The sequence below is a fragment of the Urtica dioica genome, chromosome 11, assembly GCF_054948205.1.
Source record: "Urtica dioica subsp. dioica isolate 48M chromosome 11, U.dioica_male_clone48M_v1_H2, whole genome shotgun sequence".
In the NCBI taxonomy this organism is placed as follows: domain Eukaryota; kingdom Viridiplantae; phylum Streptophyta; class Magnoliopsida; order Rosales; family Urticaceae; genus Urtica; species Urtica dioica.
The window spans coordinates 4,805,135-4,866,082 of record NC_142766.1 but is presented as its reverse complement, the minus strand read 5'-3'; the positions used below and the strand labels follow the sequence as shown (position 1 = coordinate 4,866,082).

General features: G+C 38.6%; 5 protein-coding genes across 7 annotated transcripts; 3 read left to right on the top strand and 2 right to left on the bottom strand.

Annotated features, from left to right (window-relative positions):
- Positions 1–1,022: 1,022 nt before the first annotated feature.
- On the bottom strand, positions 1,023–4,990 carry LOC149380800 (increased DNA methylation 2-like). Of its 3 annotated transcripts, XM_089602087.1 has the most exons (6): positions 4,796–4,990; positions 4,320–4,492; positions 3,819–3,906; positions 3,665–3,723; positions 2,266–3,138; positions 1,023–1,688 (listed from the first exon to the last, which is right to left on the bottom strand). In XM_089602087.1, the coding sequence occupies exons 4-6, from the start codon at positions 3,681–3,683 to the stop codon at positions 1,435–1,437; spliced, it is 1,146 nt and encodes a 381-aa protein (XP_089458213.1). In that variant the 5' UTR covers positions 3,684–3,723; positions 3,819–3,906; positions 4,320–4,492; positions 4,796–4,990; the 3' UTR covers positions 1,023–1,434. The 3 variants fall into 3 exon arrangements, with proteins under 3 accessions (XP_089458213.1, XP_089458214.1, XP_089458215.1); XM_089602088.1 differs by lacking the exon at positions 4,320–4,492; XM_089602089.1 differs by lacking the exon at positions 4,796–4,990 and having other exon boundaries at positions 3,819–3,899; positions 4,320–4,573.
- Positions 4,991–23,154: 18,164 nt separating this feature from the next.
- On the top strand, positions 23,155–24,096 carry LOC149380799 (uncharacterized). Its single transcript, XM_089601207.1, has one exon. The coding sequence runs from the start codon at positions 23,155–23,157 to the stop codon at positions 24,094–24,096; it is 942 nt and encodes a 313-aa protein (XP_089457333.1).
- A 451-nt stretch (positions 24,097–24,547) lies between these two features.
- Positions 24,548–25,021, top strand: LOC149380798 (uncharacterized). The gene is made up of 2 exons (XM_089601206.1): positions 24,548–24,807; positions 24,895–25,021. The coding sequence occupies exons 1-2, from the start codon at positions 24,548–24,550 to the stop codon at positions 25,019–25,021; spliced, it is 387 nt and encodes a 128-aa protein (XP_089457332.1).
- An 8,283-nt stretch (positions 25,022–33,304) lies between these two features.
- On the bottom strand, positions 33,305–34,258 carry LOC149380797 (uncharacterized). Its single transcript, XM_089600978.1, has one exon. The coding sequence runs from the start codon at positions 34,143–34,145 to the stop codon at positions 33,456–33,458; it is 690 nt and encodes a 229-aa protein (XP_089457104.1). The 5' UTR covers positions 34,146–34,258; the 3' UTR covers positions 33,305–33,455.
- A 7,765-nt stretch (positions 34,259–42,023) lies between these two features.
- LOC149380796 (BTB/POZ domain-containing protein DOT3-like) lies at positions 42,024–44,180 on the top strand. The gene is made up of 4 exons (XM_089601608.1): positions 42,024–42,243; positions 42,341–42,410; positions 42,492–43,580; positions 43,676–44,180. Exons 1-4 carry the CDS (start codon positions 42,038–42,040, stop codon positions 44,045–44,047), a joined length of 1,737 nt encoding a protein of 578 aa, XP_089457734.1. The 5' UTR covers positions 42,024–42,037; the 3' UTR covers positions 44,048–44,180.
- The last annotated feature ends 16,768 nt before the right edge of the window (positions 44,181–60,948 follow it).

The following is a 60,948-nucleotide window of genomic DNA, read 5'->3' as shown; positions in this document are numbered from 1 at the left end:
CACTATCCGAGCCACCAACTTGAATTTTCAAACTTTATTTATTTTTTTACCTAAAAAGAATAACCACCTCATTGCTTCTCATTTATTTTCTTTATAAGATAGCAACACAAAAATAAAAGTGCATCTTTTGCTATGCTATACTTAATCAAATAGAATATTCTTGAAATTTTGTTAAGTTGAATAGTTAAGATTTTATTCCAAAACACATTAAAAACACAAGAGGCATAATTTCATATCTACAAAACACATGGTGTAGATTAATGTTAAAAACTCAAACAATGCAAATTGGCAATACACAATGCGCACATAAACAAGTATAAAATACTTGGTTAATGATAAACTCGTAATTAGAAGAAATTTGGAGATGATAAAAATTAAAAGAGAAATTAAACAGTTGTTATTCAAAGGTTTTGAGTGGACAATGAAGGCAGTGAGCACAACCAAAAACTGAGACTTCTGAGAACTATTTTGGTGCAAAAATGATCTGTTTGGTACCACAAACTAATAAAGTATGTCGAAAGAAGAGAGGCCACTCGCTTGTAATTGTAAATTATACAGATATAATTTTTTTTTATTAAAGTTAAATTATATAGATATAAATTAAACGTACATAATGCTTACTTTTAGGAGTCGAAATTCACCATCTCAGCTATCTCATTAGTCTCTAAAGACAAAAAGACAAGCTTATGTATATATACATGTAATTTTTTTAATTATATAATATATATTTTAATAATGGGGCAGTGGAGACCTGTATCTCCGCCGTACAGGTTGTGTAACATGATTAATATTCTAGTCCTATACACGATTAACCAGTTTTGATTTAGGAATGAATGTCTTGAATTGACTAAATTAATAGCAAAACTCATCAGATAAATTATTCTAATAGTTTCAAGATGCAGTTTCGAGTTTTAAGTGGAGAGAGAGAGAGAGAGAGAGAGAGAGAGAGAGAGAGAGAGAGCCCGGCTTTCTAAAACGAGTATAGCTTTCAATTGGTTTACACATTGGAAAAAAGAAATGGGAGACATAAAAAATGATTATGGGTTGAAAGAAACATATGTTTAATAGTGATGGATGGTGAGGCAAAAGAAGATGATGCCACAGGAGTGTTGAATTTGAAACTCAAGAGAAGGCAAATTCCATCATAGATACAGCTTGTACAGTCACAATTATATTGCTCCACGTAATTGTGAGAGCATGGTGTATTACGGGTTGGCTATTTTGCCTACTCTTGCTCACTAATTGTTAAAAAAAAGTGTGATGCAAATTATTCAGTGTAAAATTGCCTAATCTTGGAAAAACTAAAAAAGTAAGAACATTTACTCAAAGCGCTTGTATAATTTCTCTGAACTACTAGCCAGCTTCGTACAAAATATACAACAGCTAATTACTTGCTTATTCAAACAAAAAAAAAAAAACAAAAAAAGATTTTATTCATTGACCAGTCTGAGACCTATCTTTCATTATGATTCCCTCGAGAATCCCATCGGTGTCGAAATTACCAGAGAACTGCTGGGGATCGACTGGACCAGGGAGCTTGAAGGAGATGGAGAATCGGCCCAATGGACACAAGTTCTGTGTTTGCATTACAAACATATGAGAGTACCTGTATAACGTCTTCTCTCCCACCGAACTCACTCCTCGTATTACTACTTTCCCGTCGCTTTCTACTTCGCAGCTAAAATCTCCTATTTTAACAAAAAGAAAAACCAATAATTGAGACTTTGGTTTGGCAATTTAAATTAAAACTATAATAAAAAAAATAAGAATAAAAAACTAGCCATCGCCGATAATCGACACTTGATGTTTGTATAAGATAATTTAATTTTGGAAATCAAAGACGGAGAAAATGGATATCTTATTCCTTAGTTCATCCAAGAGGGCAACAGAGAAATCGCATCTCATGTTTCTCATAAGTTTAAACTTGCCCTTAGCATATAAAAAAATTTATATATATAGAAACAGCAAATAACGGCTTTCAGAAAATAGCAGTTTGTTATCAGATTCGACACATCAAGTATATGTATCCTATGCTGTATAAAGTTTTGACGAGTAGTTTAAACCAACTACGACATGTATTTCCTTCCTCTGCTTGATGTCCTCTTCCAAATTCCTAACTCTAGAAAAAGTTACTTTTCAAGCGGGGTTTGGAAGCGTGAGTCCAAACCACAATGTGTTATTCAGCATCTATTTAAAAAAGAAAAAAGAAAAAAGAAAAAAAGAAAGAAAAGTATGATGGTTTAATGTATTGAATGGAAAACTTACTTGCATCTCTTTTAACCCCGGGAAGAGAAATGCGAAAGAGGTATGAATCATCACATTCGCCAATGTCCATGAGTCCTATGCTTGACCCCAACTTTCCCATGGCTGCACTACCAGCCAATGCAAAGCCGCTTTTAGAGACAGACACTATGTTGGACAGCTCTGACTTTGTCGGAATTGAAGGAAGCAATACCATTGCATGATCACCCTGCCCTAGAAGCTCATCGACACGCCTTGTCTTCTCGGACTTTCCGGCTGATAACTCGCCATTGAGCCCGTTCACTTCAACACAAGAACTATGCAATTTTAATGCCTCGGCATCAAGAAGAAAATCCTCCAACCCAGACAGCCTCCTGAATCTTTCAACGTCGGGTAGGTCAAGGTAATACACCTCTGGATCGCTTGTGAACCCAATGTTTTCTACAATCATGTGTCCATCTTCGGACTCTTTATGTGGATGGAGTTCGAGCGGGAAGAGATCGGGAAACTGAGGGTAATCTGGACTTTGCTCTTCCCCGATTCTCGGAAGATCGCCATTGCAGAATTGGGATAACAAGGGCAACAATGCTTTGGCTGATTGGCTGGCCCTTCTAAGAACATAACGGAATACCTGCTCTATCTCTGCTATTTTCATGTGGGACCCACCCAGCTCATCAGTAGTATATGGTGGTAGTCCCTCCGCTACTCTCTGTAAAATTGGCTTTTGGGGACTCTCTCCTTTGATATCAGGCCCGAAGTATGTCCCCATAATGAAGAACAAAAGAAAATATTGATCATTTTCTGCCATCCCAATTCGATCATTATCAGGATCTACCTCTGTTTCAGAATCTGGATCTTCTGCTTCAGATGTTCCAGTCATTGCTCTGGAGCTATTTACTACACAAGTCGCATCATATAGCACAGATATCAGTAATTAACGTAATCTTTTAGGGACTTTTTTACTATGGTCACAGATTTCGGCTCTAAATTATTTATAAAAACTAATGTAGATAACCAGCAGCAGCCCACCTTGAGTCACATCTTTTAATTATTTATTCATTTAGCAATATCGTTAAAGTGGCAAAATCAATCATTTTTATATCTATAAACATGCTCACGGTTAAACACATCAAACCAGAATCAGAAGCATCACAAATGTGTTTCTATTGTGTGTGTTTATCACTCGAATGATGAAGTGCCTTTGGTATCTGATATCTTTACAGCCAGAAATTTATACTCAAAGAGTTCCAACTGAGAAAAAAAAAAATCCAAATAAAACACGCACACAATCAAGGCTTAAAACACTACACTGAACTTAAACCTCCTTTATCGCATTACATTTCCAAGAATATCAAAGCAGTACGCAGACCAGCTAAATTGATTATTAATCGTCACAATAAACTAATTAGGCTTCTAAACTGACCTTTCACATCGTGAGTCATCAGTGCGCTTTTCTCCTCCGAGTCTTTGAATCCAATAGACCTGTAACAATGAACCAGAGAAATCATAATCAGTTTCTAAAATACCTGGAATGAAGAGAATTAAATCAAATACTCAAAATAGATCGAGTTTCATACTTGTACGTGTAAACACTGGTATCTCTGAACTGCTAGCAAGTTGCAGACTATCAAGCTTGAGGGAAACTGTATGTAGAATCCCTATAACCTTCATAATAAGGCAGGAAAATTGTGAGAATATAGCAATTTTTCATTAAGAAAAATAAACAATCAAATTAAATAAATAAATAAATTACAACAGAACAAGGAAAGGAATCATTAGAATGAAATTGTCATAAATTGCTATAAAGCCATATGCGAAGATTGGACTTTAATTGGGATTTCATTTTCAATTCAGACGTGAACAAAATTAAGAATGGTAAGAAACTTTGCAGTAATCAACGACATAAGCACGTTGTGGGCATTCAAACACATCGTAGGCTGAGAAAACGACGAGGAGTTAAATCAAACACGTTGCGGGTATTCAAAAGGACGTTATTTTCAAAAACAATACTCATTGAGAAAGGTTTGAATCTACTCTTGGCAGATTAATTTCGGATGGGCGAGAGAGAGAGAAGTTACCTGTTGTTTAGAGGAGTAGGTTCTCTCTTTCTATGGCCGTCGGAAACGAGAATTAATGATCCGCGTGAAGAGTGTCGAGATCGAAGAAGCATAACCGAGAGAGAGAACGGGGTTTTGCATGTGCGGTCAAAATCATAGAAGTATAACCACGATTCCACGAGAGAGAAAGGGTTCTTCGGCAAGAGAAGAGGTCGGAGATTTCAGAGAAGGAAATCGAAATGATAATAATCAGAAGTTCAGAAGAAAGAGTAGAGATGGAAATCGAAATTGTTATCAGAATAAGTTACATAATGCCACGTTTTAATCACATATGCCACGTTTTAGCCACATGTTAAATTCTGATTGATTAAAACACAATACATACTTAAAAGTTCTACGAACTAAGATGAAGCAAAAATTGAAACTTGAATGACAGTAATTGTTAAATCTGTTGCGCAGCACTAAACTGCAACTAATTCCCAATGCATAAAGCTTACCAGTTTCAACGCATAATCCAACTTGTTACGATCTCGAAGGAAATATGCTGCAATCTCCAGGGGACTTAATCATCGGAGCAGTGCCAGTAACCTTCAAAGAAAAAAAAGTACAAAGTCGAGCCTCAATTACGCATCATTGCTACCGGGACAAAAAAAAATCTTTGGCTGGAGAGTTAATTTTCACTTTAATTTTCCTAACCCTCGGCAAATGGAATAGAACAATTAATTGGTATAACTGAGCAATCACATCACATTGGGCCTCGCCTCAACTTTATTAAGCCGAAAGGGCTGAGTTGCAGCCTAAGAATAGATTGTTTCCCTCGACGCTATTTCTTTTTCTTTTTGGGAATTTTCATCGAGTATTATTTTCATTAATTGGGCTTAATAAGTCATTAAATATCAAGATTAGACCCTAATATTTAAAAATATCTAATTATGGACTTTTGACCCAAAATCGGACAAAAATACCCCTCTGAACCCTATACATTTCTCACACTTCATTTTTATCATTTCAATCACACTCAAATCCACTCAAATCCTCTCTACTTAAGCGAGTTTCAAAAGAATCATGGGTAAGATTACTAACTTAATCATTTTTACAAAGTTTATGATTGTATATGATAGAATGTAGCAAAAAAAATCGATCAGATCTGAAAACAAGTCCAAAATCTGGGTTTAACTTGTTTGTACGATGAAATTTGGAAAAAAAAATTGCGTTCTGAATGATGCTGTACGATACTGTACGATGCTGTACGATTTTGTACGATGATGTACGATGCATCTCTGTACGATGTTGTACGATTCTGTACGATGCTGTACGATTCTGTACGATATAGAAGCTAATTTTGCATAGTTTGACTGTTTTTTGCAGTTTTTGTCATGATTAACGGCACTTGGGAGAAGGAAGGACACCAATGGGTTTTCACCAATGCAGAATTTCGTGCATTCGTAGTTCCGAAAGAGGTAACGTACACAGAGTTAGTAGATTTGTTATACGAGAAGTTCGAGTTAGACAAATTCGCGTTCGACTTAAAACTCGAAGTCCCATACACAGTCGGTACAATTCCGCTGGGTCCTGCCGTATTGAAGGACAATGGTGATGTTTCGCATTTTATGAAGCACAAATATCGTAATAGATTTCCACTTTGTGTAAGTTTGGTACCGAAACAGATCATTGCACCTATTGCGTATCGAGGAGTATGTAAAGGGAAAGATGTGGAAGTTGGAATGGCGTCTTGCAATGAACCGAAGAAGAGACGGAATACTCTTGTTATCGAGGATCGACAAAATGATCCTATAATTGAAAACAAAGACGGTGGCTATGACGATGACTTGTTTAACGAGTACAAGGGTGCCGAAAACGGTGACGAAGTATACATGCGTGATAGAGATTGTAATCACAACAGTGACGAATATGATGGACACAATGGTGATGAATACGAAGATGGTGAAGGTGATGAAAACGAAGGTGGCGAAGGTGATGAAAACGAAGGTAGCGATGGTGATGAAGAGAATAGTGACGGATATGACGGAGATAACAATGGTAGAGGTGAAGAATTTGAAGAATTCGCCAATCCCGAAGAATATGAAGAATTTGTGGAAACGTTTACGGTACCAACGGGTCATTGTGAACCATCAGGTCAATGTCAGTGTGAGCCTCCGATGATCGGATCACCTATCGTTCCTTATTCATGGAAAGCATGTTGGAATCGATCTAGGGTTTAAGAAAATAATTAACGCTTCGGTAAGCGGCGGAATTTTAAAAATTTTCTTTTACAAGTAAAAACGGTTTTTTACTAACCTAGACAAAAGAGCAAGTACATGTAATTAAAAACTATTATAAGCTAAGAAGTTTACTAACCTTTCTTGAAGCTTGATCTTTGAGAAGCTCTTAGAAAGTTGCAACGCTCGTCTCGCCTCGCAACACGTCTCTCTTTCTTTCCTCGGCACCTCGAGCAACCACGAAAGTTTCTATCACTAAATCACTCGAGAGAAAAGGAATTAGTGTGTGGGCACTTTTAAACACTACGACTTAAGAACGAGTCTTGAAGTCGCAGAGCTAAACTCTAGGTCAAATGAGGACCTAGGTGCCAAGACAAAAATCGAAAATAAACTAGAGAGAGAGAGAGAGGAGTTCGGCCAAAGTTCTAGAGAGAGAGTCTCTCAAATCTCTTAAACTTGGATGAATGAAAAGTGTGGAATGAGGCTCCTATTTATAGGAGAGGTCTTACCTTCAATAAGGTAGTTTCCGCTTCTATAGAATATCACATATTAATGAGCCAATTTCCCTTTTTCTTCTATGAGGCACACGGCCAAGACTTGCCAAGCAAGTCCTTGGATTTGTTTCCTCTTTTATTTGCTTCTCTCTTGACCCTTATGGCCGAAATTCCCTTATGCCATGCATAGGAAATTTGTTTCCTCTTTTTCTTTTGGCAAGTATCTAAATACATTTATGCACAAAATAAACTCTCTTTCCTCTTGGGTAGTAGGCGCCCAAATCTTCTAGAAAGGCTTCTAGAATTTTCTCCACTTGTTCATGACAACATAAGAAAAGGCCCATTTAGAATTTTCAATAAAATTCTTATGAAATGAAATTAATCCACAAGGCCCAATAATCAAGTTATGGCCGAGTGACATTAAGTCATCAAATGAACTTGTCAAAAAAAATTTATTGACATTCATTTCATCCTATGTCTCAAAAGACAAAAATACCATTTTGACAATTTTCGTTCTTGTTTTGACTTAGCTTCCAGTTTAACTATTCCTATCGATGTGATTCGTGACAGTGACCTCATGGACCCAAATGAACAAAGCTTGAGCTAAACACTTGGACTCAAAAGTTCACAAACCTTTTCCAAGTTTAGCTTAATGCCAACTGACTCCACTAAAGAGTTGACACTGAAAATCTCTCGGTTCAAATGAATTTATTTTCTACTCAAGAATTCGACCTAATTATGATGAGCGGATCCACTGAATATTATCTATGTTTACCCTTCATGAATGTCATCAGCTAGTCGGGATTTACTAAATTACCATTTTACCCTTCTAGATGTTATTTCCTCAACTCCTTTGTCGCTTGTGAATAAGTTAGAAACAATATATTGACGAGGAGCTAACAAGTCACATTGTTTCATTCAAAAGAGTCAGGACTCAATTTGGACACTGGCCAGTTCATTTATTCACACTCCAAGGAACAAAGCATGAGATGACATACATTGCATTTCAGCAATCTTGTACATGAATTCCATATCTATGAGAACTTCACAAAGTTACTCATGACATTCTCACAACTTAGTACTTCACCAATAGGCCCTGTTCGGAATCACATAGTGAGTCCGAACTCTGACTTTCTCAAATGAGAATACTAAGCTGTGAAATGACATGTCTCATTTCAGGATTAAGGTAAGCATGATGCAAGTCATACGTAGTGACTTCGAGACATAAGAGGTTAAATGGTTTGTTCTTATCTTGTCTCTAGAAGTGCACTGGTCAATTCAGTACCTTCGGAAGATACTTAGAAGAACTATAGAGTCTCCAACTCTCAATGCCTCATAACCAGACATCATAGATTCTTCTAACAATCATACTCAGGTCAATAGTCCTTTGACCCTTAGATTGCGAATATATCGTTTTAAGCAAACTACGAAGAGTTTGTTCATGCAAATCTATATTTGTCTCTTCGTAAGTTGTTTAGTTTGTTTATGGACTAAAGACTAAGGTTTTATCATAAAGCTTCAAACAAGGAAGATTGAATGAACGTTTCAACTTTTTATGAATGAATAAGCAATTACAAGCAAGAGTCTTCATGAGACTATATTACATCAAATGTACACAAATAGTCACTACTACTCTTCTTGTGGGCACCATTGACAACAAAGCACCCGAGTTCAGCGCCGATGATGTTGTGAAGGAAAACCCGAGTCATTATCAAAGTCATTCTTCTACAGGTAATTTAAGTGGATTCAAATGAGATTCAAGTATAATATGAAACCACCTATTGTTTAACTAACATTTGAAACTAACAGGTAGCTCAGAAGAAATATATATTGTGCAGCAATTTGAAAACAAGCATGAACTGAAGAAACATATCGACTTGTACGCGTTGAAACATAATTTTGAATTTAGAGTGAAATCTTCTTCGAAAAAGAGATGGTATGTTCTATGCAAAGACGAGAGATGCACATGGAGGTTGATGGGTGTCGTGCAGTGGTCTGAGATGTGGGAGATTACATCGTACGAGGGTAAACACTCATGTGGGCGTGTTGTTCGAACAGAGGGCGATCGAGGAGCGGCACCATGGGTCATCGGTCACGTATTTAAAGACAAGTACTCAATTAACTCTATGGCGGAGTATTCGGCGCATAACGTCAGGGAAGAAGTGAAGACAAGATGGGGTGTGAACATATCGTATTTCAAAGCTTGGAGATCCAGGGAGAAAGCTATTGGGTACGTGCGGGGTACGCCGGAACAATCGTACCAGAAGTTACCGTCTTGGCTGTACATGTTGAAGCAAAAGAATCCTGGGACGTTAACAGACTTTGTGCAAGATGGTGACAAATTCAAGTATGTTTTCTTTTCCATTGGGGCGTGTCGTAGAGGCTTCAAAGCATGTCGGCCGATCATAGCATTGGACGGTGCATTTCTGAAGACAAAATACGGGGGACAGTTGCTTTGCGCAATTGCAATGGATGCGAATTCACAATTATATCCACTTGCATTTGGAGTTGTAGATAGCGAGTGTCATGCTTCTTGGATTTGGTTTTTGAGAAGATTGCGAGAAGCTATCGGTGAAGACGTACCTAATTTGGCATTCATATCCGATCGCCACGTTAGCATCATACATGGTGTCGAGGTTGTGTTTCCTGGTATCCCTCACGGAGCATGTTACCATCATTTACAACTGAATGTCCAACACAAGTTCAAGACAGACCATTGTCGCTTTGAACTTTACGATGCGGCTTACGCCTTCAGTAAAACAGCATTCGAAGCTAATTTTAGACAGTTGAGACGTAAGGATGTCAAGATGGCAAAGTATCTCGAAGAAGTTGGTGTCGATCGGTGGGCCAGAGCTTTCTTTCGTGGAAAACGGTAAGAGTCTAGAACTTCTTTTGTACTGAATTTTTTATGTTGTTGATTATATAAATCAAGTATGTTTTATATAGGTACGACCTAATGACGAGCAACAACGCAGAAAGGTTCAACAACAAAACAAGGAATTCTAGGACGTTTCCCATTACGACGTTGCTCGAGTTTATTCGATTCACACTCCAAACTTGGTTTTTTGAACGAGAAGAGATAGAGAACAAGTTGAACACAAAATTGACACCAACGTGGCAAAATGATCTCACACAGCTAAATAATAAGGCACAGTTCGTCAATGCGTACAGGCTTGGTCTATATGAATGTCATGTCAAAGACGCAAGAGGTGATTTCGATGTAGACCTTATGGCGAAGACATGCACTTGCGGACTACCACAACAATTGAATATCCCGTGCGAGCATTCTATCGCAGCAGCCCAACATCGAAGCGTGGACGTGTACTCGTTATGTAGTGACTTTTATTTGAAGGAGACGTGGATTGAGATGTACAAGGAAGCCATATATCCGGTTGGCAATGAAGATCAATGGGATGTCCCGGATGAGATAAAAAAACTTGAAAGTTTCGGAACCCGTTGAAAAGAAGCAAGCCGGTCGACCGAAGAAAAGTAAACAAGGAAGAAGAAGAATTAATCGATGCCCATCTCAAGGCGAAAAGATTGTTGTCCAGCGAAAATGCGGGAAATGTGGTGGTAGGGGACATAACAGAAAAACATGCACTTGGAGGGATTAAAACTTTAGACTTTGTGTTATTTTTATTTTTAAGTTTAAAACTTTAACGTTTATTTGAGTTACCTCTTTATTTTCGTTAACATCCATCTCATGGACTTTTTTTCGATTCAACTCTGTGACAACGACGAAGATCTTATCTCGCTTTTGTCCCAAGACTCGTTTTCGTCCACAAATGTCTCGAAAACTAAACCCTTTGTGAATGTGTGAATTTGTGATGTTTTTTTGTGTGTGAATCTCTTTCATTGAATACTGATATAGTCTTTATATAGATTATAAAATTACATGTTTATAGGGTACAATAAAAAAATATATTCAATCAATAGTCAACAAACCATCTCGATAATATGTTTATAAGGTAAATTTATAAATGCGTAATATATAAGCGATATTAGACTAAAATCCACAAGATGAGTGATATTTTTTCGTTAATTTATTACGAAAAATATTGCCTAGTAATTAAATTATAACTAGACAAAAAAGAATGCTCGATACGGTTTCTCAATATAAAAGTAATATCAAGAATCGTCTATAACTCTACTCTACAGTCTATAGTCTATATGTTATGATGTATGTGTTCCTCGGGCAAAGTGGAAAAGCAAAGTAATTAAAAATAGATATATGATAATAACTCGGTCATAGAGTCATATCATCATATATCTACAGTATGTGTTCCTCGGGCAAAGTGGACAAGCAAAGTCATGTTATCATATATCTCCGAGTCCGACTATGATTCTGAGTCCATAACAAAGGAGGCTCTCCATTCTTTGCTTTGGGGGATCAAAGATGAGTGAAGTTCCTGATTTATAGTCTCAGAGAACACATGCATATCTTTTTAAATCATAGAAAACATTGATTCTCAAATTTACTGATATAGTCTTTATATAGATTATAAAAAACATATTCAATCAATAGTCAACAAACCATCTCGATAATATGCTTATAAGGTACTGTTACATACAAAACCAAAAAGAAAAAAAAATCCGAAAATACAAAATCACGGGATAAGGTGGTTGTAGAATAAGTCCACGCACCATTTCTTCATGAACGTTCTCATATTGACACTTTGAAGAGTGTCAAATGATTCGTTCAGTACTATGTGCTCGACATACTTCACTGCGACCATCCCGCAATCACCGCTACAACACAAAAATAAACAAACTTGTAAAATAACTTTTCAAAAAATGTTGAATATCATAACTTGTAAAAAAAAAAAACAAACTTCTAAAATAACTTGTCAATAAAAACATAATTATTTAAAACTTGTCAAAAAAAGTTCAATTAACTAGTCAAAAAAACTTTTTTAAAAGAACTTGTAAAAAATATTGTAAAAAAATAAACAAACTTGTTAAATAACTTTTCAAAAAAAGTTGAATATCATAACTTGTAAAAAAAAAAAAAAAAAAACAAACTTCTAAAATAACTTGTCAATAAAAACATAATTATTTAAAAAGTTCAATTAACTAGTCAAAAAAACTTTTTTTTAAAAGAACTTGTAAAAAATATTGTCAAAAAATAAACAAACTTGTAAAATAACTTTTCAAAAAAAAATTGAATCCCATAACTTGTAAAAAAAAAACAAATTTAAAACTTGTCAAAAAAAATGTCAACATGTTTACCTGTATGCAGATTGTGGGACATTTTCATCGACGAGCCACGTCAGGTAAGTGAACTTAATTTCACTCTGCTCACTCTCCCGGTAAGAGCTAGGATGGTTCTTGAAGAAACCACCTATGGCCACAACCCTAGCAAATGCTCGACTCCAAGTCTGAATAATAAACATTTTAACAATGTTAAGTAACCCTTATAATTTAATTAACCATAAATAAAGGTAATAATTGTGAATAACATAACATTTTACGTACCTCCATCATCTCCGTGAAGTCCTTTTGATTATTCGACGATTGCATGAGATCCTTTTGACAGTCAAGGACGGTAATGGTCCAAGCCTCGATGTCGATCCGAAATGTGAACCAATGAATTTTCTTGAAGTTCACGACGAACAGGATCTCGCGAGCACCATCCTAAGGCAAAATATCGGTGTCCCTATACCCAGTCATCGGGGTAATAGTTGCCCTCATGTCCCAGTCCACGGGTTCAGGCTCTGTCCCCAGCTCGATGGTCTTCTTGATGTTCACTTCTTCCTTTGTGAATCGGCTGTACACATGCTGGACCCACCGACAATCCATGATTCGGACGTCTTGCCGATATCCGTCGAGAGCTCGTTGGCGAGCCCGAATCATGTGAATTATAGCATCAATATGCTGAGACATTACAAACATATAGCGTTATTTTAAATTGATAGGGAAAGTTAAATTATATAATTAATAACGTACCGAATCATGTAGCCATCTGGTTTCTGTCAATATCGTGTCGAAGAAATTCGTGTCTCCGTCGCACGTCTTCAGGCGAGCAGACTCCATGAACTTGCCGTCCCACTTTTTTGTCCGCACCCACTTAACGAAATTATCAAACTCTTTTAGCTTCGCGTCCTTCAACGGCTTGAACTTGGGGATCGGCTTTTCTGAATACTTGGGCCTCGTCGGATCAGTGAAATCGACCCAACGCGACGACTTCTGTCGCACTTGCCGATTTGGATGTGGCGGAGTAAGCTGTGCCGTGTGGCTTTTTCTTTTAAGCGGAGTTGTGAGCGGGCGTTGCTTATCCGGAATGACGTCTTCTGTACGAGGACTCGACGAAGACGTCGACAACCTGGGCGAAGTCACCGGCCTGATCTCCGATCGCTTCGACGACTCGCGATGCGTAGAAGACGGCTTCTTCGACTTCTTCGATGACTCGTGATGCAAAGAAGACGGCTCGTGCGATGAAGACGCCGGATTTTCACTAGCCACCGGAGGAGGAGGATGAGGAGGAGGAGGAGGGGTCCGGCGTTTACGACGACCATCAGCTTGGGTCGTGGGAATATCACCCCCAAGCAAGCCCGTTGCTTCCTCGAACAAAATGTTCAGCCTCTTCCACATATCAAGCTGAAAGTCAAAGTAATAAAATATGTCACGAAATTTAAACTTGTCACAAAAATTTAAACTTAACTCTAAAACGTTAAAATAAAATTTAAACTTAACTCTAAAACGTTAAATTAAATTTAAGCTTAACTTTACAACGTTAAATTAAAGTAAAGTAAAATGAAATTTCAACTTAACTTTAAAACGTTAAATTAAATTTAAACTTAACTCTAAAACGTTAAATTAAATATAAACTTAACTCTAAAACGTTAAATTAAATTTAAACTCAACTCTAAAACGTTAAAATAAAATTTAAACTCAACTTTAAAACGTTAAATTATATTTAAACATAACTCTAAAACGTTAAAATTAAATTTAAACTCAACTCTAAAATGTTAAATTAAATTTAACCTCAACTTTAAAACGTTAAATTATATTTAAACTTAACTCTAAAACGTTAAATTAAATATAAACTTAACTCTAAAACGTTAAATTAAATTTAACTCAACTCTAAAACGTTAAATTCATTTAAATATAACTTGATTTAAATCTAACCTGGTTATCCCTGATGCACTCAACTCTACGGCCGGTCGTGCTAAGAGCACGTAAGACTATCCCTTGTGACTGCAGCATTTGTTCTTGGGATGCTCGCAGTTGTTCTTGGGAAGCTCGCATTTCTTCCCACATTTCCCTTGTTATGACAAAGGGCTCGGGAATGTCGGCGCGAGAGGTCGGTGTGGGCCTCGATCCCATTGGGGGAGTGGTCGGTGTGGGCCTCGATCCCATTGCGGGAGTGTCTGACACGTGTTCGTCGTCGGAGTTTTCGACGATGGCATCTTCTGCAACAGTCGCGACTCGATCTATTTCTTCTTCGATATCTCGCGGCTCTGTCGCATCTTCTCCCTCGACGTCTATGGGATACAGACATTTGCTCGTCTGTGTCTCGAGGAGAGTGAAAAATTCTTTCTCTGGTGCCCTTGGTCTCAGCATTTGAAGAACACCCACCTACAATACATTAATAAACGTTATCAATATTCCAAAATAATGTAAAATACATTAATAAACGTTAAATAATAAAAAGTTACCGTTTTTTTATTCAGGACGGTCTCGATGTCTTTGCCCATTATGACCACATTACTAGACCACGAGTGCATCATGGGCACACGAATCCCCTGGTTCGACCCGAACCTAATCCCGATCTCTGGGATAGCCTCGTACGCCCAGTAATGAAGGGTATGGAGATTACCCGTCAATGTGTACTTGGCCTCTTTCTGTGCCATGTCCGGCTTGTCCTTCAACTTCTTTTGCAGCGTCTCGTGATAACGCCTTAGGTTCACCGAGAGGCTGGAATACGTCTCCGCCCAACTCAAATTTCCCCAAGGCATCTTGAAGAAGAAGGGGAGGTCTTGAACGATGTATAGAAATTTCTGCCACCTTTCTTCGATGGCTTTGTTGGCCGGCTGCCCCAGAAGATACCCATAGACGAATACGAGCAGCCCGAGCTTGAACGCATCGTCATGGCTTTGACATATGGTGAACGCGTTGATCAACGCGCTCAACTTGCTTCTGACAACGCCGTTCAAGTGGTCCGTGATCAATCGATCGTTGTTTCGCTCGTCTTGTTCAGCTTTGGTCGGACCGTCTTCATAGCTCATCCCCGAGACGAGTGCGTACTCGAGCCGTCCAAATCGTACTCGTTTGGCTCCGATACCAAAATGTATCTCCCCCCGTACCGTCGCCTCGATCTTCTTCTGCAGGAGAGTATGTACGAGCACCGGTGAGAAACCAAGCTCGCTCTCCGTAAAAAATTGCTCGAACGGAGTCCCGAGGATTCGTTCTTTTATCCCGAGCTCATCGAATCTCCTCCGTACCAGCTTGAAGATCCCCGTCCCACCGTAGGTGACACGCCCCGGGAATGAGACGTTGTATATGTAGTTCAAATTTTCCTAAAAAAACAACAAAATTAAGGTCAGAAACACAATTCATCGTATGGCATCGTACAGACTTGTATAGCATCGTATAACAAAAAAATTCCATTTTTTTTAATCTATCGTACGGTATCGTACAGAATCGTTAAAAAAAATTTAATTTTTTTAAAAATCATCGTATAGCATCGTACAGCATCGTACAACATCGTACAACATCGTACGACACTTTTTTTTAAAATAAACATAAACCCATCGTACACCATCGTATCGCATCCTATCGCATCGTATAGCGCTATGAATTTCATCATACGACATCGTACAGCATCGTACGACATCGTACGATGCATGATTCTCATCGTACACTGGCCCCCAATTTTTAACCCTAACTTTCTAAATCCGATCAAAAACAGCTCAAATAACCACAAATCAGATAAATCTTAAGTCCTAATATCTATTATGACTATTTTTTTTATGAGATTTAACAAGAAATTAGTTGAAAAACTCACCTTTTTCGACGTTTTGAGAGCTCGGGATTTCTGAGCATCACCGCCGCCGGAGATTGAAGCTTGTGTATCGTACACCATCGTAATGACTCGTACAGGGTCGTATTGACTCGTATGATATCGTACGAGAAATTTTTTTGGATGAGAAATTTGAGCGAGTGATAAAGTGAGAGTGAGAGGGAAAAGTGGTCTTCGTTCAAATGATATAAGTCACAGGGACATTTTTGTCCATTTTCGGTACAAAAGTCCATATTTAGATATTTTTAAACATTAAGGTCTAATCTTGATATATAATGGCTTATTAAGCCCAATTAATGAAATTTCTCTACCAAAATTTGGTATATACGTGTCAAATGACCTTTATATCCATGAGATTTTTTTTTTAAATTAAACACTAAAATTCTCTCTCTCTCTCTCTCTCTAAAACAAAACAAAGTAAAACTCTCGGTCCAGATCTTCGTAATGGGTATGTTTTCAACTCTATTCTATCAAACTTTTGAAGTGATCTGCACTGAAATAGCTAAGATTTTACTCAAATTTTTTTTAGTAAAAACTCATTCGAAAAAATTAGTATAAATAACTACAAATCACCGCATATGAACGCAACTCACCGCAACTTTACTAATACCAATTGTGATTTATATACGGTCAAGACAGACTCGATGAATATCTTTAAATGGCAGCTGTAGGGGTTAAAATTCCATTTCCCAAAAATTAAAACAATTCAAGTTGGACCTCGGTTCGACCAAAGCCCAACAGTAGACACAATCCGGTTTTCAAGGAATTATCTGGGCCAGCTCGACTTCTGGAGGCCGGTCCAAGCACATTGAGAAGCCCAGTTCGTCGGAGGATGGACGAATTATCCAAGTAGACTCAGTCAAGGGAATTAGTCTCGGTCAGACAGGGGACCTCGCCGCGAAGACCGGATCTGGGATAACTTCAACCAGCAACGTGACAGAGCCGAACTCATGAACACGTGTCCACTTCAACAAATCCGCCCCCGCTATAAATAGAAGCCGATATGCCAATTTTCGCACACGCAAGCTTACACATCTTACATTCGATTTCTCACTTTTTATTTCTCTGAGTTCGGCACTTCGCCCCCCGCTTTGTTTGTAACTTCTTCGATTATTAATAAAGGCTCCGAGTATTTATATTCACTTTTATTCATTTCTCTTCGAATTTCTTGTGCTTCTTATACGACGTCTTCTGAAACCCATATTTAAATAAATCAAATATATATATATATATATATATATATATATATATATATATATCGTATTATAATTTGAGATTGCTGAAATCGACATCAACAATTTGGCGCCGTCTGTGGGAAACTCAGAAAGGCTAACCTCGAAAGAAGCAAGTTCACCAGGAAAATAATACCATGTCTTCCACCCCTACTCACTATGAATCGGGAGAGGAAATCCCTCCGGGGATCAGGGCAATCCTGGATATGCTAAACAAAAAATAGAAACTCAAGAAGAAACCTGTTAGGAATATTGCCCACTTGAAGATAATGAATAAATGCTTACTAAATTCAATAATAAGATTACTTTATTAGCATTATATGATTAGTGGGTTGAGTTCTAAAAAATTAGAATCAATAATAACTATCTTCCATAGCCTCCGTATTAAACTGAGTCACGTGCTGGGCACCTGAGTTCGGGCGGTGAGCTAAAATGAGGTCGATGACTGATATACGCCTGGAAAGCTATATCTAAAGTCATATATATGGAACACATAGGTGAATGCTGATCACTATGTGGGAGCATTCTACACTTGTGGTAAGTGTACGACTTGGACATGTCTTAGTGTAGATGTGTCGTTTAAGGACCGTTACGACACACTAATAGAGGCCACTATGATGGTCACAGTGAGACTTGATCTAAATCCTGAAGTGATCATGGACACTGGATTATGTTACTGAGCTCTTTGACTCATTCGCTAAAAGGCTATTCATGCTAATCACAGCTTATGTCTTGGGAGTTTTCTTAGAGCATAATTCGAGTGGGAAGTGATTTACAGATACGGAATCCAGCCTTCCTGAAAGAAGGTTAATGTTCACTCACCTAAGGGTTGATTTCAGAACCGATAGATTGCTAGCGCTTTCGAAGTAAGTAACATTCGAAAGAATCTTTCGCTGATGAAGCAACAATGCTTAGGGCTGATATGTATCAAGAGAAGTATAACGGAAAAATTGATTTCTCTTGACACGGGTTGAACCTGGAGGATGTTGATCACGAACTGACTATATCAGTGGACACTCGTCACGATGAGTAAATATAATTCTAGTATAAAGGAGAGTTCAGTCTTGCCGTACAAGGTGGAGTATTTGACCAAGATTAGACGAATCGATGGAAAAAGAGAAAAGACTATTTCGTCTTTTTCATCGGATTTGTTAAGCTTCTATTACTAGGTCCATAGTCCCCGATTCGGCTCTGATAAAGGCGGATAAGAACTTTCGTATAATAATGTTTATCATTATTAATCTCACTTGCTGTAATTGTGATTGACAGCATTAATTCTGGAAAACGGGTATTCGCAAAATTAAATAAATATTTATGGTAGAATTGTTTATTTATTGTTTGATCAAGTAAATAAACAATTATTAATTATTTGTTTATTGTTGGACCAAGTAAATAAATGATTAATTGGGTTTTAAGCAATTGGGCCTTGCACAAAATATGAAAATCGAATTAGGTTTTTGGCACTAGGGTTTGTGCAAATACCCCTTGGCCGTGTGCCTAAAATTCGATTTTTATAATATTGGTATTTACCAATATTTTCTCTTTAGTTGTTTAAATAAAGGAGAGAGAATAATATAAGATATTGTCATATATTTTCTCCTTATTTAAAGGAAAGTATTTATGAGAATATATTTAAAGGGAAATAATATATTCTCCTTTATTCTCTCACTAAATAAAACATACTCTATTTAAATAGAGAATAATATCCCATAGATATTGATCTGATGGATGAGAGAAAAAGTAGGATTCACTTGTTGAGATCCAAGGGCCTAGATTAAATCCTCTAGTGTGAACGCAATAAAAAGAAATAAAATATTCTGGAAGATTCCATGAATATCTCCTTTTACTATTATAAATAGGGGTTCATGAGAAGGCAAAAATAAGCAATTTTTTAGAAAAATTTCGTGCACCCTAGCCTACCTTGGCCGTGCACTTCTACTTCTCCCTCCCCTCGAAAATTCGTTTCCATTCTTAGTAAAATAAGAGCGAGATCTCGAAACACCTAGTTTCGTGATCTAGTGAGATAAAGACTGTGCCCACTCATCTTTCTTAATCGTCTCGGAGATTACGTTTCGGAAGACTAAGGTGTCATCCTCGAGTCTTTCATCAAGACGACGCAAGGAGTATGCGATTGGTTTAGGAGCGTTCTGTAGCTGAACCAAAAATCAATGTAAGTATTTGTTTTTCGCTCAAATCGGTTACTTGATAAATATGATCTCGTGAATTAAATTAATTAAGCATAACTAGATCTTGTTAATTATAACCATAATTTAATTAGCTTATGATGAGCGTAATTAATTATTTTTCCGCATTAATATGGTTATATGGTGGAATCATCTCAAACGAGTAGCATCAGAACGATTGTTCGTGTCTGATGCGAGCTCGATTCACCAACAAAACCAACCAGAACCTCAATGCCCGGTTGGATTCCTTCTTGACCCCTCAGAATACTCCGGATCAGCAGGCGGGATCCGGCGAAGTGACCGCCTCAGAATCCACTCGCAACGCGGCGTCAGTCGCGCAGACGAGACGGGTTCTTCCTCCCGGAGTTTGCCAGGACTTCACCGGGATCCAGGTCTCCCAAGGGACAGATCAGCCCCCGGGTCCGAGCTCACAGCTCGAGAGGGCTGCAGAAGAGGCCGCCATTGAAGCCACGATTGATCCAGCCAGACTGCCCCCGCCCCCGTCAACGGGAGCACCCCCGGGATCTTTCCCAGTAAGTCTCGGACCTCGCCTTGCGACGAACTTTCAAACGTTCATCCCCCAATATTTTGGCGGGCAGAACCAGACGCAGTACAATCAGGCCAAAGTCACTACGGTCACTCCAATGCGCACGGGACTTCGCCCTTCTCAGGAGGGCGAGCCCAGCATGATCGAGTTTGAAAGGTTCAAGGATTCGGTGACAGCCGAACTAAGAGCTGTCCATTCAAAATTCCACAGTGCGACCAGTTTGGCCCCCGAGATAGACCGACTCGTCGCCGAAACGGGAAAGACCCCTTTCGCAAAAAATATCACCGACGTCTTCATTGGAGATGCCGGGAAAGTTCGTCTCCCTCGGTACAATGGGACCTCGAACCCGAAGGCTTACATCTTGTCCTTCAGAATTGCAATGGGACGAGCTATGCTGACAGAGAGAGAACAAGAGGCGGTATATTGCCAACTGTTCGCTGAAAGCTTGTTTGGAGCCGCTCTAGAGTGGTTCTCCAGACTCGAGCCTAACTCTATCGATAGTTTTTCTAAACTATCAGCTGCCTTTTTAAAACACTATTCGATGTTCGTCGAGGACGAACTCACAATAGCAGACCTGTGGGGGGTCCAGCAGAAGGAGAGTGAGTCATTGAAGGACTACATGGTCCGCTACAAGGACGTCCTCTAAAAAATCTCCAATGTTGATCCCGAATCCGCCATAACCTCTCTAAGGAACGGTTTGTGGCATGAATCGAGATTCAAGCTAGAGATGACTGTAAACCACCCCCTTACATTGGAAGATGCAATCCACAAAGCCGCAAACTACGCTAAGGCTGAGAAAGAGTTTGCCTCCTTAGCAAAACAGCGTGCGGCCGAAAAGAAACCATACGCTAACACATGGGTGCGGCCTGTGAGCGCTGGGAGCAATCCCCGAAGACCCAACCCCCAAGAGGCCGGGCCACAGATCAGGAAGCAGCACGCCCCTCCCGGGTTTGCTTTCAACATAGGAGACGAGAGCAAGGAGGGAGGTCCGCAGGCAAAAAAATGGACCAGGGACCCAAACACGTTCTGCGATTTCCATCAGGCCACCGGCCACGCCACAATAAATTGCGAAACTATGCACAAAGTGTTGGCTGAAAAATATGTGAAAGGGGAATTAAAAAACATCGACCTGGGTCCCCCGCCTAAAAAGAAGGTTTTCCACAACCGTGGAAGAGGCAACCCCTCGCCTGAAAGGACCAAGCCCACCGATGAAGGGGAACCAGAATCCCTGCCAAACATGACAAAACACCGAATCGACTTCATAATGGGTGGTTCAAAATTTTGCAACAGCTCAGTCAACTCAATTAAAGCTCATCAGCGTCAGCTGATGAATAACACCACCAGGATCGGAGCGGAACAGGATCTTCAAATCTCATTCTCCGAAAGAGAAGCCATCGGGGCAGCAGACCAACATGACGACGCACTCGTAATAACGATCGACGTGTCCAATTGAGAGGTCGCTCGAGTCCTAATCGATGGAAGAAGCTCCGTAGATCTCATTTTTAAAGATACCCTCAAGAGAATGGGAATCGAGGAATCTGAGATCGAGAGGGAGCAGACCCAGTTGACAGGCTTCAATGGGTCAACTACCCCATCCATAGGAACCATTAAGCTGCCTGTAAAGACCAACGAGATAAACAAAATAGTCGAATTCCAGGTTCTGGAATGCCTCTCCCCTTACAACATCATCATGGGACGTCCATGGATACACCGGATGAGGGCCGTCCCCTCGACTTTCCACCAGTGTATTAGATTTCCTACGCCTGAAGGGATAGGAGAGATAAGAGGAAACCAGGCAACCTCCCATAGCTACTATCTCACTAGCCATAAGCAGAATATTAAAGAGGCTAATGAGAAACAATAGCAATTAATGAACGTAGAGCCAACAGAAAATGAAAGCTCTAAACTGGAAGAATCGGACTCCCCAAGTACTGAAATGACAATACAAATATAGCTCGACGGCCTCGATCCCTCCAAATGCGTAGGAATCGGAGCCGAGCTCAAGGGAAGTGTACGGCGAGAGTCGATTTGTTTCCTGAAACAAAACAAATCCACCTTCGCCTGGATGACGAAAGATATGCCAGGGATTAGTATCGACGTTACGTCCCATCAGCTTAACGTTGACCCAAGTTTCAAACCAGTAAAACAAAAGAGACGTAAGCTTGGCCCCGACAGAGCATCAGTAGTCAATGACGAAGTTGAAAGACTCCTCAAAGCTGACTCAATCCGCGAAGTCAAATATCCGGACTGGTTAGCAAACACCGTCGTCGTAAAAAAGAAAAACGGAAAATGGAGGGTATGCATCGATTTCACAGACCTGAACACAACATGCCCCAAAGATAGCTTCCCCTTGCCACATATCGATCAGCTGGTCGAGGCAATCGCGGGGCATAAGATACTCTCGTTCATGGATGCATTCTCGGGGTACAACCAGATCCTAATGCACCCGGACGATCAAGAAAAAAACAACATTCATAACAGACCGAGGCACTTATTGCTACAAGGTCATGCCATTTGGACTAAAGAATGCCGGCGCCATCTATCAAAGGTTTAGTCAACAAAATGTTCAAAGAAAAAATAGGAAAAACAATGGAGGTGTACATCGATGATATGCTCGTCAAGTCCTTAAGAGAAAATGACCACGTAGGACACTTGCATGAGTGTTTTGGGGTATTGAATAAGTACCAAATGAAACTGAACCCTTCTAAGTGTTCATTCGGAGTGTCCTCTGGAAAATTCCTCGGGTACTTAGTCACCCAACGCGGAATTGAAGCAAACCTAGACCAGCTAAATGACCTACGAGAGATGCCCTCACCTCGTAACAGGCGAGAAGTACAGAGGTTGACAGGCCGTATCGCCGCCCTCAATCGCTTCATCTCTCGATCCACAGACAAATGTCTCCCGTTCTATCGACTCCTCAAAGGAAACAAGAAACTCGAATGGGACGAAAAATGCGAAAAAGCGTTTAGAGAATTAAAAGAATATCTATCGACACCCCCAATTTTAGCAAAACCCGTGACATGAGTGCCACTCTACCTATACGTCGCTTTTTCCCAAGCGGCGGTTAGGGGAGTGCTCGTCAGAGTAGAGCAAGGGGACCAACGACCCATATTCTATGTGAGCAAGTCGTTAGTCGACGCAGAAACGCGATATCCTATTATGGAGAAATTGGCCTTAGCCGTTGTTTCCACCGCGCGGAAGCTCCGGCCATACTTCCAGACCCACTCCATAACAGTAATGACAACTCAATCGCTGAGAAGTTTCCTACATAGCCCTAACCAGTCGGGAAGATTGACCAAATGGGCCGTACAACTGAGCGAGTACGACATCGAGTATCGAATCAGGACTTGCGCTAAATCTCAAGTTTTAGCGGACTTCCTCATCGAACTCCCAAGAGAAGACCCCACTGTTTTGGAAGACGAAGGTACCTGGACACTAAAAGTAGACGGCACGTCGTCAAAACAAGGGGCGGGAATAGGAATACACCTAACATCCCCACACGGTGAGGTCATTGAACAATCTTTCAGACTCGACTTTGTTGCATCCAACAATGAGGCCAAGTACGAAGCCATGATAGCCGGACTAAGATTGGTTACAGCCGTAAGAGCAAAGCAAGTGCAGGCTTTCTGCGACTCTCAGCTCGTAGATAATCAATACTCCGGCGAATACGAGACGCGAGATGAGCGAAGGGAAGCCTATTCAAAGGTCGTAAAAGACCTTAAGGCGCAATTCAAGCAATTTTCTCTAACGGGAATCCCCAGGCGTGATAACACCTCGGCAGACGCACTGGCCGCCCTAGCATCCACCTCGGATCCCGCCCTCAAAAGGATAATATCAGTCGAGACAATCAAACAACCTTACATAGCCATCACTGTCATCGCAGTGATAGCTATAGAAGGGGGGGATTGGAGAGATGAAATCGTACATTACATCACGACTGGTATAGTCCCGTCCGACAAGATAGCAAAACGAAGGCTTGTACTGAGAAGTTCAAGATTCTGTGTAATAGACGGAAACATGTTCAAAAGAAGCTTCGCAGGACCATACCTCAAGTGCGTCGGCATGGACAAATCAAAACGAATCCTAGAAGATGTACACTAGGGAGAATGCGGAAGCCACACAAGAGGAAGGGCACTCGCCATCAAAATAAAGAGGCAAGGCTACTTTTGACCAACCATGATGGCAGATTGAAAGGCACATTCGCGCCGCTGCGACCAATGCCAACGCTATGCACCTAACATAAAAAGACCTGCGAAAGAACTGTCCTTCATCTCGTCTCCATACCCATTCATGAAATGGTCTATGGACATCGTAGGACCAATGCCAGTCGCCCCCGGTGGACTGAGATTTTTACTAATCTTAACGGATTATTTCTCCAAATGGGTCGAAGCAGGCGCCTTCGTCTTGAAAAAGATGTCGACGTCACCGCCTTCATCTGGAAGAATATAATCTGTCGGCATGGAACTCCCCACGAAATCGTAACGGACAACGGGTCATAATTCGTATTAAAAAAATTCAGGAGTTTCTGCTTCCGCAATAAATTGAGGTGAGGATGTCAACACCACGATATCATAAAGGGAATGGACACGCAGAAGCAACAAACAAGACCATAGTAGATTCCATAAGGAAAATGCTCGATGCTAAGAAAGGACGGTGGGCAGAAGAGCTACCCGGTGTGCTCTGGGCATACCGAACTAGTCCACGAAGGCCGACAGGAGAAACCTCATTCTCCCTGGTCCCCGGAGTCAAATCAGTCATCCCGATCGAACACCAAGTGCAAATCCTTAGGGTGACGCATGCGTCTGAGGATAAGTAAAAAAATAACGAATCACTATGTGACGCCTTGGATTTGGTGGATGAAAAGCGGGATTTGGCCCTGATACGGCTATCCCACTACAGGCAATCCATTGCCAGATTCTACAGTAAAGGCGTTAACACGAGAAGATTTGATATAGGAGATATGGTCCTCCGGAAAGTCTTCCAAAACACTGCCGAGGCAAACGCCGGAAAACTCGGTGCGAATTAAGAAGGTTCATACAGGGTCACCAGAATAGCACACCCCGGGGTCTATGAGCTCGAAACACTCAGTGGGGTTCCCGTTTTGAGATCATGGAATGTAATCAACCTAAAAAAATACTACTGCTAACACGGCAAGAATCGAACTACGACCGACTTGATCCCTGCATAAGGGTACGTAGGCAGCCTTTCTCTGCAAAGGCACAGTCCCCAAAATAAATAACCTAAATCACTCATTTCGAGACAATTGCAAAAGCATCACAGTAATGCTCCGAAGCCCACACCTCGTCCTAAAGGCCTAGGCCCCGGACTAGGATCACGGTGTAAATACCTCATGACCAAGGCGAGATCCGAAGTCTCACCTCGTCATCTCACGTGATATCTGAATCAGAGGACGTATCTCGCCAGAGATGACTTCGCCCGGGAAATACATAGTGAAGATTTTTGGATCTCGACGATCTAAAAGGCTAGACAACACCCGGGTAAGATTCATTTGTTTACTGCGGCCTAAGGGAAACATTTTAGATATTTCGATGATCTAAAAGACTTTGCGAATTTGAAAATATCATCATATAAATGCGGCCTAAGGAAAACATTTTAGATACTTCGACGATCTAAAAGACTTAGCGAATTTGAAAATATCCCCATATGATCTCGGCCTAAAATCTTAAAGGAAACATTTTAGATATCGACGATCTAAAGACTTAACAGATTTTAGAAAATCCAAAGTGATTAAGACTTCGACCAACTAACACTTAATGGAAACTCTCAGAACGAAATGACGACCTGAAGGACTTGGACAAAATATACAAACATTCGTGCACTCTTAAAAGAATTTTGCGAGCTAAAAGACTTGGAAAATATTTAAGAAATGAAAATTGCATTAAATAATATACAAAACAAGCAATCCAAAATAGATACGGGTACCGAAGCCCCCTATAATTGTTTCAAAAGAAGGAAAAATTGCGCCCAAAACAAACGGGCCCCAAAACAAAATAATAATATATATTATTGAAAAACAGAAACAAAAATGAGAGAGGCAGAGGATGAGGAGAGCAAGGCTCGAACTCAGGCTTCGGGACGCTCCGGAGATGGGGTGAACGGCTGTGCGTCCTCGTCTACCTCTGGAATCGGGTTCAGGGCCTCTGCCATTATGCCCATCATCGACCCATGCTCGTCGAAGGGAGGAACTTCTGGCTCCGGAACCTCGACAGGGGCCTCGGGGGCGGAATCTGTTGGGACCTCGGGAGGGGAACGGTCGGCGTAAGGAGTGAACAGGATGTCCTTGACCTCAGGAATGGCAATGGCGGTATACTCCGCCTCGTACTGAGCAATTTCATCCTCAGTATCTTTAAGTTCGCCGGCCTAGTCGAAAATATCCTCCTTCATTACTTCCGAGATCAATTCTTTGTTGCCCCGGCACTGCTCGAGATTTTTTAAGATGAGGACGGCCTCATCTATCTTCTCCTTTTGAGCGCGATACTTCAGTATCTGCTCCCGATATCGCAACGAGGTCGCCTTCCTCGCCGCTAAGACCGACATGTCCTTCTCAGCCTTGGCTGACCTCTTGAGCTTCGCCACCTCGCTCAGAGCGGCCCCCAGATCCCGGTCCTGATTCCTCACCCTGGCCCCGAACACATCGAGCTTCTTCTTCAGCTCGGTCGAGTGAACGCCCCACTTCTTGATCGTGGCCTCCTTCTTTTTGACCTCGGCCTCCAAAGCCTTGGTCTTTGCCACCAGATCGGCCTGAGCGGCCTTGTACTTCCCCAAGAGCGCATCCTTGGCCGCGACGTCCTCCTCGAGGGAAGCTACTTTCCCGCTCACCTCTTAGAGTTCGGCTGAAGGGACTCCATCCCCTTCTTCACCGAAGCCAGTTCGACAAGAACCGCATTCGCCTTCCGGAGGCGCCTCTCATACCGGTACACCCCCCGATTGAACTGAGTCGCCAGCTGCAAAAAAAAAGAGAGAGGGAGAAAAATCGCTAAGTATCTTAGCTCGGGGACCTTGGACAACTCATGACCATCTATGGTCAGCTGCCTGAGCAAACCTGCGAACGAATAGAAATCGTCGCACAAAAGATGGTCCTGGTTGAAGTGGAAGTTAATGTAGTGCGCCTTCTTCGGTTTCGAAGAAGAGGCAGCTGGGTCACCTCCGCGGGTCATCGCCAGGCAACCCCGGGTCCTCGTCGGTCCACTTTCGCGCCCGGGGTGCTCTCCCCATTGTCCCCCTGGGCCACTCCGGCCACATGGGTGCTCTCTGGCCCATTCGCGGCCACCGCGGGTTCTGGGTCCCTACCCCGTTACCCCTATTGTTCTTCTTCTTCTTCTTGCTCAGCTCGCCCTCGAGAGGGACGCCATCCTCTTCACTTCGGCCTTCACTTCGGCTCGCCGGCGTTTTCCTCTTTTTAAGAGACGCCGAGGCCTCGGCCGAATTGCCGGCCTGCCCAGCCGGCGCGGCAGGAACAGACTCGGGGGCTTAATTGCCCTGAACATCGACGGCCCCGATAGGGGCCGCCTCTTTCTCGACATCCACGATAGGGATGTCGGTCCGAGGACGCTCTCCGACGACCTCGACTTTGGGGTCATTAGGAGGACCGAGGGCGCGGTGGTTGAAGAAGAAGCTATGGTGGCCTTCTTACTACGAAAAAAAGGAAAAAGATAAGAGAAAGCGAAAATTTTTAGTCAAAATTGTGAAGAAAGGATAAAAAGAAATTATTGGCCGAACTAACCTTCTTCGAGAACAATGTCTGGAGAAGGTGGCCAAAGTCCGGCCGAAATAAAACGCTCCGGAGTGAAGCTCGACCACTCACCAAGGCCTTCCTGAAGTTGGTCGAGTTTAGCAGCGAACTCCGTGGGCGTAGGTGCCTTGATTTTTCCTGCAAATATAGAAATATATATATATATATATATGTATAAAAGAGGGAAAAACGAGAATGATAACAACAATCGTAATAATGTGGAAATAAAAATAGTATAAGATATTTAGAAAGTGCGCATACTCGGGGAGCTCGCCCACTTCTCCAAAAAATTACGAGCTCGACTCTCGAGGGATTGCTCGTTAACGGCGAAGAAAAAGTAACACCGCCCCCCAATTCTTATCTTTCGAAGGGAAGCCAAAGATCACTCCCCGACCTGCGGCCTTCGAAAGATAGAAACATTTGGGGTCGTGTTTCGAGTTCGCCTTGACCACGCAAAGATGGACTAAATCCATCAGGGCGAGGTCGACCTTTTGTTTGTGGGCCACAACTAAGAGGTCCAAGACCATTCGAACGAAGTTGGGGCACATCTGGGGTAGAGTTAGCCCCAAAGCTTCGACGAAGTCAAAGAGAAGAGGGTGGATCGGGAACCGAAGTCCACACGACTCCAACCAAATCTCATAGATACAACAGTACCCCTCGACTAGGGTATCTGCAGTAGCAAAAGGAGGAGGGAGGAGAATCCCAATCTCGGGGGCTATCTGGTATTAGCGTCGAATGCCTGAAAGTTCCGAGCTCCTGACAGCCGAAGGCATGATGATGTCCTCATTACCCAAGGGATTGGGTCCCAACTGAGGAACCTTGGACCCAGACACTTAATTTTTTTGAGGTTTCGAAATCCAAAAAAAGGGGCGAAGTGTTTGGAGGATTGAAGTTCGCTTGAGTTCGCTAGCCGAACTGAAGGCGAGGTGTTTGAAAATATGAGTTTGTTGGAGTTCGCTGGGCGAACTAAAGGCAATTTAAAACCGAAATCACGAAAAGCTAAAAGTCTGAGAGAGAAAAAAAAAAGTATGTCGAAGAGAGTGAAAGAAGTGAGAAGTTACCTTTTCGCTGAAGCCGCTCGGAATATAAATGAAGTAAGAAGTCTCTTCCAATTACTCTTATTTATAACCATTTATTTTAAAACCGACTTCCGAAAATATCTAATGATTGCGAATCAGAATCAAATATTCGGTCGGTTAAAATAATATGAAATAATATTTGACTCTCTTCGATTTCGACTGCTAGAGCGCGGCTAACGTCGCGCCACGTGGCGAAAAAGCTTCAGATATGCGCGCCACGCGCCAAGAAAGGAAAATTCAAATTTTTTCCCCCTTGTTTTTTGGGATTTCAAAAATTCGCTTTAGTATTCTCAAAATATTGGAAATATTTTCAAAATACTCGGGGGCTAATTGTGGGGGTTAAAAATCAATTTCTCAAAAATCCAAATAATTCAAGTTGGGCCTCGGTTTGACCAAAGCCCAACAGTAGACGCAATCCGGTTTTCAAGGAATTATCTGGACCAGCTCGACTTCTGGAGGCCGGCCCAAGCACATTGAGAAGCCCAGTTTGCCGGAGGAGGGACGAATTATCCAAGTAGACTCAGTCAAGGGAATTAGTCTTGGTCAGACAGGGAACCTCACTGCGAAGACTGGATCTGGGATAACTTCGACCAGCAACGTGGCAGAGCCGAACTGATGAACATGTGCCCACTTCAACGAATCCGTCCCCACTATAAATAGAAGCCGATATGCCAATTTTCGCACATGTAAGCTTACACATCTTACATTTGATTTCTCACTTTTTATTTCTCTGAGTTCGCCTCTTTTGAGTTCGGCACTTCACTCCCCGCTTTGTTTGTAACTTCTTCGATTATTAATAAAGGCTCCAAGTATTTATATTCACTTTTATTCATTTCTCTTCGAATTTCTTGTGCTTCTTATACGACGTCTTCTGAAACCCATATTTAAATAAATCAAATATATATATATATATATATATATATATATATATCGCATTATAATTTGAGATTGGTGAAATCGACATCAACAGCAGCAGTCCGCAGACCAGCGCAAAGCGCCGCATCAGAATCTAGTTGATGTGATTGTGACTTCATTCGAAAATTCTTCGTAATTAAGTTTTAATTGTGAAGATATTTTGATTAGGACTTTAACGTGGGATGTCATTATGCTTAAATATTAATTTGATTGTTTTCATGACTTATAAGACTTAATCCATTTTTATATGTTGATTTTTTTTTTCTTAAGACTTCAATGAAGTTTTTTTTTTAAAATTACTGCATAAAATGATTATCTAGTCGGGTTAACCGCAGGTCACCGCAAACTTATTTGAGGTCACTTGCGGGTTCATGCGGTAGCCTACGGTGGCTATTTATTTGATGTAGCAAATCGAACACAGCCTAACTCTTATGAACCTGCGGTGAACTGCGATATTTTGCGGTGGCCTGCGGTATATTGTAATTATTTCCCAAAATTATTTTTAGGTAATAAATACGTGTTAACTGCGGTGACTTCGGTAAGTTGCGGTGATATGCGGGAAGATTTTTTCAATGAAGTCACATGAACTGATTTATGATGTGGTGTCTGTTTCTATTTATAAATAAGCATTGAGTCTGTCTCGATCGCATATATCCACAATTGATATCAGTGCCAGTTTTTCAGAATCAATGAGTTTCCACTAAAAATTAAAAAAAAAACTTAAGTTTAATCTTAGCATTTCAGCACAGACCACTTCGAAAGTTTGATAGAATATAAATAAAAATATACTCATTACGATACGGTGGAAATCATGTTCCGTTTACATCCACAATAACTTGATATCGCTGGAGACCAAACAATGTGAACTTCGAAAGTGTTGAAACGGCGGCTGAGACGGTTGGAGGATGTGATATTTTGTTTCTCTTTGGATCGTCATGAGAGAGACGCGAACGTGAGTAAAAAAAGAGATAATAAGATGAGGAGAGAGAAGAAGAATGAAAAGATAGGCAAAAAAAAATGGGATGAAATTATATTTTAGTCAAAATGCACATAAAAACTATATTGATGTGCAATACCAATTAGAAGTTGAATCGGGTGTAGTCCATAGTTTATAATTATTATTTTTTTTTTTTTTCTGATATTGGGTCCCAGAACGACTGTATAAAAGCTAAAAGGTTTTTTTAAAGAGTTCAAAACCATTTTAATTAAAAAAAAAACCTTTTAGCTTTTATACAGTCATTTAAGCTCTAAAAAAATATAAATAATCTAGATGAATGTGCGGCATACAAAATAAGCATCAGACAATACATACATGATATCCCGCTATTTGAATTTCCACGCCGATTGACAACCTTCGCGTTCCTCACGTTCTTCGTGTTCTTCGGATTTGATCAACACAATTCTTCGAAGTCGTTCTCTGAGTGAGATAGAATCAAGGCGTGGGCTAACTACTCTTTACTTCACTAATTATTCCATCAAGGTATCGAAATAATTCTTTCTTTCGTCTAAAAATGGGTTGAACGAATTTCTCAGCTCCAAGAATAGAGAAAAAGTTCAAGGCACTAAGGGAGGGGCTGGCGGAATTCCAAGTGTGGAATTATGCCATGTTGATTCCCTATTTATATGAAATATGCACTTTCCTGATTTGATTTGATATTATTCTATTTTATATGAGACATTTATTCTATGAATGAAACAAATCAGATATCTCTAAGATACTTTAATAAATAAAATGTGCAGATCATATATAATATTTATTTATTTCTCGTAGTTAGAATATATTATTTATATAACTGAATAACATATAATGTCTCCATAATATTCTCATTAAATAATATAATAAATATATTATTTGTTTATCATAATAAGATATAATGTTCGACAAATTGAATAGTAAAACATATCTCCATGATACTCTCATAAATAATACTATATTCAATACTTACCAAATAAGATCATATTTGATAAATGATATTTATTCCCTATTTGGGAAAAGCTCAAATCCTATTGAGAATTGATCAAACAAATCCAAGGCCATGTACATAGTTGTACACGCCTACCACAAGCCTTAATGGGCCTTATCAGCTGATTTAAATTGCTCTTTTACGTGCCCATTTAAATCTTAGTTAGTGATATTCCGAAGTTACTTAACAATTAATAACTTATTCGTAAATTACTTTATGACGAATGCGAAAGATATTGCAACCAAGTTGCAGTAGTGAGCTTGTAGTCAAATTCACATATATACTAAAAGAGTATTCTAACTCATTTTACCAGAGCCGACTCGGGAACTATGAACCTAATGACTCAAAGGTAGATGAACACGAGTGAGAGCGTAGACACTGTTACCTCTCTTCTTGTGTTTCATCAAATCTTTGTGATATTCCATTGAAATCTCAAAACTGAACCTCTCAAAGTTATCATAATTATATTTACTTGATCCTCATATATAGATGTCCATTGATATAGCCAGTATGTAAGTATCTATACTCATTTATTAGCCCTAAGTTCCACTGACTCCCTATCGAAAGATTGTGTTCATAATCAGTCAAGCTCAACCAGTGTACTCTAGACCAAATTGTACTTCGTAATTGTTGATGCTCGGAAATGACATCAACAGTTTCTTTCGGACATTTCGTCGAATACCTTGCGTGTGTTTCGTAGATTGTCAACGTTGACGTAGAGGACGATGAATGACGTGGCAACAAAAGAGTCGGCGATGACACTACGGCGGTGAACCTGAGCGTAGAGTGACCCTGCTCCTGTGAGATCTGATGGGCTTTGACAGTCCCATATCATTTTATTTTATGGGGACAAATTCTACCCCCACAATCAGTCCCCAATCTATTAATTATTATTCTATAAAAGTTTTGGTATAAAAGTGTATAAAATCGAAAAGTTGTAGTATTTATGCCGCCAATAACCCATAAAATTGAAAAATTGTGGTATTTATGCCGGGGTCCACGTGCTATTTTAATGGACTAAGAATAACGGTGGTCTTTAAAATTAACATTAGGTATTTTTGCCGCCGAAAAAAAAATTGTGTTATAAAAGTGTATAATTTTTTTAAAATTGTGGTATTTATGCCGCTAATAACCCTTTTATGTTTGTAGATAACGTAGACATGTTTTAATGTTTATGTTTGTTGTTGCAAGCAGATAATAGATTACTACGACTGTCATTTAGAAATGCATTCCAGGTCATATTGATTATCAAGAAGTTAGTTCGAATATTATCAACTTCAAATGAAATATGGGTGTCAATTAGATTACGAGTAATGAGTATTTATCTCGTAGTTAGTAACGCGATGAACTATATTTTTGTCATATGTATTAATTTGTAAATGGCTTTTCATACCCGTAAGCATGATTAAACCTTAGGTATTTCCATGTAGTTTTGACTTTTGATTCAGAACCAATACGTAACATTCTCGCAGGCTTGGTATTTAGAATATGCTTATTAGTTAAAAATGTCCTTCCGATTTTTAAGGCAACGGTGATCTTCTATTTGCCGAAACCGATTGATCTTCCATTCACAATCCTTCCCTGACGAACACTCTCTATTAACAAATGAAATAAGAGAAATGAATTTAGCAATTGTGTGGAACATCGAACATGGTCTATGACAAATAACACACAATACTCAGTGTATAAAGGTATTCAAAATCTTAAAAGAAAAAAAAAAAATCAAAATCATGAAAAGAAAAACGAAATCTATTTTCTTAAGAAACTCTTCCATTTCTTCCTCTTGTTGGGCTTGACGAAATTCCTAATCCCAGAGAACCATTTCCTTAACTCGTCTCTCCTGAAAGTCATCCCAACAGCAAAGCTCCAAAGGGCAAACCCTAGAAAGACCCAACCCTGAACTCCCTCAAACTTATCCAACCGCCGAATCACGGCGATCCCCAACGGCCCAAACCCTAACCCCCACCAAATCGCATTGCTCTCAATTTCTCCCCAAAACAGAAACCCAGCCAGGCAAATCACCGCGAATCCGTACATCCAAAGATTGCCCTTCTTTCTCCTTTTTCTCCTTCTCCACCCATCGAAGCCGTCCCATCCGAAGCCCTTCCAAAACCCTAGACCTCCTCTTCCTCCACCGCCGTCTCCGCCGCCGATCTCTTCGAGGACGAAATCCAACGGCGGAGGCAAGAGCTTGAGGTTGGACGCGGCGAGCGAGACCAACCTAGTCATAATTCGAATCGTATCTTGAGATCGAGCGCTTCGTCTTCCTCTTCTTGCGAACAGTGTCGGATTCCTATGCTGAGTTTGAAACCGGATCCGATTGGAGCGATGAAAGACGGCATTGCTAGGGTTTGGGATCTGAAGCCCTGCACTCGATTCAGGTATAGATCGGTAAGTGTAGGGAATTGGGCTTTGTTGGAGGTCTGGGAATTTCAGCATTGTGTCTTTTCGAATCTCCGATGTAGAGAAGAAAAAGAGAAGTGACCGTTTTGCTTTAATGGCCCAGTTTTCTTTGCTTTCATTTATTACCCCGCCATTTGTTTTGTTTCACAGGACCTTTCAATTTTTAACTGCTTTCGTAAATGACAAATTGAAGGCACATTCTTCAAATTGTTGGAGGAAAAAAAAAAGGCACAATTCTGTAAATAAGAAACCATTTATACGCTACTAAAAAGAGGGCAGGGCCATATTACTGTAGTTAGAACAGTATTAATTGGGTCCATAATTTTTTTTTTTTTTTTTAATTAGTTACTCTAGCTTTTGTTATTATCTACTTCGGTGTTTCATTTCTATCTTAAAACAATAAGTCCTACACATTTTCTTCAAGTAAATTTGCACATTCGAGTCTCCTAACGAATTTGTATTGCGTATATATACAATTATACATTATTTTCACAAAAGTACCTTTATACACACGCGCTGTTTTCGAGGAGCTAAAGAAAAAAATGTATATGTATATGAAACTATGAATACACTTTTTTTTTTTGACAAAATAATTAGTTATAATTTGTTTTTGGCAAATATATGTTTATATACATGTGACCAATTTTTAGCTAATGTTTCGCACATGTTGACAATTTCTTAGCTTTTTGAGATGACCTTAAATAATATGTTAATAATAAGAGATTTGTAACTAAATAACCACACTTTAAACATGTGATTTTGGATCTAGTCTATGTTTGATAATTTTTAGAGATATAGACAAATGACTTATGTGATAATAATTAAGGTCTGATTTACCCTTATTTATTATTAAATTCGTCATTTTCTCTCTCCTATTTTTTTTTCATATAATTTTTTTTCATCAAAACTTCAAAAATTCGTATATTTCTCATACGAACTCGAAATTGAGTGATTTCAGATCCTACAAATTTATGGCGTCGAGATCTTCAAAAATAGACCCATTGTGTTTGATGAAAAATTATGTTTAATGCATCATATTTACGTTTTCATTTATTTTTTTATAATTTCAAAAAATTTCAGTTATTTCCATATCTAAGATAGTAACGTGATTTTTCTACATCTATGGTATTAAACATGATTTTTCATCAAACACAATGGATCTATTTTTGAAGATCTCGGCGTCACGAATCCGTAGGATTTGGAATCACTCAATTTCGAGTTCATATGAGATAGATATGGTTTTTTGAAATTTTTATGTAAAAAAATGTAGGAAAAAAGTAGGAGAGAGAAAATTACGAATTTGTTAATAAATAAGGGCAAATTAGACCCTAATTATTGTCACATAAACATGTTCGCTATTTCCCTAAAAGTTGTGAAACATAGGGCGTGTTTGGCACAGCTTTTTTATGCCTGTTTTTGCTGTTAGCAAAAATCAAACTGCAATCTTACTGTTTGGTAAAACAGTTTTTAGAAAAAATTTCAATAACGATTTTAAAAATTGTACATGAGTCATAAAAGCTAAGAATCTTAGCTTTTAGAAAAAACGTTTTTGTATTTGATATAAAATTATTTTAATATCCTCACATGATTATCCATAGCACTGTTAAATATTTATTATATGTCTATTTTAGTCTTTTTACTAGAATATATTTATTTTACCAAACGCTAAATCAGTTTTTGTTACCAGCAACAACTGTTTTATAAACAGTTTACCAAACACCTTGTCAGTTTTTGAAATATTTTTTTTTCAAAAACTGAATCTAAAAGCACTTTTTTTAAAAACAAAGCTATACCAAACGATGCCATAGGCTAAAAACAAATTTCATAGTTTCATTTTGTCTATTTTGCTACACTGTCCTAATAATAATAATAATAATAGTAGTTCTTATAATAAATTAAAATAATTTGAGAGAGTTTAAAAAACATTAGTTACTATTTGGTTGATAAAATTCAATATTTAAATAAATTATTTTATTCTCTATAAACACATACATAAGTATATATATATATATATATATATATATATATATATAAATAAAAACGAAAATAGTGGTTAACACATACTTAAAGCACTGTAGATGTTAATGAAAGAATACTTCAAAACTTTATATATAGTGAGCTTATTTATCGATTTCTAAAAAAAAAAATAAAAAAATTACCCGCAGCGATACGCTGGCACCTATCTTCAGTATTATTTTTAATAATTATTAAAAAAAAAAAAATAACTTTATATATTATCTTATCTTTTTGTAGGTTTGCACAATTGTTCGCATGATATGTTGTCATGTTTTTTTTTTCTTCTTTTGTTTGATTAAAACAAAAGTTCAGTACAAAATATTTAAAGAAATTTATAAACAAATAGGCTACTTCAAACATGTAAATTTCGTTTTAGCCAACATTTAAAAACGTTTGTTTAAATAGTCATTTTTGCTGATGCGGTAAGTTTCAAGTGTTAACATTTTCATATATGTCCTTCTCTCGAATAGGGAGCCATTTTTTTTTTAAATTATTCATTTATTGTTAATAAATATTAATTGGTTTTTTTTTTCCTTATTAAGAGGAAGTAGTTATTGAACAATAATATTGTAACATGTATTTCTCTCTCTCTCTCTCTCTCTATCGCTTTCTCTCTCTCTCTCTCTCTCTCATTTTTAAAATTTATAATTCTAGATGATGGCCTCGTTTGACATAGCTTTGTTTTTAAAAAAATGCTTTTAGATTCAGTTTTTGAAAAAAAAAAACTGTTTTTTTTTCAAAAACTGACCGGTGTTTGATAAACTTATAAAACAGTTGTTGCTGATAACAAAAATTGATTTAGTGTTTGGTAAAATAAGTATATTATAATAAAAGACTAAAATAGACATGTTCTTAAAAATTAAATAATAATTATTAATATGTTTATTTATATGCATTTTTTTTTCAAAAAAAATCGAAAAGAAAAAAAGATAACGTAACAAGACAAACTACTATTGGACTCCAACGGCCAACGACATTCCAATAAAATGCACAAATTATTTTTGAACAAGTTTCGCTCTTAGATAGAAAAAAAAGATGAGGCAGAGAGAAAAATTATGTATTATGATACAAAAATTCTCACCATTTACGAAGAGAGATCATAAAATTTAAAATACTATACAGATGGCTTAGAAACACTTTGTACGAGGATATCACGATAATTTGTATAGCAAACTTAAAAACACTTTTTTCAAAAGCTAAGAATCCTAGATTTTCTATCTCATCTACAAAATCTAAAATCTATTTTGATGTTTTTTGGTAAAAACAGTTTGTTGCCAAACACCGGATAAATAGTTTAGTTTTTTTTTTTTTTTTTTTTTTTTTTTTTTTTTTTAAAAAAAACGAAAACATGACATTTTAATCTCAATCAAACGCAGCCGATATGGTTTGATTATATAAATGGCGATCTGGAAAAGAGGTTTAGCCACGGGAACCCATCAAATATATAATATGGGATCTAACTTATTTGTATATCATCATAGTGTTTTATGCATTGTTTCAATTGTGACTTTAAGTTAGGGTTGAGTTTTTTTTTGTTTTGTTTTATTTGACGATAAGGTTTGGTGGCTATTTTATCTTCAGCAAAATATATTTGCAAGGAGGTTTTTTTTTAATATTTTTTATTATCAAAACAGAGTTATACTGGGTAAACTACTACACATAAATATTTTCTCACGCTCATCAAAATCATATTTTATTTTTCTTGCGAACATATTTCTTAACGTTAATTAGTACCTTTTCTATTTTTTTCTTATGTTTTAATTATGAATCGTGTATAATTAATTACTGTAAATTTTTGTTAATTAACGTTAATAATTTACTTGTTTATGTGGAATTCGAGTTTTTTCTTTAGATTTGTGTAAATATATTCGTTAATAGGTTATTGAATGTGATTTATAATATACTTAAGGATTGGATTTTCTTTGTAATTGTTTATGTTTTTCTCCTTTTTAAATAGGGGCGGCTAGGTATCTAGCCCAAATTGACTATCTCTATTAAAATTATAGCCCAACTATCACAAAATTTAAGTAAGTAGCCCAATCCACTACCAAACAATTTAATATTCCTATATTACCCTTAGTTCAAATAATAGAGCGCAAAACACAATTCCCTCATTCGAAACAAACCTCTCTGCCAAACGAATTTCTTTTACCCTCATTCGCGAACACGAAACCGACGATCTCTCCACTTCCGAAGCCGACGAAGAAAAAATGGTGAGTATCTCAACCTTCAATCTCTGGTAATTTCAAATCCTTCAATCTCTCCACTTCCGGCGCCGACGAAGTAAATTGGTTAGTTAATATTATTAACAATTCTTTGCGATCTCATAAAACACCCAAACTGAAACCCTAGACCTCATCCCCGCTCAATTTTGTGTTAGATTAACCATTAAATTGTAAGTAAATATTATTAACTGAATCCTAGACGTCATCTCCGAACGATTTTGGGTTAGATTATTCATAAAAATTATAAGTAAATATTATTTACAAATCGCCGTTCGATAGTAAATAATATTTACAAATCGCCGTTCGATAGTAAATAATATTTACAAATCGCCGTTCGATAGTAAATAATATTTACCATTTGAAAAAACCAACATCTTGAAGCGAGAAAGTCAATGTCGTTTATAGTGTGATCTCTTCTCTTCATCTTTCATAGTAAAACGTGCAAAATGAAAAATAACTGCAGTAATGTTACACATACTCGTCGGCTCGTTCCAATTTGTCCAAATCATAACCTTGATAGTAAATAATATTTACAAATCGCCGTTCGATAGTAAATAATATTTACCATTTGAAAAACAACATACCTGTCTCAGATTTGGCCAAGATCGAGGTCGCCTCGCCGATCTTGACGCAATCGCCGTCGCGGAGCTCGACTCCGGCACCGGGAACGACGGCAAACGCCTGGAGAAGCCATTTCCCCTTCTCCGAAGCGGCGGCGCGTGGGCGATCCCGTCGACTCGCCGTCAGATCTTTGATCGCCGGAGGCTTGGCGGCGGGGAGAGAGTCCAAAAGGAAATCGCTGGTCGGAGTGTGATTCTTCATGGCAGAGATTATATTTTCGAGCTTCACGGTCCGGGAATGATGTGCTAGGCTTGTAGAACTCGCTCCACAGAAGACGAAGAAGAAGAAGAACCACAGAGACGAAGAAGAAGAAGAAGAAGAAGAAGAAGAAGAAGAAGAAGAAGAAGAAGAAGAAGAGGTGGGTCTGGAGGAATAAAACGTACGAAATTGGGGGTAAAGGACAATTTTGGAAACTCAAAATAATTTGGGCTATTTCCCTAATAAACTAATAGTTGGGCTATTATTTTAAAACTTCTCTCTTCAAGTGGCTAGTTGTTTACAAATCTCTTTTAAATAAGAACTAATTGATTCGCGTTTTTTAGGAAAGCATTTATTTGATTATTCAAATTTTTCGTTTCTTTTACATTTTAGAAATTACAAAAATAGCAGCAAAGGGTATTTGGGTAAGTTAATAAAAAGTAATGGCTATTTTTTAAAAACGTTTGAAACGTTGGCTACATTCAAATTACAACGTTTCAATATGACTAATTTGCTAGAGTACACATATTTAAGTCATATTAAAGAATTATATTGTTAGCCGTAAAAAGGAGTGTTCAATATTCTAACCAATATCTATTTAATATATTTTTAAGCTAAAAGTATTTTAGCCTATTCCTAAATAGAAAATTACAGGAAAATTCCCAATAAAGCTTTTTTTGGGTATATCGTATAGTCATAAGAAGCTAATAAAAATGTATAATAACAAATATTTATCATAAACGAACCCTTTTCCAATGGAAATTTTAGAAATATATGAAATGTCGTTGCTGGTGGAAAATTGTTTACTTTATACTATTTTAATTTTTTTTACTAAAATTTTGAAAAAACTTAATAAAAAATATAAGTTTCTGTATCATCTTGAACTTTTAAATGAAAAAGGCACTTGTTTAATTATGATTTAGAAATTAGTGTTTAAGATGAAATATTGAATTTGTTTAATATAGTTTGCTTGATTTAATGTATATATCTAATCATGTTTTATAAAATAAACATATCATAATAATTTTGTAATAAAATATACAGATATGTCCATAACCATCTTAACCCTAAATCCTAAAATAATCATAATTTGAAATTTGTTGGAAACTTGCTAAACAACTCATAAAGTCTCTAAAACAACCATCAAATTAACTGAAATTTTGTTAGTCAGAGACAAGATGTCGCACACAATGTAGAGTCAAAATATGTGACAGTATGTTCCGATGCAATAAATGAATAAATGTAAAACAGTGCGTAAAAGTAAATGACACAATGAATGGTAATTCAGTTTGGTGCAGCGTCACCTACTCCGGAGGACAGTATGCCCAATGAAAATGAAATTCACTATATGAAAAGTAGTGACTAGCACAACAATGGACTTATATGAACGATCCCCGCTTCAATGCATTTTTTCTATTACTACCCGTGAATTCCACTCAGTTTCCTCCCGAATCTGATATCCCCTCACTTCCACTCTCAAACACTCTACCAAGTGTTTGGTAATCGTCAATTTCAATGCTCATGAATAATCAATAACGAAATCACAAAAACCCTCACAGCTCTCTAACACTCAATGGATCCGAAATAGGGTCTAGAGAATCACACCACATACATCACACAATTAGTTTATCAGTCCGCCAATCGTGCACGTCTAAGAACCCTAAAAGTATAAATGAATGCATCAAGACTACTAAGGGCAAAACCTCTTCTTTTATAGTAGTCAACACCTCTGGAAGTCGAATTAGGGTAACAAGACACGTAACAACATTAACTAACATGTTAAACTTCACTACAAAAATTCACCATTAGTATCATAGTTAAAGTAACCTCACACAATTGCTAAACAAATGAAAACTTTGGCTAAATTACGTATCATCCCGAAATGAAAGAGTGAGCGTCTAGATGAAGCCGAGGTAGATAAACAATGCAAAGAGGATATGACTGGACCGGCTATTAATGAAAATCGATCTCAAACAATCAAACTTGATTTTAAGTATTGAACTCGTAATTCAAATGGGATCGGACCGATTATTATTATTTTTTATATACTTAGGGTATTTAACTTTTTCATAAATAAGTGGAACTTGTTAATTATTAGCATGTTTATATTTAGACTTAATAATCTGAGCCATTCTTTTTTATGTAAACTTCTAAAATTTGAGGGTTTTGTTTTTTTTGTTTTTTTTTTTTACATGGGCCTAAATTGGGCCGGATTGATCGTAAGCAGTTTGATTCAGATTTTTTTCCCTTGCCTTATCAATTTTTCCGAATACAAACATGTGGAAAACATATCCAGATCTTGAAAAAAATGTAATGACATTGTTGTTGAAAGAAAACCACATATAATTAGGCCTATCTCAATTATTAGCCTAAGTGTAGTTGTTTTCTGAAATTCGGACACCACATAGTTTTATTCTCTTTATTCAATTACTACGATAGCTTTCAATGCAAAGAGGAAAAGGAAAGAGAGACAAACTCAAACCACTAATAATCATGCAAATTCAAGAATGTTTATTATTTATCCATTCAGAGATAGAAAGAGACTGAGAAATCAATGCTATTAGTATTGGGACATCACAAAGAAAGTTTGATCTAGGCTCCTCTCTCGTCCCATATATTAGTGGATCAAATTTCACAACATTTTAAACTTATTTATTACTATATATAATACAACTATGCTCTAAAGTGACGGATGATGGAAAAAGGTAACAACCCTCATTATGGCCTAGCTACCAAATATAACAAGGAATTTATTAAAAAAAAAAAAAAAACTATAAAGAAGCCCATAAAGTTTCATATGGTTGCTTATAAGTACCAAATAATTTTCTAAACAAAGACCATAAAGTCTGTGCTGACCATCTTTTGATTATGAATACATTTCCTTGTAAGAAACAGAAGCGACAGTGTGGAATATTTGAAGGAAAAATGTATAGCAAGTTTGTTTTTCCTGGACTTATTAAGCCCAGTTCCAAAGGAACGAAAAGTGAAGGGAAAGCCGATGATTGTAGTTTTGTCGTTTCGCCGTCAAATGTGAGCATGGCTGCAAAGAAAATGGAGAAAATAGACCAGAATTGGTAAGTGATAATATATGACTCTGCAATGCTTAGTGTCCTTTTATTTTTATTGGTGTGAATTTTGATTTTTATTTCCAAGCTTTTGTTTTCAATGCAGGGTTGTTCAGGCCTCCGTTGTGAGTGATTTAATCGTGAAAGTTGGAGATACAAGCTTTCATTTACACAAGGTACATATAATATGTTTAGGCTAAAATGAGATGTTAAGCTTTTCATTCTTTCTTTAAATTTAGATTTTTTTTTTTTTACAGCTTCCTATGGTGTCAAGAAGTCAATATTTGAGTAGAATGGTATTTTTGAGAAGGAACAATGAAGGGAGTGATTCAAGCACAAAATTACAAATTGATAATATCCCGGGCGGAGCTGAGACTTTCAAGCTTGTGGTGAAATTTTGTTACGGTTGGAAGATTGATCTCACGCCTTCCAACATCGCTCCGCTATATTGCTCCGCTCATTTTTTGGAGATGAGCGACGATTTCGTACAAGGGAACCTTGTTTCTAAAACCGAGGTTTTCCTTAGCTTTCTTATATTTTCTTCATGTAGGTACACATTTCAAATCCTCAAGAGCTGCGAGGCTATTTCGTATTGGGCCAAAGAGTTGCGAGTCCTTCAGAGGTGTTCAGATTCTATTGCCTTGAAGGCTTCTACGAATCTCGAAAAAGATGAAGAAGACGGGAATAATGTCGAGAGATGGTGGTTTGAAGATGTTTCATGTATGCGTATAGATCACTTCATTGAAGTTATTCAATGCATGAAAAGCAAACGAATAATGAAACCTAGTCTTGTTGGGTCATGCATAGCTCGGTGGGCTAACAAATGGCTCTCAGAAACCACTTTTGAATTCAAAGACACGTCATCAAACACAAAAACCATGATGCACCGACTACAAAGAGTCACGGCCGAGAGTTTGATCCGAGTACTTCCATCTGAAGAGTGCTCGATGATTACTTCCAATTTTCTACTCCGCCTTCTTAAGGTTGGTCTAATGATGGAAGCCAATATTGCTCTGTTGGAATGTTTGGAAGAAAGAATTGTTGGCTCGTTAGAGCTATGTCGTGTCCCTGATCTCTTAGTTGAGAGTTATAGAGGTGACGAGAGTGTCTACGATGTAGGCATTGTTACTAGGGTTGTTCAAATTTATATTTCTCGTGTCTCTAGTAACTTGGTCGTAAAACCAAAATTACTTTCCATTGGAAGATTGGTTGACGGATATCTTATGATAGTTGCCAAAGATAAGAGCCTTGATGCCAAAACTTTCCAATCACTTATCGATGTGCTGCCAAAAGATGCCCGATATTGCGACGACAACCTCTATAGAGCCGTAGATATGTACCTCAAGGCAAGTTCTTATATTTACTTCTTTATTTAGTTTTTATTATTGCATCTATAAATATTGCAATATATATTAATTGGTACAATAATGTTTTTATACAGGAACATCCGGGCTTAACAGAAGTACAAAGAATGGATTTATGCAGATTCCTCGAATACCATAGATTATCAAAAGAGGCATGCGATCATGTTATGAAGAACAACCGGTTGCCCATCGAATTCTCGACAAGGTTTCTCCTTTGTGATCAAATTAACTCGGCAAGCTCCAAATCAATTTTCATGCCACAATTTCGAGAAACAAAGACTCGCGCAATTGTGAAAGCGAATGGTAAAATACTTGGGAAGGCGTGGAATATTTCTCAAAAGGAAGTAAAGAAGATGATAAAGGATGTTGAGACCATGAAGCTGCAACTTAACGATCTGCAGAAGTGTAGGCTTGTACTTCTTGGAAAACTAAAGGGATGTAGAGTTTGAATAGACATGTATTATTTCTAAAGTTTTATTTCATTTTTCTTGTTATTAGTGAAAAATCATTGTTATGCTTCTTGTTGTGTTTTGTACATGACTATGCTTTGTTCATAAACAAAATAAAAATGAGATATGGTTTCTACCTAGTTCAATGTACACTAGTTTGTGAAATTTCCTCGAGTTGTCTTAACATACTACCCGAGTCTTGTGAACCGAGTAGAGAATTGCCGATTACTCATGGAATTTCAATGGCAGCCGTCCGAAGAACAACTTTCTAACGATTTTCACCATTTAAATAGCTTTTCGGGCCCCAGTAGATCAAGTTAACGAATCCCGAGTGAACCTCGCACAAATCACGCCCCATCGATAACGAGGGAATAACAAATTTCTCACATGTTTAATCTACAAAATAACTAGATTGATATGTCATAATAAATTTGTTGTCAATGGTTCCCACAAGAAGAGTAGTAGTCTTTACTTATGTACATTTGATGTAATAAAGTCTCACGAAGACTCTTGCTTGTAACTGCTGAATCATTAATAAAAGTTGAAACGTTCATTCATTCTTCCTTGTCTGTTTGAAGCTTTATGATAACTATAGTCTTTAGTCCTTAAACAAACCTAACAACATATGAAGAGACAAAGGTAGATTTGCATGAACAAACTCTTCATGGTTTGCTTAAAACAATATATTCGCAATCTAAAGATCAAAGGACTATTGATCTCAGTACGATTGTTAGGAGAATCTATGATGTCTGGTTATGGGACATAGAGAGTTTGAGACTCAATAGTTCTTCTAGGTATCTTATAAAGTTACTAAATTGACCAGTGCACTTCTAGAGACAGAATAAGAACAAACCATTTAACCTCTTATGTCTCGAAGTCACTACGTATGAATTGCATCATGCTTATCTCAATCATGAAATGACACTACTACGAATTTGGTTTTCTGATACGCATGACTATCAGATGCGACTAGTCGCACCTAAAACTTGCATCTAAACGATTTTCGGGTGCGACTAATCGCACCAGACTGTCAACCAGAAGTCTAAAAAATTTCGCTTAAATTATTTTTTCTTTTGAGTATCAGGTGCGACTTTTCGCACCAGATAGTTTAAAAAACTTTTAGGTGCGACAAAGTTGCACCTGATTGTTTAAAATTTTAAGCAAGCCTTCTTTCTTTCTTTATCTTCCTCGTTTTTCTTCTATTCTCTCTTCCTCTTCATTTCGCTCGGTCACCTGCAGAGAACAAGAAAAAAAAATCCAGCAACGAGAACCATCCCTCATCACCATCCCGACCACCATCATCATTTCCTCACCTTCTTCTTCTTCCTCTTCACTCGGCCCTCGCGTGCCATCACAGCTCCATCGCACGCGCGTCCCAGCCGAGCAGAGCGCCACCGCCGCGAGCTCGCCATGGCCGCCGCCCGAGAAAGAGACGCTGGGAAAGAGAGAGAGCACGCCGAGGAGTCCAAATTCACGGAAATTTTGGTAAGAAAATCAAACCCGAATGGATTTGTGAGAACTAGGGTTCGAAATGGGGAAAAAATTGGGGATTTTGATTTTTCTCGTTTGATTCCGTGAATTGATGTGTCTTGGTTGTTGTTTGAGATTGATATGAGATGATTATCACCTTAACTTGTGGATTCAAGCATGTTCTTTGGAATTTTCTCATGAATTTTGAACGAATTTCAAACAATTAGGGTTTACGAATGTTTGAAATTGGGGGTTTTTGATTTTGAACGTGGTATGGAGATTTTGAGGTTATTTTCATGATTATTGGTTTGATTTGAGGTTGGGTTTGTGGTTTTTTTGGATTCTTGGACGAGGTTGGTTTGAAACCCAATGCATCATGGTTCGTGTTCATAGTTTCTCTTTTTTCCTCGCTTCTCTGCAGAGAGGAGTACGATTTTGAGAAAGACAAAGGCGCAGATTTTCACAAACAGCGCTATGAGTTTTTGTTCATTAACATTGTTTCTGTTCAAATGGTTTTGTATCACAGAATTTGAATTGAGGTAACCATTTAAGGAATGCTGAAACAAGTTCGTCCTACAATAAATAGCCCCAGTGTGTAGTTGAACTTAATTGTGAAGTCTTTTTTTTCTTTGCTTCTTTTGTAAATATGTCAAGCCATTCCTGAATTAAATGTGTTTCCCTATTTTAGCATCTTCAGATATATTATATTTGAACTGTCAACAATTTGCATCTTGTTTAGGCTTGTAAGCTGAAATTGGGAGATCTGAAAGGAGCTTTATTTATCCACAGAGTTAATCTTCTCAGCACCGTATTAAAATGGTTTTGATCGCACTTATTCTTTTGGGTTCTCAAATGAAGTTTTTATTTTTTATTTTTATTTTTGACTCTTAATTTAAGTGTTTTTCAAATCAGAATTAACTGCATACGTTTTATCTTTTGGTCAGGCACATATGTGATTTAGTTTAGGTTAAAATTAGTTTAGGTTAAAATTAAGTTTAGGTTATAATAATGTGATTAGTTTAGGTTAAAATTAAGTTTTCATTTTTTTTACATGTTTTGATATAGTTTGTGATATAGTAATATGTTTAGGTTAGTGTTTAGTTTAAATTTGTTTTTTGTTTTAATTAGTTTTGATTTATTGTAATTTATCAATTAGGAATTGTAATTGGTGTGGAGTTGTTTTAAATCAGCATATTAATTTTTTTTAAAAAGATAAATAGCATCAGATGCGACTTTTCGCACCTGATAATCAAGACTTTCAGGTGCGACTTGTCGCATCTAAAGTCGTACCTGAAAGTACTTTCAGGTGCGACTTTTGCACTTTCAGGTGCGAAAAAAAGTCGCACCTGATGCTATATTTTGTACTAGTGTGAGACATGTCATTTCATAGCTTATGTATTCTCATTTGAGAAAGTCAGAGTTCGGACTCACTATGTGATTCTGAACAGGACCTATTGGTCAAGTACTAACTTATGAAGATGTCATGAGTAACTTTGTGAAGATCTCATAGATATGGAATTTATGTAAAAGATTGCTGAAATGCAACGTATATCACCTCATGCTTTGTTCCTTGGAATGTGAATAAATGAACTGGCCAGTGTCCAAATTGAGTCATGACTCTTTTGGATGAATCAATGTGACTTATTAGCTCCTCGTCAATATATTGTTTTCTAACTTATTCACAAGCGCCAAAGGAGTTGAGGAAATAACAGCTAGAAGGGTAAAATGGTAATTTTGTAAATCTCATATAGCTGATGATATTCATGAAGGGTAAACATACATAATATTCAGTGGATCCACTCATCACACTTAAGTTCAATTCTTGAGTAGAAAATAAATTTATTTGAATCGAGAGATTCTCAGTGTCAACTCTTTAGTGGAGTCAGTTGACATTAAACTAAACTTGGAAAATGTTTGTGAACTTTTGAGTCCAAGTATGTTAGCTCAAGCTTTGTTCATTTGGATCCATGAGGTCACTGTCATAAGTCATTTCGAGTAGGATTAGTTAAACTAGAAGATAAGTCAAAACAAGAACTAGACAAGTTTTACGAAAATTGTCTAAAGAGTATTTTTATCTTTTTGGACATAGGTTGAAATGAATGTCAATAAATAAGTTTTTTGACTGTCATATGATGACAAATGAATTAAACCACATAGCCATTTCAATGAATTTGGGCCTTGAGGATTAATTTCATTTCATAGAATTTTACTTGAAAATTCTTAATGGGCTTTTCTTATGTTGTCATGAACAAATGAAGAAACATCTAGAAGCTCCTTCTAGAAGCCCTTGACCGTCCATACCAAGAGAGAAAAAAGAGTTTATTTTGTGCATTGATGTATGAAGATACTTGCCAAAAGAAAAAGAGGAAATAAATTTCTTCTAGAAGGAAAGAGGATGGGCGGCACACAAGGCAAGAGAGGCGAGAACAAAAGAGGAAACAAATCCAAGGACTTGCATGGTAAGTCTTGGACGTCCACATGGAGAGAAAGAGAGGCAAATATTTGCTCATGAATATGTGATATTCTATAGAAAAGAGGAAACTACCTTTTGAAGGTAATCCTTCTCCTATAAATAGAGCCATCATTCTCATTGTTTATCATCCCACAATTTTAGAGATTGAGAGCTTCTCTCTCTAGAAAGTGGCCGCCCCTCTCTCTCTCTCTAAGTATTTTCTTTTTTGTTTTGGCACCTAGATCCACATTTGACCTAGCATTTTGGTTTAGCTCTTTGACTCTAAGACTTGTTCTTGCGTCGTCGTGTTTAAAAGTGCCTACACACTAATTCCTTCTTACCTCGAGTGATTTATGTGATAGAAACTTTCGTGGTTATTCGAATTCCCGAAGAACGAAGAAAGACGAGCTGCGTGGGGAGACGAGCGATTCAACCTCCACAAGCTTCTCAACGATCAAGCTACACAAAGGTTAGGAACCGTGTAATTGCTCTTAGATAGTTTTAATTTAAAAATAACGTGTGCTTGCTCTTTATCTAGGTTAGTAAAAATCGTTTTACTTGTTTAAATAATTTTTTTTCCGCCGCTTGCTAGAAACGTTAAATTTTTCTTAATCCTAGATCTATTCCAACACAATTCCCTATGGAGAGGAGGATCATGCAACAGAGTCCTGGCACGACCTCAGATATTGACACAGAGGCCATTAAAGCCTTGACCGCCCAACTAGCCATTGTACAACAATTGACAAAGAGGCGACGAATGGTGAATGACGTGCATGTAGCCGCACCTGAACATTGCTATTGGTGCAATGCAAAACAACATCACCGATCACTGTGTGCATGGACTCGCTAGTCACATGGAGGAATCGAATTTTGTTGGAAATTACAACCGTCCCTTGTTCCAGAACTACAACAATAATTATATGGGGGCGGAGAATAACTCCCATAATTTTCACGTAGAGTGGGCTGCAAAATCAGCAATAATTACCTCCACAAAGCTTCCTATAAGAACAAGGGTTTCTTCAATAACCACCTCCAGAGCCCAAGTCAAATCTTGAAGAAATCCTGGCGGCATCAATTATCAAGATCCAAAACACGTTCAGAAGTCACACCGCACCAATTCAGAGTCTCAAGACATATGTCGGTCAGATTGTCGAAGCCATTATTGATCAATCGAAATAGACTCTCCTAAGAACTACCAAGAAGAATAAAAAGGAGTAATGAAAAGCCCTCATCCACCGAAGCGGCACTGCACGAGAGAGCCCAAAGGCAGACAGAGGCAAATCCTCTTCATCAACTACGCCCGCTGCCAAGCCATCTCCACCTGAATGCCGCGAGACCTAAAAGGCCGGGAATGAATTTCTCATCAGGTGTTCGTTTTGGATTTTTTGGAGGCCGAAGTGACTCCTGATCCTAACGGGAATGAAACCCAAACTAAACTCCCACCTCCGCCTAACAAAATTTTGTAGCACATGCAAACACCAGTAAATTGACCTGCCCCGATAACTTCCCCAGTATTTCAACCTCGTCGAGGTTGTGCGAGCTCGGCAGATCCCGCATCTAGTAGGACGGAACGTCTTGGAGCTCGACCGGGCTCTGCTGGGAACCCGGGGCCGAGCTCCTAGCAAAACCAATTGGAGTATGTTCGAAATCAGTAGTGGGCGGAACACCAAGATGGTGAGCCCGCAAGGGTTCGCAAACAAGTTATGCTCGGATCTGATTATAATCATCACGAGATCAATTTGCTGCAACGAACTATGGCCAAAGCTGCGATTCGACTGCGGGCAGTTAGGTCGCGGTGCACAACGCCACTAGCGTAACCCCAAAAATCAATCGGCTCATCGAAGAAACTCATAGGACCCCATTCACCGAGCGTATAACTAATGTTCACAAGGCAAGAGAGAGGCAAGAACAAAAGAGGAAACAAATCCAAGGACTTGCATGGTAAGTTTTTTACGTCCACATGGAGAGAAAGAGAGGAAAATATTTGCTCATGAATATGTGATATTCTATAGAAAAGAGGAAACTACCTTTTGAAGGTAATCCTTCTCCTATAAATAGAACCCTCATTCTCATTGTTTCTAATCCCACAATTTTAGAGATTGAGAGGTTCTCTCTCTAGACAGTGGCCGCCCATCTCTCTCTCTCTCTCTCTCTCTCTCTATCTCTCTTAACTATTTTCGTTTTTGTTTTGGCACCTAGGTCCACATTTGACCAAGCGTTTTATTTTAGCTCTTTGACTCTAAGACTCCTTCTTGAGTCATCGTGTTTAAAAGTGCCCACACACTAATTCATTCTTACCTCGAGTGATTTATGTGATTGAAACTTTCGTGGTTACTCGAATTCCTGAAGAACGAAGAAAGATGAGCTGCGTGGGGAGACGAGCGATTCAACCTCCATAAGCTTCTCAACGATCAAGCTACACAAAGTTTAGGAAACGTGTATGGTCAAAGTATGTACATGTGATTAAAACTATGAGCTTGAAAATCGTTTTCGAAAGATTACTCGTTTTTTGACAAGTTAGAATTGCTTTCTTAGATATTTTTTTAATTTATTGCTCGTGCCTTTAAATTTAAAATCATGTTGATTTTCTATGACCTTGGGATGTTATTAAAACACATTAAAATCAGTTCTAAATTTTTTTAATTTTTTCATAATGAAAAATGTGTTTTATTAAGTTTGAGAAATTTCGGGTAATTTCATGGCTAGTTATATTGTCTTGCTAGTTTTGTTTGTTTACTCGTTTCATTTTATGTTTGTTGTTATTTACTTTTATACTATGTTATTACCATTTTAATAAAACACATATAAAAGCTTTAACAACTCTCTAAAACATTCCGTTACACTTGATTCTTTTGCACTCAAGTCAGGACTTTAATTATGTCCAGTTTTCTTTGAGCTCGAGAAAAAACCTACGGTAAAAGTGGCATAACTCTCTACTTAGAATTCAAAATTTAATGATTCTTGAATTAAATTAAAGGTATTTTTTGTCCTCTTTCCAATGCCGTTGGTTTTATGTCAAAAGGATATCGGAGCAGTCTGTTATGGCGATTTTACTCCATGGTGCGCGACTGCTCCGAAAGTCCAGTTTTTTTAGAATTTTTGAATTCCGGATTTCGGACCCCACTCCATGAGTTATAGAACTCTAATGAGAAAATTTCCTTGAGCAAATTTTTTTTAAGATAATAAACATAATGTGAAAGATTAAACTGTTTTGATTTTTGAAAAATTTACTTATATTGAATTTCTTTAAAAACTAGTTTGATTGTTGAAAATCGTTTTGACTTTCAAACTTGAAAATGTTTTGTCACCCAAATTATATATGTTTTTCAAAAAATTTCCGAAACTATATCTATATCACATATGTTCAAAATCTATATGCTCTTGAAAATTTGAGTGGGAGGTCTCCTCGAAGACGAGCCGAAAAAATAAAGATGAGTAATCTCAAACTTTCAAGTGTTCAAGTGAGTTGAAGTTCACACTTTCCTCATGCACTTTCCCGAATAGAAATAGGAAAATGTCCGAGTATGTACCTTGTGCCTTTATGCACTAACACTGCTCTTCCTTGGACATGAATATCTAAGATTCATTCTTAGAATTCCACTCTATCGCTCTATAACTAGGAAATGTGTTTCCAAACTTATATGAGACGATGTGCCAACTCTAAAAACTAATTGGGAGGGTTATACTTATTGTTTACAACCCACGATCCCCAACACTAATGAAAAGTGCAATTGTCGCCAGACTAAGAGTCACCCTCGTGGCCCTCTCTTAAATGAGAGTACTCAACGGTGCTTTGCTCTGATCATTGCTCAATGAGCTACGTCCGAGAGTGAGACAATGAGACAAGACCTCCCCTCGGTGGATTGTTTTTCAAAGTCGATCTTTTGGACTAATAAGTGGTTGGTTACACACTTAGACTCCATCCCTAGTAATCCTCCCTCGAGGCCCTGCGAAAGGATTTGAGTGATCAAACTTTTTTATAAGGTGGCTAGTCAAATATGATGTATTGACATCTTGGCTATGCGTCAATGATGATTCATTTACTTGTGAAAGGAGACTCGTTGCGGCCTTCCCTTGAAGGAGTAAAGTGTCTACGTTGATTGTAAACGTAACCTCGACATCGTCCTTATCGTTAACAAACACAAATGGGTACTCACGACCCCGTGTCTTCCTCAGACGAATAATGATTCGACTCAAGAGGACGAAGACGCCTAGGCAGCCTGGCTCCGCTCCGATGAGATTTCGCGGTGCTATATCTTAGCATCGATGAACAATGTGCTGCAACAGCAACATCGTGACATAGAGATGGCCACCGACATGCTCTACAATCTCCATGAGATGTTTGGAGGGCAAGGGCGTCAGACCAAACAACAAGTAGTCAGACAATTTATGAATTGTCGCATGAAGGCTGGGACTCCCGTTAGAGACCATATGATGATGATCATTAGTTATCTAAACGAGATGGAGATCCTTGGATATGAGATTGATGGGGAGACCAAAATAGATATGATCTTGGAAACTCTCCCCGAGTATTTTAATACCTTCAAGCTGAACTACTCCATGACCAAGCTAGAGTACACTGTTACCGAGCTTATGAAGGAGCTTCACACTGCTGAGGGTCTCACTAAGAAAAAGAGGACTCAAGGAGAGGTACATGCTACTGCCTCCACCTTTGAATCTAAGAAGAGACCTCGCAAGGCCAAGAAGAAGAACAAACCTAAGGTTCAAAAGAAGAAGAAGACGCCAATGGTTCCTAAGGTGGACAAGTCGAAAGACAACTGTCACCATTGCAATGAACCTGGTCACTGGCGTAGGAGCTGTTCTGCCTACCTCAAGACTAAGGAAAAATGTATTATACTTATTACCGAAGCATGCTTAGTAGCTGATAATGTATCAACGTGGATTCTTGACTCCGCTGCTACTAACCATATTTTTTGTTCCTTGAATGGTTTCAAGAAAACCAAAAGCTTAGAGGAAGGCGAGTTCTGTTTCAAATGGGGTGATGGGAGCCTGGTGTCCGCGAAGGCTGTGGGATCCGTGACGCTGTCTTTTGAAGACCGCACTTTAAACTTGAATAATGTTTATTTTGTTCCTACCTTCGGGAAGAACTTAATATCCGTTGCTCGTCTTCTTGAGCAAGATTATTGTTTAAAGTTTATTAAGAATGGAATTAGAATTTCTCTTTCCAATAATTCTTTCGTCACTGATGCATGTATGAAGAATACTCTCTTTTACATTTATCCCACGTAACCTTCACTTTTAGACACTGAAATAGATAACGATCTAGTTAGGGAGCCAAAGAGGATCAAACTTTATGGTTCCTCCGATCTAATAAAATCAACATATCTCTAGCACTTAAGACTTGGTCATATCAATCTAGATAGGATTAAGAGATGTATGAGGGACGGTCCACTCCAAGCCTCTACAATAGGTTCACTACTTACTTGTGAATCTTGTATAGAAGGAAAAATGACTAAGCGACCTTTCTCAGCTAAGAGACGAAGAACCACTGAGCTACTAGAACTTATACATTATGATGTATGTGGTCCGCTCATTACATAGGCACGGGGATGATACGAATACTTCGTTACTTTCACCGACGACTACTCAAGATATGGTTTTGTCTATTTGCTCAAATACAAATCCGAGACCTTTAACATATTTAAGGTCTTTCGGGCTTTAGTGGAAAAAGAAAACTGGCAAACAGATCAAAACTCTTCGATCTGATCGAGGTGGTAAGTATATGTCTGGAAAGTTTGATGAATTTCTTAAAGAAGAAGGTATCGCTTATCAGCTTACAGCACCTGGCACACCTCAACAAAATGGAGTGTCAGAGAGAAGAAACTGAACTCTAATGGAGATAGTTAGATCAATGATGAGTTACTCATCACTACCTCTTTCCTTTTGGGTATATGCCCTCAAAACAGTAACTTACATTCTGAACCTAGTTCCATCTAAAACGGTTCCTGGTACTCCTTATGAACGATGGACTGGCCGTAAAGTAAATCTAGGCCACATCCGAATTTGGGGTTGCCCTGCACATGTGTTAAGGCAAAAGACTAGCAAGTTGGCTAGTAGGTCTGAATTATGTCTGTTCGTTAGATATCTAAAGGAAACCAAAGGTTTCACATTCTATAGTCCCGAGGACGATAAGACTTTCGTTAGCATGAGCGCTCATTTCGTTGAGGTGGACTTCATGAAGATGTAAACCTAGAAGTAAAATTGTGCTTGAAGAAAAGTTGGGTGGGGAAGCTTCTACCTCATTTGTAAGAACTGTTCTTACCCTTACTGAAACACAACCTAACTCATCAGAACATCGTCAAGTAGTACTTCGACGTAGTGGGATGGTTTCTCAAAAGTCTGACATGTACATGTCTTATGGAGATACTCTCGTAGCCGTCTCTGACATGGATGACCCTGTTTCCTACAGCCATGCGATGGGTGGTTCTGAATCAAACCTTTGGCTTGACACCATGAAAGTTGAAATGCACTCGATGTATGTCAACAAAGTCTGGAAACTTGTAGACCTTCCCGAAGGGATTAAACCCGTAGGGTGTAAGTGGATATACAAGAAGAAAATAGGTCCGAATGGGAATGTAGAGACGTTCAAAGCACGACTAGTGGCTAAGGGTTACACCAAAAAAGAAGGGATTGACTATGAAGAAACCGTCTCGCCAGTCGCGATGCTTAAATCCATCCGCATACTTCTATCCATAGCTGCAGCTCTCGATTATGAGATCTGACAAATGGATGTCAAGACTGCCTTCCTGAATGGCAATCTTGACGAGCGCATTTATATGGCTGAACCAGAAGTTTTCGTGGAAGAAGGTCAAGAGACCAAGGTTTGAGAGTTGCTTAAAGTCCATTTATGGGTTAAAGCAAGCATCTAGGTCATGGAATATTAGATTCGATAAAACTGTGAAGAGCTTCTGTTTTGACCAGTCAATAGATGAGCCATGTGTTTACAAGTTAATACACGAAGGCAAAGTTGTGTTTCTCGTACTGTATGTCGATGATATATTACTTATAGGTAATGATGTGAGTAAATTATCCGAGGTTAAGATCTGGCTAGTAAAGCAATTCGATATGAAGGATCTAGGAGAAGCCGCATACATTCTGGGGATCCAAATATTTCGAGATCGGTAGAACCGGACTTTGTCGCTCTCTCAAGCATCTTATATTGATAAGGTGATGGATCGCTTCTCGATGCAAGACTCCAAGAAGGGCCAAACACCCTTTAGGCATGAAGTCTCACTCTCTAAGGACCAGTCTCCCAAGACTGCACAAAAGATTGAGGACATGAGAAAAATTCCTTACGCCTCAGCCATAGGAAGTCTCGTGTATGCTATGCTTTGCACTAGGCCAGATATTTGCTTCGCAGTTGTCATAGTTAGCCGTTTTCAATCTAGCCCTGGACCCGAGAACTGGATTGCTGTTCAACATGTTCTTAAGTATCTTCGGAGAACTAGGAACTTGACGCTTACATATTCAGGTACTGACTTGACTATGACAGGATATACCGACTCCGATTTTTAAGCGGATAAGGATTCCAGGAAATCCACTTCACGATCTGTGTTCATCCTTAATGGTGGAGGTGTTGTGTGGATGAGTATTAAGCAATCTTGCATCGCTGACTCCACAATGGAAGCAGAATATGTGGCTGCTTGTGAAACATCCAAAGAGGATGTATGGCTTAGAAAATTCCTTAAGTATTTGGAGGTAGTTCCAAACGTCGACGAGCCCATGACCCTTTATTGTGATAACAGTGAGGACGTCGCTAACTCAAAGGAACTTCGAAACCATCAGCGCTCTAAACATATTGAGAGGAAATACCATTTGATTCGAGAGATCGTACAGCACAGAGACGTGGAGGTGAAGAAGATCTCAACGGTGGTCAACCTAGCAGATCCATTCACCAAGGCCCTAGCGAACAAGGTCTTCAACCTGTTGGAATCGATCTAGGGTTTAAGAAAATAATTAACGCTTCGGGAAGCGGCGGAATTTTAAAAATTTTCTTTTACAAGTAAAAACGGTTTTTACTAACCTAGACAAGTGCAAGTACATGTAATTAAAAACTAATATGAGCTAAGAAGTTTACTAACCTTTCTTGAAGCTTGATCTTTGAGAAGCTCTTAGAAAGTTGCAACGCTCGTCTTCCCTCGCAGCACGTCTCTCTTTCTTTCCTCGGCACCTCGAGCAACCACGAAAGTTTCTATCACTAAATCACTCGAAATAAAGGAATTAGTGAGTGGGCACTTTTAAACACTACGACTTAAGAACGAATCTTGAAGTCGCAGAGCTAAACACTAGGTCGAGTGAGGACCTAGGTGCCAAAACAAGAAAAATCGAAAATAAACTAGAGAGAGAGAGGAGTTTCGGCCAAAGTTCTAGAGAGAGAGTCTCTCAAATCTCTTAAACTTGGATGAATAAAATGTGAGGAAATGAGGCTCCTATTTATAGGAGAGGTCTCACCTTCAATAAGGTAGTTTCCTCTTCTATAGAATATCACATATTCATGAGCCAATTTCCTCTTTTCCCTCTTGAGACACTCGGCCAAACAAGGGCTTCTAGAAGCCTTGATTTGTATCCAATTTTGTTCATGGCTTGCCTTTTTCTCAACTTGGCCGATTCCCTTGTGCATCCTTATGCAAATTTGTTTCCTCTTTTTCTTTGGGCACGTATCTAAATACATTCATGCACAAAATAAACTCTCATATTTCTCTATAGGGTAGGCGCCCAACATGTCTCTAGAAGGAGCTTCTAGAAGCTTCTTCATTTATTCATGAGAACATGAAAAATGCCCATTAAGAATTTTCAATAAAACTCTTATGAAATGAAATTAATTCACGAGGCCCAATGATCAAGTCATGGCCGAGTGACATTAAGTCATCAAATGAACTTGTCAAAAAATTTATTGACATTCATTTCATCCTTTGTCTCAAAAGACAAAAATACCCTTTTGACTATTTTCGTTCTCGTTTTGACTTAGCTTCCAGTTTAACTATTCCTATCGAAGTGATTCGTGACAGTGACCTCATGGACCCAAATGAACAAAGCTTGAGCTAAACACTTGGACTCAAAAGTTCACAAACCTTTTCCAAGTTTAGCTTAATGCCAACTGACTCCACTAAAGAGCTGACACTGAAAATCTCTCGGTTCAAATGAATTTATTTTCTACTCAAGAATTTGACCTAATTATGATGAGTGGATCCACTGAATATTATCTATGCTACCCTTCATGAATGTCATCAGCTAGTCGGGATTTACTAAATTACCATTTTACCCTTCTAGCTGTTATTTCCTCAACTCCTTTGTCGCTTGTGAATAAGTTAGAAACAATGTATTGACGAGGAGCTAACAAGTCACATTGTTTCATCCAAAAGAGTCAGGACTCAATTTGGACACTGGCCAGTTCATTTATTCACACTCCAAGGAACAAAGCATGAGGTGACATACATTGCATTTCAGCAATCTTGTACATGAATTCCATATCTATGAGAACTTCACAAAGTTACTCATGCCATACTCACAACTTAGTACTTCACCAATAGGCCCTGTTCGGAATCACATAGTGAGCCCGAACTCTGACTTTCTCAAATGAGAATACTAAGCTGTGAAATGGCATGTCTCATTTCAGGATTAAGGTAAGCATGATGCAATTCATACGTAGTGACTTCGAGACATAAGAGGTTAAATGGTTTGTTCTTCTCTTGTCTCTAGAAGTGCACTGGTCAATTCAGTACATTCGGAAGATACCTAGAAGAACTATAGAGTCTCCAACTCTCAATGCCTCATAACCAAACATCATAGATTCTTCTAACAATCGTACTGAGGTCAATATTCCTTTGATCCTAAGATTGCGAATATATCGTTTTAAGCAAACTACGAAGAGTTTGTTCATGCAAATCTACATTTGTCTCTTCGTAAGTTGTTAAGTTTGTTTATGGACTAAAAGACTAAGGTTTTATCATAAAGCTTCAAACAAGGAAGATTGAATGAACGTTTTAACTTTATTAATGAATGAATAGGCAATTACAAGCAAGAGTCTTCATGAGACTTTATTACATCAAATGTACAAAATAAAGATTACAACTCTTCTTGTGGGCACCATTGACAACAAACTCCCACTTGACTCAAAGAAGATGTGTGTAGTCTTTCATGCCTAATCCCTCACGATGTTGGTCGAAGACCTTGTTCGCTAGGGCCTTGGTGAATGGATCTGCGAGGTTGTCCACCGTTGAGATCTTCTTCACTTCCACGTCTCCGCGCTGCACGATCTCTCGAATCAAATGGTATTTCCTCTCAATATGCTTAGAGCGCTTATGGCTTCTAGGTTCCTTTGAGTTAGCGACAGCCCCACTATTATCACAATAAAGGGTCATGGGCTCGTCGACGTTTGGAACAACTTCCAAATACTTAAGGAATTTTCTAAGCCATACAGCCTCTTTGGATGCTTCACAAGCAGCCACATATTCTGCTTCCATTGTGGAGTCAGCAATGCAAGATTGCTTAATACTTCTCCACACAACAGCTCCACCATTAAGGATGAACACAGATCCCGAAGTGGATTTCCTGGAATCCTTATCCGCTTGAAAATCGGAGTTGGTATATCCCATCGTCAGGTCAGTACTTGAGTATGTAAACATCAAGTTCCTAGTTCTTCGAAGATACTTAAGAACATGCTTAACATCAATCCAGTGCTCGGGTCCAGGGTTGGATTGGAAACGGCTAACTACGCCAACGGCGAAACAAATGTCAGGTCTAGTGCAAAGCATAGCATACATGAGGCTTCCTACGACAGAGGCGTAAGGAATTTTCGTCATGTCTTCAATCTCTTGTGCAGTCTTGGGAGACTGGTCCTCAGAGAGTGAAACTCCATGCCTAAAGGGTGTTTGGCCCTTCTTGGAGTCTTGCATCGAGAAGCGATCCATTACCTTATCAATATAAGATGCTTGAGAGAGCGACATGGTCCGGTTTTTCCTATCTCGAAAGATTTGGATCCCCAGAATGTACGCGGCTTCTCCTAGATCCTTCATATCGAATTGCTTTGCCAGCCAGACCTTAACCTCAGATAACTTACCCACGTCATTACCAATGAGTAGTATATCATCGACATATAGCACCAAAAACACAACTTTGCCTTCGTGTATTAACTTGTAAACACAAGGCTCATCTATTGACTGTTCAAAGCCAAAGCTCTTTACAGTTTCATCGAATCTAATATTCCATGACCTAGATGCTTGCTTTAATCCATATATGGACTTAAGCAACTCACAAACCTTGGTCTCTTGACCTTCTTCCACGAAACCGTCTGGTTGAGCCATGTAAATGCGCTCGTCAAGATTGCCATTCAGAAAGGCTGTCTTGACATCCATTTGCCAGATCTCATAGTCGAGAGCTGCAGCTATGGATAGGAGTATGCGGATGGATTTAAGCATCGCGACTGGCGAGAAGGTTTCTTCATATTCAATCCCTTCTTGTTGGGTATAACCCTTCGCCACAAGTCGTGCTTTGAACGTCTCGACGTTCCCATCAGGACCCCTTTTCTTCTTGTATATCCACTTACACCCTACGGGTTTAATCCCTTCAGGAAGGTCTACAAGTTTCCAGACTTTGTTGACATACATCGAGTGCATTTCAACTTTCATGGCGTCAAGCCAAAGGTTTGATTCAGAACAAGCCATCGCTTGGCTATAGGAAACAGGATCATCCATGTCAAAGACGGCTACAAGAGAGTCTCCATAAGACATGTACCTGTCAGGCTTTTGAGTAGCCCTCCCACTACGTCGAAGTACCACTTGACGAGATTCTGATGAGTTAGGTTGTGTTTCAGTTGGGGTAAGAACAGTTCTTACAGATGAGGTAGAAGCTTCCTCACCCAACTTTTCTTCAAGCACAATTTTGCTTCTAGGTTTTGCATCCTTCATAAAGTCCTCCTCAAGGAAACGAGCATTTAAACCGAGAGATTTTCAGTGTAAACGAGCATTTAGTAAATCCCGACTAGCTGATGACATTCATGAAGGGTAAACATAGATAATATTCAGTGGATCCGCTCATCATAATTAGGTCGAATTCTTGAGTAGAAAACAAATTCATTTGAACCGAGAGATTTTCAGTGTCAGCTCTTTAGTGGAGTCAGTTGGCATTAAGCTAAACTTGGAAAAGGTTTGTGAACTTTTGAGTCCAAGTTTTTAGCTCAAGCTTTGTTCATTTGGGTCCATGAGGTCACTGTCACGAATCACATCGATAGGAATAGTTAAACTGGAAGCTAAGTCAAAACAAGAACGAAAATAGTCAAAAGGGTATTTTTGTCTTTTGAGACATATGATGAAATGAATGTCAATAAATTTTTTTGACAAGTTCATTTGATGACTTAATGTCACTCGGCCATAACTTGATTATTGGGCCTTGTGAATTAATTTCATTTCATAAGAATTTTATTGAAAATTCTTAATGGGCTTTTCTCATGTTGTCATGAACAAATGAAGAAGCTTCTAGAAGCTCCTTCTAGATGAGAATGGGCCCCCAAATACCTAAGAGAAAGAGAGTTTATTTTGTGCATAAATGTATTTAGATACTTGCCAAAAGAAAAAGAGGAAACAAATTTCCTCCAAGAGGAAAGTGGGAATCGGCCAAGTGAGAGACAAGGCAAGGCCTTGAACAAAATAGGAAACAAATCAAGGCTTCTAGAAGCCTTGAGTTGGCCGAGTGTCTCAAAGGGAAAAAAGAGGAAATTGCTCATGAATATGTGATATTCTATAGAAGAGGAAACTACCTTATTGAAGGTGAGACCTCTCCTATAAATAGGAGCCTCATTTCCTCACATTTCATTCATCCAAGTTTAAGAGATTTGAGAGACTCTGTCTCTAGAACTTGGCCGAAAATCCTCTCTCTCTCTCTCTAGTTTATTTTCGATTTTTTCTTGTCTTGGCACCTAGGTCCTCACTCGACCTAGTGTTTAGCTCTGCGACTTCGAGAC

What these genes read in the sequence shown, in the direction of transcription:
- LOC149380798 (XM_089601206.1), top strand. Translation starts at nt 24,548, where the DNA reads ATGTCAACACCACGATATCATAAAGGGAATGGACACGCAGAAGCAACA. An exon ending in ACGCATGCGTCTGAGGATAA is followed by an intron (nt 24,808 to 24,894) that starts GTAAAAAAATAA and finishes ATCCCACTACAG; the next exon opens with GCAATCCATTGCCAGATTCT.
- LOC149380797 (XM_089600978.1), bottom strand. Translation starts at nt 34,145, where the DNA reads ATGCTGAAATTCCCAGACCTCCAACAAAGCCCAATTCCCTACACTTAC.
- LOC149380796 (XM_089601608.1), top strand. Translation starts at nt 42,038, where the DNA reads ATGAATACATTTCCTTGTAAGAAACAGAAGCGACAGTGTGGAATATTT. An exon ending in GAGAAAATAGACCAGAATTG is followed by an intron (nt 42,244 to 42,340) that starts GTAAGTGATAAT and finishes TTTTCAATGCAG; the next exon opens with GGTTGTTCAGGCCTCCGTTG. An exon ending in CCGTAGATATGTACCTCAAG is followed by an intron (nt 43,581 to 43,675) that starts GCAAGTTCTTAT and finishes GTTTTTATACAG; the next exon opens with GAACATCCGGGCTTAACAGA.
- LOC149380799 (XM_089601207.1), top strand. Translation starts at nt 23,155, where the DNA reads ATGGAGAAATTGGCCTTAGCCGTTGTTTCCACCGCGCGGAAGCTCCGG.
- LOC149380800 (XM_089602087.1), bottom strand. An exon ending in CGGGGTTAAAAGAGATGCAA is followed by an intron (nt 1,689 to 2,265) that starts GTAAGTTTTCCA and finishes TTGTTAAAATAG; the next exon opens with GAGATTTTAGCTGCGAAGTA.